The sequence below is a fragment of the Arvicola amphibius genome, chromosome 11 (assembly GCF_903992535.2).
Source record: "Arvicola amphibius chromosome 11, mArvAmp1.2, whole genome shotgun sequence".
In the NCBI taxonomy this organism is placed as follows: Eukaryota; Metazoa; Chordata; class Mammalia; order Rodentia; family Cricetidae; genus Arvicola; species Arvicola amphibius.
The window spans coordinates 35,829,287-35,901,375 of NC_052057.2; the positions used below are offsets into that span (position 1 = coordinate 35,829,287).

At 40.2% G+C, this 72,089-nt stretch overlaps 1 long non-coding RNA gene across 1 annotated transcript; it reads left to right on the top strand.

The window, feature by feature from the left end:
* The first annotated feature begins 16,693 nt into the window (after positions 1-16,693).
* On the top strand, positions 16,694-37,167 carry LOC119825936. Its single transcript, XR_005287341.1, has 3 exons — positions 16,694-16,782; positions 36,646-36,709; positions 36,822-37,167. It is a non-coding gene; the product is annotated as an uncharacterized LOC119825936 (long non-coding RNA).
* The last annotated feature ends 34,922 nt before the right edge of the window (positions 37,168-72,089 follow it).

The following is a 72,089-nucleotide window of genomic DNA, read 5'->3' on the forward strand; positions in this document are numbered from 1 at the left end:
TTGCTAGTCCCATAATGGTTCCCACAATAAAGATACCTTTTTCTTGCTCTGTCTCTGTCCTTCTCCCCTCATCCCCATGTTGCCAGTTTTCTTAAAGCACTTGTATATTTTCCCTTCCCACAGGGATTTATATACATTTCTCTTAGGGCTCTCCTTGTTACTCAGCTTCTCTGGGGTCATAGACTATAATCTTGTTATCCTTTGCTTTACATCTAGTATCCACTTAGGAATGAGTGTTTATCACTTATGAGTTAGCATCCATGCTCATCTTTAACAAAAAGCTTTGACATATATGAATGTCAACATGTAGAATATTTCATAGAGCTCCATATCTATTGCCATGCACAAAACTCAAGTCCAAATGGATCAAGAACCTTGATATAAATCCAGTTACATTGATCCTGACATAATAGAAAGTTAGATGTACCCTTGAACACATTGGCACAGGAGATCAATATAAATATAAAACCTGCAACACAGACACTGAGAACAATAATCGATAAGTGGGACTTATTGAAAATGAAAAGGCTTCTGTAAGGCAAAAGACATGGTAAATAAGACAAAATGACAGCATACAGATTGGGAAAATAACTTCATCAACCCTACATCTGATGGAGGGCTGATCTCCAAAATACAGAAAGAACTCAAGAAACTAGACATCAAAATACAAAATAATCCAATTAAAATGGGTACAGAGTTAAACAGAGAATTCTCAGCAGAAGAATGTCAGATGGTTAAAGGACATTTAAGAAAGTGCTCAACACCCTTAATCATCAGGGAATTGCAAATCAAAATGAGTACAATACCGTCTTACACCTGTTAGGATGGCTAAGATCAAAGATACTAAAGACAGCTAATGCTGGAGAGGATGCAGAATCAGGAGAACACTCCTCCACTCCTGGCGGAAGTGCAAACCTGTAAAACCACTTTGGAAATTGGTATGTCGGCTTCTCCAAAGAGTGGGAGTTAATCTACCTCAAGACTCACTGATACCATTCCTGTGCAAAGGGTACTCAATCATACAACAAGGACATTTTCTCAACTGTTTTCATAGCAGCATTATTTATAATGTCCAGAACCTGGAAACAACCTAGATGTTCCTCAAATGAAAAATGGATAATGAGCCGGGCGGTGGTGGCACATGCCTTTAATCCCAGCACTCGGGAGGCAGAGGCAGGCGGATCTCTGAGTTCGAGGCCAGCCTGGTCTACAAGAGCTAGTTCCAGGACAGGCTCTAGAAACTACAGGGAAACCCTGTCTTGAAAAACCAAAAAAAAAAAAAGAAAAATGGATAATGAAAATGTGGTACATTTACACAATGGAGTATTACTCAACTGTAAAAGAAAATGACATCAAGAAATTTGCTGGCAAATGAATGGAACTAGAAAAAGCATCCTGAGTGTGGTAATCCAGACTCAGAAGAACAAATACAGTATGTCCTTACTCACACTTAGATATTAGAAATAAAGCAAAGAATAAATAGACTATGATCCCCAGCTCCAGAGAAGCTAGGTAACAAGGAAGACCCTCAGAGCGACACATAGATATTTCTAGGAAGGGAAATTAGATGAGTTCTCCTGGGGGCAAGCAGGGGCAAGCAGGGACATTATAGGGGAAGATAAGGAAGATGAGAACATGAGAGAAAGGGATGGTTGAGGAGGGAGAAGAAGGAGTGGGAAACAATGAAAGCTATCTTGATAGAGAGAGCTCCTATGGGATTAGGGGAAAACCTTGTGCTAGGGAAATTACCAGGAATCCACAAGGATCACCCCAGATAAGACTCATAGCAATAGCAAAGAAGGTTCTCCCCTGTAATCAGCTCAGGTAATACTCCAATTACCATTATAGATCCTTCATCCAGTAACTAATAGAACCAGATGCAGAGATCCACAACCAAGCACCAGGCTGAGCTCCAGGAATCTAGTCGAAGAGAGGGAGGATGGAACATATGAGCAAGGGAGGTCAAGATCATGATGGAGAAATCTACAGAGACAGCTGAACCAAGCTCTTGGAAACGTATGAACTCTATATCAACAGCTGTGGACCCTCCATGGGACTGAACAAGGCCCTCCATATGTAGGAGGCAGTGGTGAAGCTTGCACTGTCTGTGTGGCCCTTGGCAGTAGGATCAGGATCTACCCCTTGTGCATGAGCTAACTTGTTGGAGCTCATTTTATAGGTGGGATGCCATGCCCAGACTTAATGCAGCAGAAAAAGGCTTGGTCCTGTCCCAACTTAATGTGCCAGACTTTGTTAACTCCCCATGAGAGCTCTTATCCGTTGGGAGGAGTGGATGATGGGGTGGGCTGGGAATAGGCAAGGGGGACAGAAAAGGGTGGGAGAGAACTATGGTTGAAATGTGTTATAAAAAAAAGAAAAGAATTATGTTCTGTGGTTAAACCCGTTCTCAATGTGCTATTTAAGAGCTGAACATTGTTTCACGGGTACCCTTAAAAGCTGGGGGAGCTATGTTATCACTTAAGGAGGCTTAGGAAATACTCTTTGCACAGAGATATCCTCAGAGTGCAAACTGAGTTTCAAAATATGAGAGTGACTGGTCAGATATCACACAACCTATAAAAGCTAACAGTGTTTTGTTGTGTTTTTTTTTTTTTTCAGATGAGAACAACATTCTCAGGAATGCATGTTTCATAGTATCCATGGAGTTGAGTTTCAAATCAAAACTGAGTAGAGGTGTTTCTTCTAACATAATCATGACACACAATTAAATAACATATAGAAACTGAATGCAGGGTGAACATGATGGTAGATTTAGAGTGTCAATAACTTTAAAAGTTATAGACGAGATATGCTCTTTCCAAAGGCATGGGATATCTTAGTAGAGAAATAGAAACTTCAGCAGAAAAACTTTAACTCACTTGGAACAATCCAGAAAAAAAATGTATAGTTTCTAAAAGGAATATCATGTGTATATGTCTATGTATACACACATAAAGAGCATGTATATACATATTTATACTGTCTATATCTATATATCTTTTAGTTTAAGTGAATAATGAGTATAACAGAAAAATGAGTGCCAGTAAGCTTTAATATAAATATAAATTATTCAGCCTTAATATATGAAAGAGAAAAATTATAGAAATGATTGGGGCCTCAGAGGACTAAGGACAGATGTGAACTATCCCTTACAATTGATCAGAGTCCTGTAAGGACATAATGACATAATAAAGAAGATGACTGGAAAACATATAATAACCAAATTACAGCCTCAAATAATGATTAATAGCCAGTCTGGGGGTTCTGTCCTGCCCAGTTCCTGCAGTCATTAAATTCCAAAGAAAATCACACAGAGGTCTATATAAGTTATAAACTGATTGGCCCATTAGCTCAGGTTTCTTATTAACTCTTATAACTTATTTTAGCCCATTATTCTAGTATATGTTAGTCACATGGCTTGGTACCTTTTTCAGCGGGGCAGGTCATATCTTCTTTCTTTGGAGTCTGGACAAGACTAGGAAGGAATGGGCTTTCTCCTTTCCAGAATTCTCCTGTTCTCATTAACGTGCCTCTACTTCCTGTCTGGTTGTCCCACCTATACTTCCTGCCTGGCTACTGGCCAATCAGCGTTCATTTAAAACGTAATTGACAGAATACAGAATTGTCCCGCACCATATACCAATGCTAAAAATCAAGAAGAAATTAGAGAATTTTGTTCAAGGAAAAAAAAAAAAACATTGCACCTACAGGGGAAACATGATACAGATGACAATCAGTTTCTCATCTGAAATCATGAATGTATGGAGCAACAGTAGAATCTCAGCATAGTCCACTACCTACAATTCAATTTCCAGTTTAAATATCTTTCAAAAATAAAAAAAAATTGAGGGTATTTGCGTCCTTTTTGTAAATGAGAAAATAGATTGCCAGCATGTTTGCTCTCCTGTCAATGCTAAGGAATGTTCTTTGGGCTGAAGGCAGCGGTGTCAGATGGAAACATGATTCCGTAATGAGGAATGAAGGTTCTAGAAATGGTGAAAACATAAAGGGAGGTAGTACAGGTGAAGAAGGTCAATGACAAGGGTGTTCTTGTGCTTTCTGTAAAAGACATTCAGTGCTTAAAACAAGAGACCATTGTTGGTTCTGCGTGTCACAAGTTGAACCCTAACATAAAGACAGTCGTGCTGCCATGGTCCATGTTAAACTGATGGCAACAGGTATAATACCTAGCACACTATGAAAAACTATACACAGTCTCTTCACAGATACCAGAACATTGTGAAACAGGACACACATGCACAACAAAGATTAGATTAGACTCTTATCATATCTTCACCCTCAAACGTTAATAGAGTTACGAAGAACAATGATGTAGGAGTGTTTCTATCTATCTGTTGTTTCATTGGTTAATCAATAAAGAAACTGCTTGGTCTGACAGGTTAGAACATAGGTGGGTGGAGTAGACAGAACAGGACGCTGGGAAGGAGGCAGATGCCTTGGGCAATTGCCCTGCCTCTCTTCTCTGGGACAGTCACCATGAAGCCAGCCACCAGGTCAGACATGCTGAATCTTTCCCGGTAAGACACCACTTCGTGGTGCTACACAGATTATTAGAAATGGGTTAGAAGATGTGAGAATTAGACAATAAGAGGCTGGAACTAATAGGCCAGGCAGTGTTTAAAAAAATACAGTTTCCGTGTAATTATTTCAGGGCATAAGTTAGCCAGGCGGCCAGTAGCTGGGCGGGACGAAAACCAGGCCTGCCCGAAGCTCCTTTCTACAGAACAGGGTCTTCACTCTCTATATTACATAAAATTGCTTTCGAATTCTGGGCAGTCACGATTTCAAAATGAAAAAAATTCTCTTAAATTATTTTTCCTTGAAGTTATCCTCTCTGACAAAATTTTAACTGGAGCAGTAAGGCAATTCAACATTGATTTAAATCACATATGATCCAGTTCCCAGAAAACAACCTCCCATTAACCCTAAACTTTCACTAGAAAGCATGCTTGGTGGTAGACAGAAGAAAGGAGAACGCATTTGTGACAGGGCTATATTTATTTCTATTCTACAGATGAAATCAAGAATGAACGTATTTGAGGAGATCGTGCCAACTTCCAGAGAAGCTACTCTTTCCATGGCCCGCTTACCCCTGGTTTCCTAAAGACCAGAGTAAACAACCAGCCAGGCCTGAGGCTCTGATTAAGGCAAGGTCCCTAGCTTGGCAGTCTATCTTCTGAATCTCAGTTTGAGTGCAGGCTGAAGTTTCTTTTTCTTTAAAACATCGTCGGCTCTTAAAAAGTAGTCTGAGTAGCTGGCATTCAGATACAAAATTCGCTGGGCAGAGATCAGGAGCACACGGGTCCTGTGGCAGGCATGGAGAGGGTGACTGCCAGGTCTTTGAACTGCAAAAATAAATAGAGAATAGAAGTGCATTGTATTGGCCCAGCCCGGGGCTGGGCCATCTGTCTTGGAGCATGCTCTGGCGTGCGTGTTTGAGTTGGAACTCTTCCATCCCATGTGGTGGCTGCGTGAGCGAAAAGACAGAGGGAGAGAGTCGTATTAGGTGGTATATTTAATAGCATGTTGGCTTTGTGGGTCTCGGGGAGCCGCTGCTTCTGTGTTTCTGTTCTCAGCCAGAGTTTACCTACTTCTTTAAGCGTGGAGCGAGGGGCGCCTGCTTCCGAACACCGGGCTCCATTCACGCACCCTTGCTACTGTTTTTCAAAAGAACTGTACGTGGAGCCTAGAGATGCATGGATACCACCTAATTTAGAGAGCTGCCTGTGGTAGCCCATGGGCCAGGGCTTTTCCGATCGGCCTCACAGCAGCCGGGCTATCTCTCAGCTCACGGCACCGTTTCACTTCTGGCCTGCGAGTTGGATTTTGTGGTATATGTAGGTTTGTTGTTTTTGGCTAAATTACCTTCTTGTCTGTCTTTTCAAGGCCAATATAAGGCAAAGTAAAACAGTGTTCAGCCTCTCCACCTTTTAATGCATCCAAGTTTTCTTCAGTAAGAATGGAGAACGTTTCCTTACTCATACTGGGCCCATAATAGAAACTTGATTAAAACAGAATACCTGTGGCTAGGGAGAGCTGTTGTGTGAGAGCTGTTGTGTGTTAGAGGGAAGTCTGTTTTCACAGCTGAATTATCTCACTCTCGGATGAGGGAGAGTATTAACAAAACCAAATATGAAATCGTTAAGAGATGTTAAAGGGGGAGAAAAAGGAAAACCTAGCTTTTCTGTTAAGTTCTGTGTTGCTGGCACGCCGTTCCACAAGAGCAGGCAGCACATACTTTGCAGCCTGCATGAAAGGGCATGAAATAAATATGTCAGTACTTTCCATGGAAATGCGTTTACATAGACTTGCCAGTGAACGAAGCTGACAGATTTGCCCAGACAGATGGTACGATAAATGTGCAAGCAAAATTATAGAAAAATTAAAGTTTAAAGGGCTACACATCACAGATAAGTGCATGTAAGTATGTGTGTATATATGTATGTATGTATTTATGTATGTATGTATATATCTACATATCTACCCATCCACCTATGTATGTATTATCTATCATCTATTTATCATTTGTATCTATTTATCTATCATCTATCTATCTATCTATCTATCTATCTATCTATCATCTATCTATCTATCATCTATCATCTACCTACCTACCTACCTATCCATCAATGCATGCATGCGCTGTGCATTAAAGCTGGCCTTAGCAGAACCTAGAGTTTAGTGTAGTTTTTAAAATACAGTAACTCAGGTTGGAGAGATTGCTCGGTACTTAAGAGAACTGGCTGGCCTTAGAGATCCTAGGTTCAATTCCCAGCACAAAAATCTGTAATTCCAATAACAAGGAATCCTGTGCTCTTCCCTGGTCTCTGGAGGCACCCAGCACACAAATATACATGCAAGACAGGATAAAATCCCATTGTTTTTGAAGTCGTGTAAAACAAACCATATAGTTTGTTTAGCATGATGCCCAGTTTTGGTAACTGTTAATTATGACTTTGACTCCTATTATAATATATAAAATTCTATTCATTTATACAATTTGGCTTTTCTTCTCATCTACACATCCCCAATTTGGACCCAGTCTTTTCATTTTCCCTAATTGTACTCACCAATATCGTTTTTATTCTCACTCAGTATTGGATAAGAGAGACTGAAAACAGCCATGGTCGTGACTGCGGCAGTATTTCTAAACAAAGTCCCCCAAACACCACTCTCTAAAGTTTTAATTCACCAGCAGTTGACAAGAACACGTTTCCCCGACTTCCTCAGAAATCCACTTCGACATTTTTCAGCTTCGGCTTCTAGATTTGAGGTTTCCACACACTCATTGAAAATGTGGGGGAGTGTAAACTGCTGGATGTCAGTCGCGCATACCAAGCGCCCATCAGTTCAACAGGAAGCACTGGCCGGGCGGCGGTGGCGCACGCCTTTAATCCCAGCACTCGGGAGGCAGAGGCAGGCGGATCACTGTGAGTTCGAGGCCAACCTGAGCTACAAGAGCTAGTTCCGGGACAGTCTCCAAAAAGCTACAGAAGAAACCCTGTCTCAAAAAAAAAAAAAAAAAAAAAAAAAAAAAAAAAAAAAAAAAAAAAAAAAAAACCAAAAAAAACCAGGAAGCACTGAAGGAATGCTCTCCACAAAACGGAGGCAAGTTTTCCTACTAAACCCCCAAATCTTTGTAGCTTTCCCATCGTCCAACTTGGGCATCTAGCTCATGGGATGACTTTAAGAACTATGACAGGCTTAATTTTGTTCAAATACTTTCTGCAGCAAAGTAATTTGAGAAAGATAAAAGAAAAATTGCTTGGGATTCCTGAACTCTGGGTTAGTAGATATAACAGGCTGCTGTATCAAAAGGCTTCACAACTTCAAAAGGGGCAAAAAAAAAAAAAGAGATTACCTGGTGGTTTCTGAGTGTGGACACATGCTATTTCTTTGGTTGATTTTCTAATTAATTGAGGAATTTTTTCAAATTTCTTTGAGCATGGGTCAACTTGAGTATGCCTTTTTGAGGGGAATGAAAATAATTTCTGTCCCATGAAAAGGATGACTTCAAAGGTTGTGCTTTATTGCCCTGTCAGACATTAATCAAAATTATTTATCTACCCAATGATATTGCCACAGACTTTCTTTCTTTTATTTTCCAACACTTATTTATTTACTTATAGTGATGCTGAGGATCAAACCCAGGGACGCTTGCATGCAAGGCAAACATTCTATCTCTGAGCCAATATAGAATCTTCCTTCAATTCTTGGCACATGTTGGAATGTTACTATCTTTGATCTACATTTCCAACTCCCCTTTCTGTATGCATTTATTTTTCAGAGTTGGTATCACTATACAGTCAGAGTCACCTCAATCTCAAGATTATCCTGCTTGCTTCTACTTTGTTAAGTTCTGAGATTCCAGGAATAAGGTGCCATATTTGGATCACCGTTTTATTATGTTGTCTATAATTACTATATCTCTCATGTATTATTTGAGCAAGTTTTATTTTATAAGAGTATTTATCTTTTATTGTATGTGTCTGTGTGTCTACCTGCATGTGGGTCTGGGCACATGTATGTAGGCATGCAGAGAAGTCAGAAGAGGATGTCAGATCCCCTGGAACTGGAGTTGCAGATGTGATGTGGGATTTCCCTCTGTATGCTGTGATTACCATTAATGAATAAAAAACTTCTTTGGACCTATAGCAGGGAAGAACTTCAGTAGGCAGGGAAAACTAAACTGAATACTGGGGGAAAGGAGGTAGAGTCAAGGAGAAGCCATGGAGCCGCAGCCAGAGACAGACGTGCTGAAACTTCGCTGGTAGGCCACGACCTCATGGTGATGCACAGGTTAATGGAGGTGGGTTAAATTAAGATGTAAGAGTTAGCCAATAAGAAGCTAGAGCTAATGGGCCAAGCAGTAATTTAAATAATACAGTTTCTGTGTGATTATTTCAGGGCTAAGTAGCCAGGAACTGACTAGTGGCCTCCTTACTTCATAGATGTTTATAGTGGCCAAGTGGGTACTGCCTACTGAACTCAGGTCCTCGGCAAAAGCAATAAATAACCTTAATGACTGAACCATTTCTCCATTCCCTCTTTGAACTATTTTTAACAATCACTAGTTTCACTAAGTCACTAATAACACTAACCAGATAAGTAAAAATCTCTGACACTTACTTTATATGGACCGAAAGGTTTTATTTCATCTTTTTGCAAAGTCTACTTATTCCTGAGTGAAAGAATGTGCAATGGCCTGGATGTTAAAATCATTAAGTGTTCAAGGGAGCTAAAGGCTCTTTACTGTGGTAATAATGACCCTTCTCACATTTTTTTAATAACAGTTGATTTCATTCCATAACATACACACAGTCTTAAATTGAAAACTACTTTTAGCTAGCAAAAATAAACTGGTCTGAGTAACACGTATGCACTGACTGTCATTCTTGGGATAGTGTCCACAATAATAACTGTACAGTGTTGAGATCATGCTGGGAATCAATCCTGCCAAGAAATGCTTCTAGGTTCAGTGTAGTCAATATGCATTATTTCATTAAGCACACACGAATATCTTAATAATGATAAAACTTTTTGTTTCCAAAATCATCAAAGAGAATGCACAATTCCTTTAGGCTACCTTAACAAGTGGGCATGTTGTCTCCTCTCTCTGCCTCAGTTTCCTGAACCCTAAGATGAGACCCACAAGAGGAGCTATGAGGTCTATTTTCATGTGCTGATGCCCATGGTTCCTGGAAGACAGGATCATGTGATATCATTACTCCCATGCTGATAAAGCTCAGGAAATACCCTTGCTCATTAAGCTGGTCAGGGGAGGCTTTCTGTGTGTGATTGAAAGGGATCCTTCCATCAAAACTCAGTTTTGTGTAGCAATTTCCACTGTCAAACTTTTCATGCTAAGTTGCAATCAAGTTGTGAAAAGAACTCCAGGGGTGAAGGCTTCTGAGTGGTCACCCGTGTTGGAGTGGGGTTTGCCAGCGATGCCCTGACGTTGAGTCATCCAAGGTCCTGTATGTACATGTCCCTTCACCTGTATTCTGTAACTAACCCCAATTAATTCATCAATGGAACTGTTACTTTTGATCTGTCATTGGTTTCCCATTAACCTGATCCTTCCATTGGAATCCTTGTCTAGTTAAGTTACAGAATGCCATCTGGTTCTCAGTTATGCTCTGAGCACTTATTATCCAAGGAGCTACAGAAATGAAGCTTTAGACATCACCCTCCCTGTTAATATTCCCTTTAATCATTATGACATCTTATAAACACTTCTTCTGGGTAATGAATCTTAATTGATTTTCAGTTTTAGAACACATGCATGTTTGACAAGCAGAGATGATAAAATAATAACTATTTACAAAACCCACAGAGTCATTCAAGAATTATTTCAAATGTGGGACTACATGTTCTCATTCTTAATTAGTTAAGAAAATGTTATCTCGATCAAGTCAATTTTATTTATATAGAAAAAAAATGAGTTACTTTTTAGATTAACACCTAGCTAAGATAAAAAATAGGTGATAATAAGAATAATAGAATTCTTTGTATATAGATTATCTGGGTTGTTTTCTGAGATGAGTTTTGATATTATATACATTATAATCACTAAAAATTATAAAAGTGTTCATGTAACCATAAGGACACATGCTAGCAATAATGATTTGGGGGTGGGGTTAGTGGATACATGAGGGATGTCCATGGTTTTACTCACTGCAATCCACTTACCAAAGCTATGCCCTCATAAGACCGTGTAGGGTACGGCTCACCCCACTGTCGTTTGTGGCTGGACATTGCCACAACTCTGGTCAGAACATAAAAACCCAGAGTCCTTCCTTCCCTCAGCATACCAGGTGGCCAGGAGCAGACCTAATAGGGACCCTATACCTTTCACCTTAAAGTCTTGATATGAGGGAAACTATAATTATTGCTTTGCCAATGAAAATGGGGTTTTGAAATTCGCGCAGTGAAAATGTGCATGGGAGTTAATGATCATCTGTAGGCTACCGTCAAGGAGTGCTGGCTGGGGAGGAGATGCCCAGAAGACTGCTTCAGGTGCAGATGTTTTGCTTCCTATGGCCCTGAGGTGGCAGCCAGGAGTGGTACTTTAACCAAGTCTATGACAGGGAAGCTTACAAAGACTGCACTTGGAAAAGCTTCCTTACACGTTATCCACTCCGTTGCACAGATCAGGGAAATACAAAGCCAACATTCTATTTAGGCTGGCACAAACAAATAATTTGGATACAAAATGTGTTCTTTTTGATGACACACAAAAGTATAATCTAAATTTAAAACTTTTATCAGCACATTTTATTCTTTCCAAAGTGTAATTTCATAAGGGTCCACTAGTTTGTTTATTAATATAGAACTACCTGCACTAGTCAAATAAATTTACTTAAACCTGTGACTGTATACAAACACATACAGACACACACACACACACACACACACAGACACACACACCACACCACACCTCAGCACTATTCACAGAGTGGTCAGTCATTGAATTTAAATTTCAGTAACTTTTAAGTTGTGCTGGAGCAGCTCTGGGGGTGATGATGATGTAGGAAGGCTGAGTTTGGGGATTAAACTTCAGGTGGTCATTTTAATTAATTTGAACTAAGCAGCCTGCACCTGCACTCATGTGCCCTTACACACTGATGGAAGCACCCCACCGTGTAGCCGCAGGAGAAAAACTGCAGGCAACAAGAGTGCATCCAGCCAGGAAGTGTAACAAACAACATGGCTTCAGAGTGGGTATATTTTTCCTTCTACCATTTCAAAATGTAGGGCTTAGGTTCTTTGAGTAGTAACATTATAGCATTCATACCTCTGAATCTGCCAAGAGTTACATCGAGAATATATTTTAATCATTGACCAAAACAAGGAATGTATTTGGTAAAGCATCTCTTGAAATATAAACAAAATTATGACCTAGGAAACGAAAAATGCATTTCTAAAGGCCCGGGCTTCTTTGTGCTTAAAGATTTTTTTTTGGGGGGGGGGGGGGGAACATCCAAACTCAGTCATGTTTCTAGATCTAGGACTGGGATGGAATGTTGGACTTCTTGATGCTCCTAATTCATGCAGATCTCTTCTCAACTAAAGTGAGTTCTTTATTTTGTCACAGTAGAAAAACATGAGGTACAGCATTGTATTTTTTCAATTTAATTTTTTTTAATTTTTTGATAATTTCATACACAAATACTGTAATTACGTCATTTCTGTGCACTCCTCTTGCCTCTCTAATTCTTCTCATTCCCTAACAGCTCCCTACAAACTTTATGACCTCTTCTTTATTAAATATACTTTCACACACACCCACATTACTGAGTCCTGTTAGTGTTGTATATGTGTTTAGGGATGATCCAGTGGTACCGGATAACCTATGAGAGGATTCATCCCTGGAGAAGAGTGATTCTCCCCCTCTGCAACCAACAACTGCTTATAGTTCCTCATCAAAGGGTGGAGCCTTGTGAAATTTCCCTCCTCTATGTTGTCATGTCTACTGCTGCCGCCATTTTGTTGGTCTTGCTTAAGTGACCATGATGTTGGGATCCCACAGGTGCAGCTTCCCTGTTATGTCTAGACACTAGGTAGCCACAGGGCATCCTGGGCCTCTGACCTTTGAAACTTTTATCTTGTTTTCTGCTATATTATTTGAATCTTAGCCTCGATGGTTTCATTGTAGATGTACCAGTTAGAACTATTTACCCCACAGGCATTATTCTCTGAATTTTATCAATATTTGTAGTAGTCTCTGCTGGAAAAACAACAATAGAAACAAACAAACAAAACCTTATTTTGTGAGAAGTGAGAGCTACATATACCTGTGCATATAAGTGTATATGAGTTTTAGAATAAAGAAAGAAAATTTTCTTGATTTCGGAAAAATGTCAGAGTGTGTTATCCTTTAAAGTCTATGAGTTCTCCAGTCACTGGACTTGGCTTACAGTACCAGGCATAAATTCCCTCCTACTGAACAGGCCTTAAATCAAATTAAACAACTGTTTACACCAAAATAAATGTGCCACTATTACACCATTGGAGATCCCTTACTAGAGTGGTCATTGTCATGATTCATAAGTGCCACAGCTGGGTAGGAATATTGATTACTCTCTTTCTACCCTAATTGTTTGCAGTTTGGGTTTAGTGGTTATTGTTTTTCTTAAAAAGTAGTAGTGTTGCTTTTTAGCCTATAGTATACTAAACACACTCCTCTGTGATATTATTTTTGGACAACTGTATGATAGTTCTTATTAGATTGATGATTATTTTTACAGAAACAAACAGTAAAATATAATATTACCCTGCTGATTATTTAGTAAGACATTTTGAATTATTTGAACAACTGTTGAATTTCAAATGATAACCTTTCCTGAGTACATGAAATTTTTATTGATACCTAAATTTTATTCTGTTTATTCTCTATGTTAATGCATTTAGTTTCATGGAGTTTTTAATTTTATTTTTAAGGGAGTCTTTTTCCCTTCTTTATGACTACTGGAACTATGCCTCTTAAATTTAAACCCCCACAAATGGCCATCAGCATGTTCCCATTGCCATCTAGAACCTAAAAGTTAAAGCTGGACAGTGTAAAGTAGTGGTCATAAAAGTGTTTATAAATTATGTGTTTTATGATATTGTAAACCTTCTTTGAGCATTTTGTGTTTTTATTAAGCTAGACATTTTCTTTATAAAATTGAATTAGATGTATATGCAAGCTGAATTCTATCAGATAAAAAGAGAGAGTGGAATATGTGATAATCTTTGTTTGGCATATACCGAAGTGGGGAGGGGCTGGCAAGCCATCTGCCTGCAGCCTTTGTGGGAATAAAGAGCAGGTTGGACTGAAGATACATACTTGCAGCAGCCCCGTGGACAAGGGGCTCTGTGTCCTGTGGCTACTTCTGCTTTCTCTATGACGGTTCTGGGGTTCTTCACCCACTAGGGCATATCACGTTGTCTCTTCCATAGCATGGATTTTACTCTCTCATTTTACAGGGTCTTTGAAAAGTCATCATTTTGGGTTAACATTCAAGTTTCTCAAATGTAAGTATTTATTAAAGTTCCAGGTTCATGAAATAGGCAGCCTCGCATCCCTGCAAAAAAGCGTACTGTTCATTTGTTCCTAGAGATAATTGGTTTTATTTACATTATTATTTTCATTTAATATTTACTTATGTAGAGTTATGATTCTTGGTGGCTTTTCTCTCTGGTTAGGTGAGTAGCCCACATTATGAAGACATGCCAGCTTGAGTACTGTGGAGTCCGACTGCTGCTGCTTTTTCTTATGTTGTTGTTGTTGTTCTTTAGATGTTGTTGCTGCTGCTGTTTTCCTCTTAAAATATCTTATTTTAGTGTATTGTGTACAAGTGTGTGTGCATATGCATATGTGCATGCATGTGAAGTGGAGCTTCTCGGGTGCGTTCCCTGAAGACTTAGAGTAAGGCACCATGCAATCTCTGTGCAAGGATAGGTACTAAGTTAACAGAGTTACTTTAGACAAGTCAACATCCTGGGACAGATGGGAGATTAAAGATGACAGATACAATTGAAACATAAGCCCAAGTAGCTGTGTGTCACATAATGTGGTCACATATGTGATGATAACAACCCACTGGCTTTAATCTGTAGAAAGCTAATAGCAACCATTTTCTCTCAGACAGATAAGTGTCCACAGCCTTATGTCCTGTGATAGCCCAATACCTGTATCATTTTGATCCTGTAATACCTTGAGGAATGGTCTTTTTGCAAGAGTGAGCAGCTGGGCAGGGCTGATATTTTCTTTCACCTCTGAAGAGAAAGTAAGAATAATTATCTCATGAACAACCATTGAGAAGAGTGCTGGGCAGGGAAAAGGAGGGAAGGCATTCCCTGAAGCTTCTTATGCATGGTTTGGACATATGAGTACATGTCTGTGAGACCTTCCTCTAATGCAGATGGGGTGCAGCAGTGGTTCCATGTTCAGAAACTTCCTTTGGACATATAAATAACAACATAGTCAACACAGACATCATAGAAGATGGTCAGCAGCGTGGTCAGTACCACTGGCTTGGTCAGACACTGAAAAGACCTTTTGATGTAGAGGGCAATTTCTTCCTTTGTTCAGACAAGAACAAAGATGAGGGTGAAAACAAATTTTCTCTACCTAAGGAAGAGCAGCCAGAAGCCAGCCAGTGAAAACACAGTCCATGCGAAGACAAGGTACTGAAAGGGTGAATAGGTCTTCCCACACACCTCTCTTTAGACAGAGCTGCTTATTGAGTTTCAAACCTGCCTGCCTTCTGAGTTCTAAGTCAGAATGTCACCTGTGTTGGTATCCAGGGTTCTCCAATGCCCCTGCTAGTTTTGATGCCTGATGCAGCAAGGGCAGCTTTCATCCTGTTTTTGCCCTCTTCCTCATAGCTTCCGCTGTGAGGTTTATGGCTTGCCTGCTATGCTCTTTTCTCTCCATAACTCCAAATGGTTATTTTGGAGTTTTCCTGCCGGTCCATTTTTATAGTGTTTTTCCTAAGAGACCATGAACCAGCAAAGGGGACCCTGTGTCCCCTGGTGACAGCCTGTACAGGTTCTCTCGACAAGGAGGCACATGACATGAACGCAAATGCCCACTGTGGTGTGTGTGTCGGGGAGAAGATGGAACTGTGCGATTTCTCTCTAGGAGTTTCTGTTTCAGAAAAAGAGAGAAAAATCTCAATGATGTTACAACGTTTACAAGTGATTTAGTAAGAAATAATAAGTAAAGGAGGAGGAGTAGGGAATATTTATGAGAAAGAGACCTAGGGTCCTGTGGGGGCAGGGAAGGCTGAAACTGACCTTACAGTGTCTGTAAGTGCTCAGAAAATACACTAGGTCACTGGTATTGATTCCGAAAAGCTGTAAGAAAAGCATTTTTTGAGACTCTAGTGTCTATTTCTAGATGTATTAGCAAACAGAATTTTTCAATAGACTAAGTGTTATGTTTCTGTTAATTTATAAAGCAAATTTTAAAAAATGTAAGAAATAAATGTTATTTGTCATTGTATTATGGAAATATATTTCTATAACATAAATATATTCCTATAAATAAAACAGTAATAGTTTAATGATATAATTTAATATAAATCCAGGAAAGAAGTTCACCAAACTTTTCATTTTCTTTGTTTCTACTGAAGTGATTCATTATTTTGCTCAAAATGTTTGTATATGCATATATATACATATATTTAAATTTGAATATGTATAATGTTCATGTATATATGTATATGTGTGTAATACATATGTGTATATACACATGCATATATGGATGCGCATATATACACATTTTACAAAGTGCATTGCTGTAAAAAAGGAAGTACTATTGTGTTTGCAAGTAAAATTAAGACCTCCCTGAAAAGCTCTGATGTGAGTGAAGCGGGTCATAATAGGCAGCCTTCAGACACCAATGCTGCTAATACTGCAGCGAATCTGAACTTGCAGGAACTGCACACTCAAGAGCACTGGTCCCACCCTGGCTTGTTTATTGTCAAGGAGTTGAGTTGCTGATGAGCGCTGGCAAAGCCTAGAGTATGCTGGAATGCAGCACAGCTGAGGCTTGGGTCAGACTTTCCCTTTCTGCACACTCTAATCCCTTCAATATTGCAGTAAATATGTTTTCAATATTTATCTGGATAAAAACTGTGCCGAGTGCTGCAATGGCTTAATTCTGACATTCGTCACTCAGGAAATCTGGAGAAGGCAGAATGTGACCGCCTTTTGTGGAAACCTAACGCGGGCCTTACTCTCACATTCTGCTGGAACACTGAGCAAGAGGTGAGTAGCGACCCCAGCGTGCTGCCCCTAGACCTGAACCTTCCTGCTCTACTGAAATGCCTGGACTGACCTCTTGCTGGCTGAGGATATTCACGTTCCTACAGGCCCCATGGGCAAGCAGCACATAGTAGAAGATAATAAATGGTTTTGGGACTAACAGTACACTATTCAGTCCAAATCCCCAATAAGCCAGGAATTGATATAATTTATTATCATGTCACATATCTTTTTATGAGGTTCTTTGTGTGATTCTAGAAACTTCTGTCAAATGTTCTCTTAGATAGTACCTACAGGGAGTCATGGAACTTGGAAGAAAGATTTTTAGGTGATCATCCCAGATTTGAAATTAAAATGTAGAAAGAGAAAGCTCTGTCATCTCTCAAAATGTCAAGTAGACACAAATTTCTCTAGAATAATGAGTGTATTAGCTGCTAGCTGTGAAATCACAATGTCACATGATTTTTGCTTTAGATTTGTTTTGTTATTATTTATATTAGCCTTTGTGTGTGTGTGTGTGTGTGTGTGTGTGTGTGTGTGTGTGTGTGTGAGAGAGCCACGTGTGTGCAGTGGCTGCTAAGGCCCAGGAACTCTAAGTTAGAGTAATTGTGGGCCACCTGTGTGTGTGTGTGTGTGTGTGTGTGTGTGTGTGTGTGTGTGTGTTGGGAACGAAACTCAGGTCCTATGAGGATGCAGTAAGTGCTCTTATAATTGTTGAACCATCTCTTTCTCCCTTCTATGGCTATGGTTATTAAAGTGCCTTCACATTCTAATCTACATAGAAGTAGTAAAATAAAAGATCTCCTGAGTAAATTGGGAGCATGGGGACAATGGGAGAGGGTTGAAGGGGAGGGGAGAGGTAGGAAGGGAGGGGATCAGAGAAAAATGTATAGCTCAATAAAATCAATAAAAATGTCTTCACTTACAAATAGTTTAAATGAATACTATTTTACAATTGCAAATAATAATGTGTAACTAAGATTTAATATTCACAATTTAAACCTAAATATTTTAGTTATAAGATCAAGTTTAAAGCATCACACCAAATCAGAGATTTTCTATTCCTTTCCTAAGAATTGGGCATAGGAAATATCATTTAATTAGATTTTAAATTAAGTAAACCATATGGTGGTATAGAGGGTTAAAGCATTTTTATCATTTCCTGGACTTTTACTAAACTTCACTTTCATACTTGTGGGCAACAAAAGGCACTGCATATTGGTGTGAGGCTTGAGTATGTACAAATGTGTGCGGGTCACTGCATGCAAAGCAGTGTGTGCCAGGCATTGCATTTAGGTACTGTGTGCAAGACAATGTATGCGAGGCAGTATGAACAGGGCATTGTGTGCAAGGCAATGTATGAATGACAGTGTGTGTGTGTCAGGGTGTGCATGAATATTCCAGGTAGGCCTAGGTATGAGTCTCAGTACAGTCCAAATCCAAATGATAGTCGCTAACAGAAAATGGGAAAGCTAGAAAGATTTCTGGAACTTGAGATCTGTCACACTAATATTGTCAATAAGGAAAATGAAGTCACCACAATCATAGTAGTACTTGCCTATCTGTACCTGTCTGCTCCAGTACTGGTCATGATACTATAAACAGTAGGATTTTGATGTGGGATTCCCCTCTGCATGCTGTGATTACCATTAATGAATAAAGAAACTATGGCAGGGCAGAACTTAGCTAGGCGGGGAAAACTAAACTGAATGCTGGGAGGAAGAAGGCAGATTGAGAGAGAAGCCATGTAGCCACAGCCAGAGACAGATGTGCTGAAACTTTGCCATGACCTCGTGGTGATGAACAGATTAATGGAGATGGGTTAATTAAGATGTAAGAGTTAGTAAATAGGAAGCTAGAGCTAATGGGCCAAGCAGTGATTTAAATAATATAGTGTCTGTGTGATTATTTTGGGAGTCTGGGTGCCTGGGAAATGAACAAGCAGCCTCCCTACAATAGGATTTGATTCTTTTTATGACTAGATTGTACTGCATTATGCACATGTTTATTTTGTTTATTATCCAGATGATGGTCATGGGATGATTCTGTCTCTTAGTCTTTATAAGCAGTATTGTAATGATTATATGTGTGCAGCAGTCTTTTGGACATATGAATTTATATTTATAGTGTGACCAATTACTTATTAGTCTGTGCAGATGTTGAATTCTTCTCTATGAGATAAAAGTTAAATAGAAATTAAAATAGAAGCGGCTATCAGGTAATTGTCGTGATACTTTGTTTGTGCTTTAACAAATAAAACCGGCAAGACTCCTGCAGGCAGGCTGCCCCAACACTCCCACATCAGACCCTGTAATCTACAAGTCCCACTCATCGCCAAACACACCTGTCCCCCACAACCTCAGCGACTCTCTGCAACACAGACTGTGACTGAACAGAGCAGACCAAGAGTTCTTTGGGACACAGACTGGAATTGGAGATCTCAGTGGGTCCCTGAGACACAGACAGCAACTGCAATGATAAGTCCAAGAGAGAATCCCTGAGACACAGACACCAACTACTAAGAATGAACCAAAAGGCAAAGACATTGCCTACGCCAATTGGATGAAGAGATGGGTAGGCACCAATGCAAGAATACTTTAAAAAACCTAAAGAATGGTATGGAAACACCAGAACCTAGTGATTCTAAAACAGGAAGACTTGATCATCCTAACTCAGAAGGTTCAGAGGAAAATGACCTTATATATAACTTTATGAAGATGATATAGACCCTTAAGCTGGGCGGTGGTGGCACACGCCTTTAATCCTAGCACTCGGGAGGCAGAGGCAGGCGGATCTCTGTGAGTTCGAGACCAGCCTGGTCTACAAGAGCTAGCTCCAGGACAGGCTCCAAAGCTGCAGAGAAACCCTGTCTCGAAAAACCAAAAAAAAAAAAAAAGATGACATTTAAAAAAATCCCTTAAAGAAATGAAGAACTTTTCCAACAATAAACTGGAAGAAATCAATAAATCTCTTGGAGAAAGCCAAGGGAAAAAAAACAATTAAACAGATGAAGCAAACAATACAAACAATTCAAGACTTGAAAATTGAAATAGTGGCAATGAAGAAAACACAAATTGTAGGAATATTGGAAAAAGAGAAACCAGGTAAACTAACAGGAACTACATATACAAGAATAATCATTATAATACAAGAGATGGAAGAGAGAATTTCAGGAGTTGAAGATATGATAGTGGAAATAGATGCATTGATCAAAGAAAATACTAAATCCAACAAAATTTTAGCATAAGACATCCAAAAATCTGGGACACCATGAAAAGGCCAAACCTAAGAATAATAGGTATAGAGGAAGGAAAAGAATTACAGCCCAAAAGCACATAAAATATATTAAACAAAATCATAGAAGCAAGCTTTTCCAACCTAAAAAAGAATATGCCTATGAAGGTACAAGAAGCTTACAGACATTAAATAAACTGGACTTTAAAAAGTCCCTTTGCCATATAATAATCAAAATAATAAACATACAGGATAAAGAAAGAATATTAAGAGCTGCAAAGGAAAAAGATCTAGTAACATATAAAGTCAAAACCTATCAGAATTATATCCAACTTCTCAATGAAAAATTTGAAGGCCAGAAGGTCCTAGACATTGCTGTAGACAATAAGAGACAATGGATGCAAGTCTAGAATACTGTACCCCAGAAAAGTTTTCAGTCACCATAGACAGAAAACACAAGATATTCTGTATTTTTTTAAAAAAAAAAAAACAAGATTTAAACAATATCTAACCACAAAGCCTTACAGAAAGTACTAATTACAGAAAACTCCAATTCAAGGAAGTTAGCTCCACCCATGAAAATATAGGCGACAAATAACATCACATCATTGCTTGAGGGAGGACTGCTTGTTTTTTCTGGCTGCCCAGGTAGCTTAGACCCAAAATAATAATCACACAGAAACTGTATTAATTAAGTCACTGCTTGGCCCATTATCTCTAGGTTTTAGGTTAACTCTTATATTAATTTAAGTGATTTCTACTAATCTGTATTGCCACATGGCTGTGGCTAACTCACTAATGTTCTGGCATGCCTGACTCTGGTGGCAGCTCCATGGCGTCTCTTTGACTTGGCCTCCTTTCTCCCAGCATTCAGTTTAGTTTTATCGCCTACTTAAGATCTGCCCTTTCAACAGGCCAACACAGTTTCTTTATTCATTAACCAATAAAAGCAACACATAGACAGAAAGACCTCCCACAGCATACCAGCAAACCATAAAGAACAGAAACACACAAATACTTCCACCAAAAATGAACATAAAATATCTTGGAATAACACTAACCAAAGAAGTGAAAGACCTATATGAAAAGAACTTTAAGTCTTTGAAGAAAGAAATTGAAGGATATATAAGAAAATATAAAGATCTCCTATGCTTTTGGAGAGGTATGATTAGCATAATAAAAATGGGAATCCTACCAAAAGCAATTTCAGATTCATTGCAATCCCCATCAAAATTGCATACCTTAAAAAAAATACTCAACTTTATATGAAAACAAAAGAACCCTGGATAGCCAAAATAATCCTGTACATTAAAGGAACTTCCAGAGTCATTACTATCCCTGACATCAAGCTCTATTACAGAGCTACAGTACGGAAAACAGCTTAGTTTTGACATAAAAACACATAGGTGGAATAATGGAATCAAATTGAAAACCCCTATTATTAATCCACATACTTATTAACACCTGATTTTTGACAAAGAAGCTAAAATTATACAATGAAAAAAGAAAGCATCTTCAACAACTGGTGCTGACATAACTGGATGTCAACATGTAGACCAATGCAAATGCATTAATATATATCCCCAAGAACAAAATTCAAGTCCAAAGGGATCAAAAACCTCAACATAAATCTGGCCATACTGAATCACATAGAAGAAAAAGTAGGAAGTATCCTTGAATGCATGGCACAGGAGATCACTTCATAAATATAGCACCAATAGCACAGACACTGAGGGCAACAATAGATAAATTCAGTCACCCGTCTTCTCTTCTGTGCATTACTGTTCTGTCCTTGCTGCTGGCTTAGTAATCTTTAAGTCTTTTTAGAGAAGATCTTTAATTCCCTCCTGAGACTGTGAAGCTTCTGTAAAGCAAAGAACATGGTCAACAAAACAAAACGGCAATCTACAGAATGGGAAAAGATCTTCACCAACCCCACATTGGACAGAGGGCTGATCTCCAAAATATGTAAATAACTCAAGAAACCAGAAACCAAAATACCAAGTAATCTAATTAAAAATGGGGTATAACTCAATGATTGTTTTTACTATAACATTTTTTCCACAAAAGATGTATTCCATTGTTCTTCATAACTGAACACTACTTCTTCATGAATGAACAGTACTTCTTGTGTATTATGGTACATTTCTTTCATTCACTTGCTGATTGACACCTATATTGGTTCCATGACTTGGTTGTTATAGAAAATCACAATAAGCATAAGTATAAAGATATCTCTGAAGAAAGCTAGTTGGATCCTAACCTGGAAGGTGGTACAGCTGGGTCCCATGATGGTTCTAATTTGTGTTCAGAGAGGCTGAATTTACACCTATGACTCTGTAATGTCTGGACTAATATAAAACCTACATGTTCTGTTCTCTTAGTGTTATATCTGCCTTGCATCTTACCTTGATGTATTTCAAGTCTGTTACCCTGTGTCCCTGACAACATTGCTGATTTTAATTTCTTCATGACTCTTCTGGCTAGGGTGAGAGGGAATCTCATTGTAATTTTTATATCTAGTTCCCTCATGACTGAAAACACTAAAGATTTTTTTCCAAGTACTTTCTGGCTTTCACTATTTATTCTTTCTTTGCATTGGAAAACTGATGGCCATTAACCTCTTAGTGAAAGTGCTTTAAAAAAAAAACTCTAGTCACCTGTCTTCTCTTCTCTGTATTACTGCTCTGTTCTTGCTGCGGGCTTAGTAGTCGTTAAGTCATTTTAGAGAAGATCTTTAATTCCCTTCAATTTAGGAGGGTTAACTTTCTGGAGACACTAATCTAGGCTGGCAGCTACTTTCTTCTGGGACATGTCATCCTGGCTTTTAGAGGTTTTGCTTAAAAATCTGATGTTGTTTGCTGGCTTGCTTTTGTAGGTGATTAGTACTGCTCTTTTGTCATTTCCAATATTCTCTCTATGCCCTGTATATGGTGTGTTTTATCTATGGCAAGAAGTGTAGAATTTCTGCATCTGGACATGCTTGTTTGATGTTTTAAAAGGTTCCTGCATCTGAATGCCCAATTCTTTATCAAGATTTGGTAAATGTTTTGCTCTTATTTCATTGAATATACTTATTGATGGCATTAGCTCCATCTTCTTCACCTAGCTCTCTGCTTGTGGTTCATGAGTTCGGTTGTTAATGGTTTCTGACAGGACTTAGATATTCTGTTCTCTTTCTGCGTTTCATATAAATGTCCTAATTTATCTGCTTTGTCTTCAAGCTCTAATGATTTTTCTTTCAGCTGAGTAAGTCCACTGGTGAGTCTGTCATCTGAGTTTTTCTATTTTACAGATTGAATTATTTACTTTAAGATTTTTATTTGATTATTCTCAAAATTTGTCTCATTAACTGCCTTTTCATAGCCTGCTGTTTATTTATATTCACTTTAGCTTCATTCATGTGTTCATCGGCGTCCTCTTTGGATTAATTTATCATTCTTTTAATCATGCCTTTGAATGATTTGTTCAAGTCCATGCTCTGCCATCATTATGATACAATTCTGTGGAACTGTGAACTGTTAATTTTGGAATAGTCATGTGATTCCAGAATAACTCTTAGTTATCTGTCTTCCTTGTTCTTACTTAATAATATAAAGCAAATACAAGTTAGTGAAATATTTTTTCATTTTAACTTTGATGTCCCTGCCTCTCCTCTCCCCTTCAACCCTTTCCCAAGGTCTCCATGCTCCCAATTTACTCAGGAGATCTTGTCTTTTTCTACTTCCCATGTAGATTAGACCTATGTAAGTCTCTCTTAGTGTCCTCATTGTTGTCTAAATTCTCTGGGATTGTGGTTTGTAGGCTGGCTTTCTTTGCTTTATGTTTAAAAACCACCTATGAGTGAGTACATGTGATAATTGTCTTTCTGTGTCTGGGTTACCTCATTCAAAATAATGTTTTCTAGTTCCATCCATTTTCCTGCAAAATTCAAGATGTTTTTATTTTTTTCTGCTGTGTAGTACTCCGTTGTGTAAATGTACCACATTTTTCTTATCCATTCTTTGATTGCAGGGCATTTAGGTTGTTTCCAGGTTCTGGCTACGACAAACAATGCTACTATGAACATAGTTGAGCACATGTCCTTGTGGCATGATTGAGTATCCTTTGGATATATACCCAAAAGTGGTATTACTGCGTCTTGGGGAAGGTTGTTTCCTAATTTTCTGAGAAATCACCACAATAACATCCAAAGGGGCTGTACCAGCTTGCATCCCCACCAGCAAGGCAGAAGTGTTCCCTTTTCCCCACAACCTCTCAAGCATAAGTTGTCATCAGTGTTTTTGATCTTGGTCATTCTCACAGGTGTAAGATGGAATCTCAGAGTTGTTTTGATTTGCATTTCTCTGATGACTAAGAATGTTGAACATTTTCTTCAGTGTCTTTCAGCCATTTTGGTATTGTCTGTTGAGAGTTCTCTGTTTAGGGCTGTACTCCATTTTTATTGGATTATTTGTTCTTTTGATGACCAATTTCTTGAGTTCTTTGTATATTTTGGAGATCAGACCTCTGTCTGATGTGGCACTGGTATGGGACATCAAAGTTAATAAAATATTTAAATGTTCAAAATCACTCTCAAAATTAGTCAAATCTGATTGATATTATCAGGATTCTTCTGACCATGCAAGACTCAATTAGAAAAGAAACAAACAGTCAAATATTCTTCAGTCACAGTTTTCAACAGAGAAATTTCATTTTTAGAACTATCTCCAAAGAGAATAAATTCAAACAAGGAAAATGTATGTATAGAAACCTATATTTTCCTAGTGTCATGAAAATATCAAAAACTGAAGACTTATAAATGCTGAAATGCAGGTTGTAAGCCTATCAACAATTTTTCTTGATTTAATATCATTTTATCATTGTATAGAGAACATATTAACTTAGAAAAGGGAATATGCAGCTGATGTTTCTGATCTTTAAATCCTTTAAGTTGACAGAATACTGTAAAAAGATGAAGTTATGAAAACTATCCAGGAACATCTGTAGAAATTTGGTGTGTGAGGTCCTTTTGTCTGTGTGTTGCTTTTATTGGTTAATGAATAAAGAACTGCTTTGAGCCTACGGCAAGGGCAGAACAGAACTAGGCAGGAAAAGCTAGGCTGTATGCTGGGAGAAAGAAGGGCGGAGTTAGAGAGAAGCCATGGATCTGCCACCAGAGTCAGACATACCAAAACTTTGCAGGTAAGCCACTGTCACGTGGTGATACACAGATTAATAAAAATGGGTTAAATCAGTATGTAAAAGTTAACCAATAAGAAGCTAGAGCTAATGAGCCAAGCAGTGAGTTAATTAATATCTTTTCTGTGTGGTTATTTTGGTTGTGGGCAGTGGGAACCAACAAGCAGCTCTCTCCTGCTATAGAAATTAAATCACACAAATTCTGAGAAATATGGAAATATAAAGGGGTAGAAAACACAAATATCCAATGCCTATTTAGTTGTCTCAGTTCCTTGTAACTCAGTTCCCTGTTAAGAAGAACACACACAACAACAACAAGATAAACAGATTCTCCTGAAAGAGAGGTTGTGGGGCTTGTCTGTAAGCATTGTTTCCTGATTGTGCATTAGGCAGATCTGTCAGAAATGCCAACAGCAATTGTCTGGGCGGTAGCTGTAATGGCTCTAGTTTTCAGACAGGAGCCTGTCTGACTGTGTTCTGTTCTGGGCAATGGGACATGAGTCCTCACTTTTCTCAGCTGTCCCTACCTTCATCTTTCCACGGCGTTCAGACTTGAAGGAAACATCCCCCAGCAGACAGGACTATAAACAGTTTGTCATCATCCCCACTGGTCAAATATAAACATTCTCTGAATTGGATGTGGAGACGTGCAGCGACTTAGTGGGATTTACTATAGGGCAAACGCTGCTGTGCGATTTTGAGGCTGAATAATTTGTTCTGTGGTATAGCAGAAATATTTACTTTGGATGGGGTGCAGTAATCTGGGAGGGAGAAAAATGCTGAGCAAGGGGAACCAGTGCTGGTTCAGAGAACTGGGCGCTTGAAATCTTTCTGCTCTTTATCTTTATTGTGAAGTATTATCTTACACTCTTTGTTTTAGGGTTTCTCTTGCTTTCTTTTTAGAAAAGCAAAGATTACACAATTCATTGCCAAGTAAACTATCTTGTTCCTCAGGCAGATAGACATAAAATAAAAAATAAAGCAAACTGAAGTCCCATAGTGTCCACTTTTCACCATGGACTTCACATGGCTCACACACCTACTGGTGTGCAAATTATGAAATGAGAAGAGGTCTCCTACTTTATCCTTCATCCTCCTTTTCTGTAAGCAGGAACACGCATAGTGTTTATTATTTTATTACAGCCTATTTATTTATTACAAATTACTAAGCTGTTGGGACTGCAAACCACACCCATGTTTGTTTCTTCCCAGCACACTCATATGGGCATCTGCACTATTGCATAATCCCTACAGCATAACTTTATGTCCCAAAGTTAAAGCACAATTAGAAACAATTCTTCAGAAAAGCCGTGACCTAATATCACTCTATAGGACATCTAATTTCCCAGCCTTCAGCTTCAAAAGAATGCCAGAAATATCTCAATTATTTGAGTCTGATGAGTAAAAAGTCTATCAAGTAGCATATTAACTTAGAATTCTATATTTCTGAAAATGAAACATGTTGAAAATGTAAAATCAGCAGATATTTATTTTAATTATCTAAGTATATGAGAGATAGGTGATGCATATGAAAGATGATAGGTAGATAAATATGTATATAAATAAAAAGACAGACAGACATAGAGATAATTGATGCTAGATCAAATGTAGACAAATTACAGATACTTATGCCAGAAATACATAAGAGACAGTTAAAATACATAATATATAGAATTGATAAGTGATACCTACATGGTAGAGAATAGACAAATAGAAGGATGGAAAATCTGTAGATCATACATAGATGACAGATGGTAGATAGACAAATAGATGTATAAATGGATGGATAGATGAACAGATAGAAGATAGAGGATAGGTGATAGGCAAATAAAGAGAGATAACAGGTGATAAATAAATAATTGGTGAACAATAAATAGAAATAAATAGATGATAGCTACTGATTATATTTTTAACAATATTGTAATATTAGTTACGAAGAAACACAATAAGTTGATTTTATGAGTTGTGTTTTTTCAGTGCCATGAGGTTATAATAAAATAAGACAATGGGATTTTTCTGTTTGAAATACTTTAGTTAATTTGCATTTTAACTTAATCATCCTGGTAGCCTGTGGTAGAGTCATTCCAGGATGGTCCTAGCGTGGAAAAATTCAGATCAACTCTGACTTCACTTCAAGTTTTCTGCATACACATAGGAGGACTACATGCTGCCTAACTTGTTTTCCAACAACACTCACTTATTATTTCTCTATGTTTTAAGTTGTTTGGCTTCAGTTTAACCAACATCCCATCTCCCAAGCCAATATTATATTCTGGCAGACATTAAAAATCTGTGAGTGGAATGGTAAACAAGGTTTAATTATCTATTTATTTACGAAGCATTTTCTACTTTATTTTCCCTCTTAATCCATATTTTATTTCAACCCAGAATAATAACACAAGAATTTTTTTAAAATTTCCATCTGGAGAAATTTCTAACGAAATCTTTTGTTTGAATTAGTTGTGCTTGGAAATAGGCTGGAGTTTAAAGAGCTGAAGCAAACTTGCTGAAGGAGGGACTAGATCTGTGTATAAGAAACTGAGACAAAGACATGTCCTAATGAGCTAAGCACAGAATAAACAAAAACAGACATACTTAATTCTCTTTCAGGGCTTTTGCATGTGTTTTGTTTGAGATATACCAACATTAACAAAATATATTTCAATTTCTCTTGCATGTTGGGGAATCTAGCGCCCTTTACTCTACCCAAACTACCTTTGCAGTTTTTTCTTTGTGGAAAGAGCAGAGCCACCTTCCCTTCCCTTCCCTTCCCTTCCCTTCCCTTCCCTTCCCTTCCCTTCCCTTCCCTTCCCTTCCCTTCCCTTCCCTTCCCCTCCCCTCCCCTCCCCTTTCCTTTACTTCCCTCTCTCCTTTCCTTGCTAAATTCTCTCTCCATCGCCCCCCCCTCTCATTCTCTCTCTCTCACACACACACACACAAGCACAGGCTTTGCTTTCCACCCTGTCTGCACAGTTTCATCTTCAGATGTCCAGCTACTTATAGGATAGCCAGTGGTTCTTCATCCTTCATTACATATAAAAACTAGAGCCATGACGTTCAGGGTAAGAATACACCCACTCTTCACCATGAGCACATCAAAATGTTTACACTGTCCTATTAGCTGTCCTCCTCTACTCCAGTGCAGGGGTCAGTGTGTCCAGTTATCTCATGCCAAGTTTGAAGGGTTGCTGCTCCAGTCTACAGATTATGGCAAACCTCGTGTTTCTGTGCAGAAGAGTAGGTTCACAGCTGGATGGGTTATCAGAAGCATTCTACAGAATCAGCAGATGCTCTGGGCTGAGTCCAAGATCTCACCTCAAGCTTCACAAATATGAGAGACAGGCTCCCTCTTGCTGTGAAGTGTTCAGCACTCACTCTCAGAAAGAGGGACTTGGGACTGCACTGCCAGGCTGTGAAATCTTCCTCACTAAACAGCTTCCTCTTCAACTGTCAGGTTCTTTTTTTTGCTTGTTTGTTTGTTTGTTTTCATGGTTTATTTTTTATATTTAAAAATTTCCATCTCCTCCCTTCCTCCTCCCCCTTCCCTCCCCTCCCCTCCACCCATACCTCCTCTCCCTCCCTCTCCAGGCCAAGGAGCCATCAGGCTTCCCTACTCTATGTTAAGACCAAGGTCCTCCCAACTCCCCCCAGGTCCAGGAAGGTGATCAACCAAGCTGAGAAGGCTCCCACAGAGCCTGTCCATGCAGAAGAGTCAGAGCCCAGCGCCATTGTCCTTGGCTTCTCAGTCAGCCTCCACCATTGGCCACATTCAGAGAGTCCGGTTTGGTTGCATGTTCCATCAGTCCCATTCCAACTGGAGTTGGTGATCTCCCGTTAGTTCTGTCCCACCGTTTCCATGGGTGAACGCACCCCTCACGGTCCTGACTTTCTTTCTCATGTTCTCCCTCCTTCTGCTCCTCATCAGGACCTTGGGAGCTCAGTCCGGTGCTCCAATGTGGGGCTCAGGTTCTTAATAGAATCTCTGAGTATACAGGGATAGATGAATGGTGTGTGCCGAAGACAACATTCCATCTCCATTATACCAACCGTGAATGTGAACGTACTCCATTTAGGCCAAGATTATTTCAGGGTGATCAGAATACAGAAGAATGTAAAACTAATCAAAATTGTAGGGACCCATTTTTGGATTCAAACTTTCTCAGCCGTTGCCTGAGATAGGATTGTCTGAAGGACTTGTTTCCAGCAATGGGTGAATTAAAAACCCATCTCAATGTTCTTTTTATCCTCCATTGTCCCAGATCTCTATGCTTCTCAAACTGCCCCAGGAGGCAGTAAGAATCCACAGAAGAATTCACTCACCTCTTCTTGCTTGACATCACCTGACACTACAATAGTCATGAGTTGATACTCTGGAATTTTATTCTAATAGTGATACTTTGTGATAATACCAGATGACCAAACTGGAGTTTTCAGAGTTATGGGGCAGAGTTATTATTTGTTTGTTTTGTTTATAGTTTTCTCTCTGTCTCTCTCTGTGTGTCTTTCTCTGTGTCTCTGTCTCTGTCTCTCTCTCGCTCACTCTCTGTGTGTGTTGGGGGAGCTGTGCTGTAGCAAGTAGTCAGAGGACAACCTCAGGTATTGATCCTTTCTTTGGATTCTGCCTCCTTTGAGACAAAGTCCTTCTATTCCTTAGTAGTAGTAGTTGTGTACCAGACTAGATAGCCTGTGACCTCCTGGGAAGAGTCCTGTGGCAACCTCCATACTCCATAGGAGCCCTGGGAGTAGACATGGAAGGATGTGTCTGGCTTACAGCTCAGGGATCATGCTGGGGCAGCAAGCATTTTGCTCATTGAGTTATTTCCTCAATCTCCACCCCTACTATATTTCTAGATGTCCTTTCACCCAAGTCAGGGGCAAGGGAGCTTTGCCTTAAGACTGAGGTATTTGAAAAGTCTTTTAAGGAAACAGCATCCTTTAACAAAGACTATGGAGAGATCCTAAGACCAAAAAAAAAAAAAAAAAAAAAAAAGAAGCTCTCATTCTGTAGAGATTGACTCCAAATTCCTCAGAGAACCTTTTTCTGCACAAGACATTCCGGCAAGCAATAATCTCATGGAGGGGCTAATAGAAACCTCATTACTAAAGCAACTGGTTTATTAGCCTGCAAATGCCAGACACACGCCACTGACATTTCCCAACGCGTTTCCATGGTTTTCTCATCTGGTTTTTTTTTTTTTTTTCAGAAAGGCAGTTTTTCAAAAGACAATTTAAACCATTTCTGAAAGCATTCTCTTGTTCATATTCTCCTGCCTTCAAAAGGCCACAGTGGTATTTTAGCAATTGTTCAAGGTGTTTCTCCTCTCTTACATGTGTCTACAAAATGAGCTGTAGAGTATTCATCCCTCTGGGTTTGCCATATTATAAGTACAATTAAATCATAATTGCTCCTGTCATCCTGACATCCTCGGTTAAGGAGAAAGGCACATAAGCTGTTGAAAAATCAGAAGTAACCTATGTTCCAAACATACATTGTGAATCTATTTATTAAGGATTGTGTTCGCATGCCTGTGTATTTATGTGTATGTGTGAGTGTGTGTGTGTTGTGTGCGCATGTGTGTATGAGTGTGTGTACGTGTGTGAGTGTGTGTGTGAGTGTTTAAGTGTGTGTATGTGTGTGTGCACGTGTGCATGCACGCATGTGCATATGTGAATACCCATGGAGGTCATAAGATTGTCAGACCAGCACGCCAAAGCTGGAGCTATGGGTGCTTGTCAGCTGCCCATTTGAGTCATGGGGAACTGAACCTGGGTCTTCTGTGAGAACACCAAGAGCTCTACCATCTGAACCACCTGTCCAGCCCTGAATCTCTTCCTTAAATAAGGTCTAGTCAGTGTTTGTTCATTTATACAGAGATTAGCACAAGGGAAGAGAAGAAATGTCATAGATGCACTGGTCCTGCTTTCAGAGCTTAATCAGAATGATGTGCTGCAGTTTCCCGTGGTTCTTTCCCATGCTCTTGGCAGATGGGCTTGATGGTTGGCACCACAGTTTGTCTATAAAGGCATTCGACTTTCTCAGACACCTTGGCTGTGCGTGAACAAATATTCCAATGCCAGCTTATTAAAAGGGGGATAAAGAGAAACAAAACACAGACACTAGACACAGATAGGTTTGCAGACAGCCCCCATCCTCTGGAACTAGAGAGCTGCAGCCAGTGGCAGATTGAGCTTGCCAGCTTATTCACTTCTCCGCCCTTAGTGAGGTCTGGTGTTACTCCAGACATCACAGCCAACTTCAGTTTGGCGCTCTGGGTGGGATGGTGACATTTTCAACAATCCCACAGTCTCTTTCCACCACATCTTCTGTGGGTCCAGTTGTGTTGTGTTGCCACAGAGTTTCTCCAGGTTCACGCATGATCCACCATTCTCTCCTAAGTGTCAGCATCTCCTTCATCTAAAATTTGTACTTGGAACTGACTGTATGTGGGGGGGTTCTAAAGAGCAGGGCAATTTAGATGGGCTTGTGTCATGAAGGATTTATCCTCATCCGCGGCATTAGTAATCTCATGAAAGGGGCTGAATGGGGTGTCCATACCCTTCTCACCATGAGAGGCTGCACAGTAAGGTGCTCTTGAAATAGAGAGACCCTGTCAGCAGAATCTGTGCAGTGGTGTCTGGTTTCGCTCAACCAGACTTTGAACAGGGCATCCCCTGTGTCTATGAAGCTGCCAGTCTAAGTGCTTTGCTATTGCGATGTAGACATGCTGTAAGCTCGTTACCTAAGTCTAAAGTGTGTTCTTCAACAGAGATGTTCATTGTGATGTTTAGATCTAGGACCCACTTGGGAAGTAGCCACTCAATCTATAATGCAGAGATCACTACACACTAGCCGTGACTTGGTGCCTCTCCTGGCCCATCTACAGGGTTTGCTTTGTTCAGTCGCTTCCCAGATTCTGAACTGTGGCCCCCAGACAAGTTCTGACTGTCAGATAATTTTGCAGATTAGTATTAAACCACAAAATAATAAAACGTAAAATGTATTTTGATTCAAAATTCCTAAAAGTGTTTATATTTTAAATTATATTAATGTGTCACCTATACACATAGTGTACATTGTAGGGATTGCGAATAATTTACTCTTACACTCTCTTTATGGTCATTAACTATAACTTTCCTTATTCAAATTTCAGAGAATTTCTGTGACCATCACAATCCCGTGCTTTGTTTACAGTGCACCCTGTTCCACTGTAAAGTTTTTGGCAGAGGCTGCACTCTGGGACTTGAGCATCAAGACCAGAAAAAGACTAGAAGCTTCATTCTGCCCAGGTCATTGTACTATTTCTAAGATGTAAAGACTGTTTAATTAATTTTCCTAATGCCAACTAAGATCTGGGGAGGGTGGATCTACTGAAATGATGAAAATGTAGGCTCCAACTGGTATAATGCAACATATTTCTAGCTAACGTCCAAACTCCTAAGACATGTGACTTACGCTGCATGGAAACTACACAGCTCATCAACAGTAATGCGATATTTACTTTACCCTCAGATGCTTTAATTTCTTTGCCTAATGCTCCAAGCCTCTTTCTTTAAAGTGAGACTCTTTTCGGTCACCCAGCTAATAAAAGCAGCCAACGGATTTCAAACCAAAACCATGTAGAAATGAACACAATCTGTCAAGATCTTCCACAGATCAAACTAAGATTATGATTTCAATATGTGATGACAAGCCAGGGAACTGATAAAGGGCTCTGGAAATTTCTCCCAGTGAAAACGGAAGGGCGAACGCAGAGGCAGAGTGGTTGATGGTGTCATCTGCGGGTTTCTTCATATCGTTGGTGGGGAAAGTTCTTACATTGGGGTCGTAAGGACACTGTCAAAGAAATGGCATGACTATTTATTGAGTGATAGAAGGCCACCTTGTAGTTTGCCACATATTCACTAATTATACCACAAAACCCTACATATTTAGTTTGTTCTGAATATATTCATGCAAACTGTCTGAAATACACGACTTTGAAACTTTTGGAACCAATGCATCCAGAAATACAGAGGCAGTGCATTCGAGCTGAAAGTGTTACCGTTGTGCTGAGGTGCATGAGCCTACATGTGTGAATCCCTGATGATGCCACAGCTCTGAGGTAGATGGCCACTGAGGAAGCTAAGAAGAATCTACACAGTGTTGGAGTGTGAAGAAAGTAGAATGGGCCAGAATCTGTTCTGCCTATACTAGCGTCAGAATGGGACCACAAGGGTGTGTTGTTAGACCTGCCCCACCCACGGTCATATTCTAACACCTGCTGTGTCTGAATGTCTGAATGTCAACTTGCTGAAACTGGGGAGTTCCTAATATATAGTATTAACAGTTAAGAAGACCTTCTGGTCTGGCAAGGGGTGTGAGTTAGGTCAAATTCAATGCCCCAACAAAATGCTTGAGGCTGGGTAAATTACAAATGTCAGAGATGGATTGCCCACTGACCTAGCATCTTGGAAGTATACCATCAAAATATTGGTAGTTGCATGGTCTCCTTAACAGGTGGCTCTTGCACCTAGCTTCTTCTTTGGGTGGGTCCTTACATGAAACAGCCCTCTTAAATAAAAACAGGAAACCTCTGGGCGAGAGTTCAAAGCTCAAGCCCCAGTTATTTTATAAGGTCATTGCTTCTTAATGTTTTGCACTGGGAATGAGGTTATCACGCTGGGTCGAGGTTAAGAGAACACCAGTTGCCTGCCTACAGCATACCCTTTCTGAATGTAACTAGAATCCTTGTCAAAAGGAAGTGAGGTTGGAAATAAATTAGCACCTGAGGAGAAGTGCAGACACATGGTGCACTCACATGCACGAAGGCAATACCCCTCTGTGTAAAATAACAACCCACAAATCATGAAACAGACAGTGGGTGTTGTAAGATAGGGTCACAGAGGTTGGCTTTCCCTAGAGAGGCATGAGATGGCATAGATTCTCCTGCCAGAGGTTGACTCTGCCTACCCTCTTCTTTGATTGATTTGTCAGCATTGCCCTCGTATTTGAAAGGATTTTCTGAAGCAGCAGCTCTCAACCTGTGGGTCTCAACCTTTCATATTGGCCATGTATCAGATACCTTTATATCAGGTACTTACATTATGATTCATAACAGTAGCAAAGTTACAGTTAGGAAGTGGCAATGAAAAAAATTTTGCGGTTATGAAGAACTATAATAAAGGGTCACAGCATTAGGAAGGTTGAGAACCACTGTTCTGAATAAACAGAACTGAAGAACTGACACAATGAATATACATATATGTGTGTATGAAACTGACTTACAAATTGTGGTCTGTGCATGCCAAAAATAACAGTTTCATGATTGTAAGGTTTGAGAATACAGCCCATTTAGTCCACAAAGCCTTATATCTCCCTGTGCAGCTCAGGTTGTCCTTGAATCCCTAGCTGACTTTAGAATACGATGTGTGACCCTTCTGCCTCATCCTCTTTTTTTGTTTTGTTTTGGTTTGGTTTGGTTTTGGTTTTGGTTTTTCGAGACAGGGTTTCCCTGTAGTTTCTAAAGCCTGTCCTGGAACTAGCTCTTGTAGACCAGGCTGGCCTCGAACTCAGAGATCCGCCTGCCTCCGCCTCCCTAGTGCTGGGATTAAAGGCGTGTGCCACCACCGCCCGGCATGCCTCATCCTCTTAAGTGGCAGTACTACATACAGACACCACTATGCCCGATTTAGTATTTATTCTGTATGTGCTTCTTTATTACAATTAAGACTCCTCAAAACATTAATTCCACCTTATCAACATTCATTATGCCTTGGATGAGAAAAAGAGAGGAAACTATTCTTCTCTTTATTTCTTGGGAACTTCAAAGTGTCTTGTCCATGCATCTGAACACTCGCGACCTGGCAGAACTAGTTTGGTGAGAAGTGCTTTGAGGAGCCTAGTCATTGTGTAGCTTGAGGGCAAATGCACAGGCTGCACAGAGGCAGAGCTCTCCTGGCCAAAGTTAGAGGGTCTCATGCTTCCCTCACGTGGAAACAGCACATCTGCAAGCGATAACATCATTAAACATCTGTGCCCATGCCCATTTTGGTTAAGAGGAGGTGGCGCAGGCCACATGGCCTTGGGATATGCACATAAATTTGGTATAATTACTGGAGATTTTGTAAGGTTTCCTGACACACTTCCATCTCTCTCCATAAAATAAATCTTCTAAGCTCTGCATTGTGAAAAAATAGAATCTGATCAGTAAATGATAGAACAATAGGCAAAACAAAAAGAGGCACTTGTCATTGGAATATTAGCTATCTATAGGCAACAAAGCGATAGCCTGAAGATAGCTGAGCTCTGGTTTGAATTACTGCCCCGCTATTCACCCTTCAGCTGTTGAAAGGGCATCACTGTGCCATGGCTGCTTGTCTCTGCAGATATTTCCATTATGCAGCACTGTTTTGTATGGCGCTTGCTTCAATTTTATAACCCAGCAACAAACAACAAGCAAAGGTCTTCCAATAACAGCACTAGAGTTACTGGAAGCGTGAATATGCCTTCCCACGTAACTAACTCTAGGGAGAAGTCAGACTTTAATGTACAAAATGATTTCTGACTATTTAAAGAAACCGCCAGAGGAAAGTGTCTTCTTCTAACACTTGCTGGCTGGAGAGCATAGGGCAATATTTTTCATGAAATTGGATATCAGAATTGAGAGTTGCTCAGGCCATTAGTCTTCAAGGTTATCCCTCCCATAATACTTCTTTCTTGTGCAAAAATAAACACCAGGTTGAACAAAAAATAAGACTTCGTGTACTTAACAATAATTTAAGTCACCAGTTTTAAATGCTACCACCCATCTTGGAGTTTAATATTTTGTTTCCACTTATTTGCTTATAGTATTGCAGGGAGATTTATATTGAAAAATAAATTTAACACATAATACAACAAAGAATCCTATCATTCCCAGCAGGACAAATAGTAAAACCAGACACACAAACCAATGGCTTACCTCATGACATAGGCGGTTCATTCCCTAGCGCTGCCTACTCAACGTTGTCTTAGTGAATATACAGGTGGATTTTCTAAGTGTCAGACAACATCTCTACTTTCAGAAGGATGGCGTCCTGGAAAGGACATCTAACATCAAAGCTTCCAAGTTAACCCAGAAAATTCTAAAGATGGCAGGCAGATCCTCAAATGGAAGCAGTAGCCCCAGCGAAGCTGATGGCAGAAGGGCTTCTATCATCAGTGTGCTCTTCTGTCCAGTGAGGAGTGGCCAGTCTAGCACCTTTGGGCATATAGAGGCAGAGTGTCATGTCTGATTGACAAATATATTGGGTATAGATTCCCCACGGACTCGAAGCTCTGAGCACGTATCTGAGGGATACTGGAGCTTGGCTGAGATGGGAAACCCACCCTAAACATAGGCAATGCTATTGTCTCTACTGGGGAGCTCGCTGCAGATAAATGAGAAAGCAAGCTGAGCCCCAACATTTATCTCTCCACTTTTCTCCTCGCAGATCCCATGTGACCCACCCTCCTGGGACCAGGACTTCCCCGCGATGATGGACCATGGTGTCACATGTGAGACAAACTCATCCTTCGTTGCTTACGTTGCTTTTGTCAAGCATTTTGTTTTAGTGATAGAAGTAACTGATTCTTGAGCACTCAGGCCATTCTTTGCCCTGTGCTACAGATGCGACACTACACTGAAATAGCCTACAGGAAAGAGTCATGTTCTGGTGACCATCCTGAAGAACACCGGGTGTCGGTGACATCGCTCTGCAAAGGCGCTGTGGTCAGCTCAGCACCAGCATTGTCAGCAAACCACACACTTGAACCACATTCATGTACTTCTGAAGGACCATCTGCTCTGAATGGAAGCTAGCGTGTGTTGTGAACGTCCTTAGATGTAGAGACCCCCGCCTTAAGTTATTGATCCTCCGGTGAGCAGTAAGCAGTACATGGAGGCTTCATTCATGGAAATCTCTGAAAATATAAGCAGAGCGGGACACTGGGAGACCATCTTCTCACCATCCACAGAGCCGGAGAAATACCTTATGTAGGGATGAGGCTATCTGAGGAGCATGGCCTTCCTGCTTATGAGGCTTTACCGTTGCATTGGGAGGGGACTACTCTGGGACTTAGCCCTAGCAGTTCTCACAGGGAGGCCCACTGTGGGGAGACTTGAGAAACTGGTTTTTTTTTTTTTTTTTTTTTTTTTTTTTTTTTTTTTTTTTTTTTTTTTTTTTTTCCCACTCAGAAGGCTCCGCAGTGTACCTGGAGAGAATCACAGTGAATGACACCAACAGGCTGGAATATTCTGCTTCTTCTCTTTCTGATTGCCCATTAATATCAAATATTTCATAAAGTTGTCTGCTTTGTTGTTGTGCCAAGAATTTTATTTTTATATTTAGTTTTATGTTCCTCTTATAAACAAACACTTGTTTTTTTATTAATTTGTTTTCTTTTACTTGATCTTTTTGCATTTAATTCAGCCTTTTAACTCCCCCCTGTAGCTTAAAAAAATGACAGAAAAGATGAGTGCTCTGCCTTCTTTAGAAGCTTAATAGAAATCATTAAATTTCTTATCCCTCATGTCTAGTCTTTGGCCTTCAGAGGAAGTAAGAAATGAATGGCTTATTTTTTAAAAAAGTAATATTTTTCTCTTACTTCACTGTTTGTGTATTTACTTTTTCTTCTTTGTTTCTTCCATTACATAAAACTGAACTCAATTTGAGAAAATATGCTTTTAAAATATCAATTTTATGTTTAATTTTCTTAACATCTCTGATCATGATGAATAAAATATTTTCTTATTGGTCACAGATGTAAAACTCAGATTTCTTAATTTGCATTTTGTTACACAATGTCTTCTTAGAAAAAATATTGCCAAAAGGAAAGTGAGAAAATTTTTTCCTATTTTGAACATTTTTTCTTATTAAATAAAGTGTTTTGAATAATCTTAATTACCATGAATCACTTTAGTTAACATCTTCCATAAATTCTAATCCTAATTCAGCAACTTAGCATAAAAATACCATCTTTAAACGTTTAAGTCACATGATGTTGAGTCTCCCTACTTCTTTCTTCTTTGAAATGAAATTTGGGATGATGTGAAGTCAAGTGTGCTATGTAAGCAGAAGACTGTTTTCCATCCACTCATCTACCCATCCATTCATGCATGCATCAAACTGATGTTTTCATCCATAATCAAACTACCTGTCAAACTCACTTATCCATCCATTATCCATACATCTACCTATGTATGTATGCAAACATATGTATACATATCTAATATCTGGAGACCAAACATGTAGCTGATGATGTAATAATAGATCTTAGAGGTCCAAAACTGAACCATAGGAAGATGACCTCTTAAAAGTCCACTCTGAGATTCCATAAGCCCAGTAAAAATTGTGATAACTAAGAAAACAAATGATAACAAATGCTAGAAAGATGTGGGAAAAGATGAACCATGTTCACTGCTGGTTGGGTTATAAACAGTTCACTCACTATGGAAATCAGTATGGCGGTCCCTCCACCCTGAAAAAAAGGGAGAAAAAGACTACCATATGATACAGTCATTCTATGCCTGGCACATACATAAAAGGTTCTGTATCCTCCCACATGGACATTAGCACAGTCATATTCAATTGCTATATTATTCTCAATAACAAGGAAATTGAATGATTTTATGATGTTAACCAACAGATAAACAGAAGCAAATATGGTATATACACAAAGAAATACTTTACTCTGTTACAGAGAGAAACTAAATAATGAAACTTGAAGTAAATTTGTGGTTCTGGTATTATATTGAGAAAACCCAGTATCATAAAGGCAAAATCCATATGATCTTTCTCCTATATTGATGATAACATTCAATGTTTGGATATGTGTAAAAAAGTGACTGAGATTGACTATACTATAAATTGAGAAAAGAGAACTCAGGTGTAGGAAAAAAGGGTTAAGGAAGGAGGGCAGTGTTTATGATTAGAAGCAGGAATAAGGCTATTGGGTTAAGGAGACCACAAAAAAGGGATGGATATTTAGAAGAAGGGGAGAGAGAAAACCTAAACAAAATGTCTTGAAAATGAAACCTAATTCTTTGTAACCTGAAAAAAAATAAGTAATAAGCAAATGGAACTTATTTTCTTGAAAGACATATATGTTCCTTATAGAAATAAACAACAAAAATACAAATTTAGTTAAGATACTTAGCATGAGAAACTCATAAAAAGCATAGAAGAAAGTGGTGTGTTCCAGCTACAGTGTCAAGAGAGACATCTCTTAGGAAACAATGGTGGGGCTATGAAAATGAAATGGGTGCTTTCGATGACAAATGCTGGAGGGGAAAACTGTGTATAAAGAAAGATGCAGAAAAATGCCAATGAAAGGAGGAACGCTATTCATAAACATCTTATTGAATACATGAGACTGAGGCTCAATGTAAGATCAACTCAGCAAGGAGAACTTCTGCTTGTCTTCATCACAGGCATTAAAAAATAGCAAAATGCTGCAATAATTCATGGGAACAAATACCTCCACAATTCAGAAGATTTTCCGACTTACTTCAAGAAAGTTTTGCCCTGGGATGTAATCAAGATCAAGTGTTGGGGGAGGCTGCTTGTCCTTGGCCAATAACTTAAGCCTATTTCTGGCTTACTCTTATATCTTAAATTGACCCATATCTATTAATCTGTGGCTGTGGCTCATCAGCAAGGTTCCAGTGCATCTGTCCCTGGTGGCAACTACATGGCTTTTTCATGACTCTGCTTTCTTCCTCCCAGCATTCAGTTTAGTTTTCCATGCCTAGCTCTACTCTGCCCTATTACAGGCCAAGACAGCTTTTTTATTCATTAACCAATAAAAGCAACACAAATACAGAATGACTTCCCACACCAACAAAGGTTTCCAGTTCCTTTCAAAAATTACTCTGAACCCATCTCTCTGGATAAACACTGAGTTCACCTAAAATTCATTGATTGAAAGTTGCACATCTAATTAGGAAACATTTCGCTTGTCAAACCATAGTTTAATTACACAACTCACTTCTCATCTGTTTTTCCAAATAAACTCTTGTTATGCTACAACATGTGCCAATTTTTAATAATTTTCCTGACTGAAAAATTCAGATTTCAAATCATGACAAACTTTCTCCCCTGGCATTCTTCTGGGACATAAGAGAGAATGTCCTCCTGATTTGCTCCCATAGCATAACCCCTAATTTCCTTTACTGAAAGGCTATCCTATGAGTTTTATTTAGTAGGAGGTGGTAGCTAAAGAGATTTATAGTTTATGTGAAGACTTTAATTTTTAAATTCCCCCGTTGATACACAATGTAAAACTCTCAAAGCGGTTTTTGCTGAGGAAGGGAAGGAGGCGCATGGAGCATGCTGTGATGAGAAATGCATGGTTAAATGACCACTCTTTCTCCATTGCAGCAGGCAGACTGAGAAGAACCAATGGGAGCCTTGAACTGTGGCTGAGAGATGATGCCGATGTGGCTTCAGATGATGGCAGGTGACATGGGCAGAATGAAGAGTTTCCAAGCACTCTGTACCCCGTAGGATGGGCAGGAGGAGGAGGAAAGATGAAATAGGATGGGCAGTCAAGAAGGGAGACACCGAGCAAATCCCTCTTTCCTCACTGAGGTGCCTCTTATTTCTAGAACTCTTAAGCTGTTTCTCTAAATTACTAGAGTATGACTTTTGAAAAACTGGCAATCAAATATTGTGGATGGAATTCCTGGGCAGAGCTCTAGGTCTCCTGTCTGTTTTAGTTTATGGATATATTTTGTAAGATACTTGCTATCCAGAAAATTAATGTTATTATCTTTGTATGGGTCAAACTGTTTTTCAATCAAAAAAAAAATAGACATGCCATTTGCTGCAATCTTAACAGTTCCATGTGACTACAGGACTCAGATTTCTCAACTTTGTATGATAATTGTGTGCATTTAAGATATATACATATGAATATCATAGCATATATAAGATATATGCATATGCATTAATATCCAATGCATAACACAGTGTACATGTAATATATATATAAAATATATAAGAATAACTTTATGACTAAAATATTATATATGAAATATGTTATTCTTTTATATATGGAGTTATTTCTTCACATTAGCCTGGAAGAGTCAAAGTGACTGACCCTCAAATTGTTCCTAGTTCTAGACTGGTGTCCCCCAAGCATGTGTGTGTGTGTGCGTATGTGTATGTGTATGTGTGTGTAAGAGAGGGAGAGACAGAGACAGAGAAAGAGAGACACAGAGAGATAGAGACAGAGAGAGCTAGAGAAACACACACACACACACACACAGAGAGAGAGAGAGAGAGAGAGAGAGAACAGTGATATAATATGTGGCCTACACTGGGCTCTGTATATAGAAGAGGTATTTCTGAGTTGCTAGGTCTAGAGTTCTATGCATGTTCGTGTGAACGCATGTCCATAAATGAATATACATTGAATTTTACTCTGTGCCACCTGGTTTCACTCTAGGAAGGAGATCCGCAAACTCCCATCAAATGCAGACACAGGAGGAATTACATTCCTTCACATTCCTCTGAATTCTTATTGTTTATATTTTCATAATTTGAAGACAGAAGGTGATAGAAATATTTTATTGTATCAGATTCCCAGTGAGTTAACATAGGTACACATAAGCATTGTCACATAAGCTCGGCTCACATTTTGCCTATACTTCCCTAATTGCTCTTTTCTCACAGCTCATTGTTCTGAGTTCTGGCAGCCCTCCTCAGACTTCTAGCCTGTAAGATTCACCTCTCAATCTGCTTGCTCAGTCTTATACCTAAATATCCATGTCAAAGAATTTGCTTATTTCTTACTCTGTCTTTCCTCCTTCAGACAATCATGTTTATGGTTAAGAGTTATACAAGAGAGTTCCCTATTGCCCATTGGGACCATTTAACTATCCGACAGAATACTGCCAGCCTAGTGACATAGAAGCAGCTAAGACAGCAATGTCATCAACAAAGCAGTCTGTGAGCTGGCCCTGTGAGTCTGCATCCCTTACCCACCACGAGCCCTGAATCAGCAGGCTGTTTCCATATCATGACGTTTATCATTTCTAGAATGTCTCATGCTGCTGTCCTTGCATAGCATGGAGACTTGTGTGAATCATTGATTGTTGTTGCATAGTCTTCCATGGGACAGACTGACACAGTTTAAACATTTGTCCATTGAAGAACACTCAGATTATACTCACATTATTTATTAAAATTAAATGCATAATGGACACAATTTCAGGAAAAAAATCACCAGAAGAGCAGGTTTGAATTGCATCCAGGGTCGTCACACTTAGTTTCCTAAACAGGCAGCAGCTCCCATTCAGTACGACTGTGTCCTTCCACGCCGTATTCATTGTTCTGCAGTTGCTATTCATCTTCGAATCTTTGATAGCATTCTTCCTGTGTCTAGACAGTAGGCTCAGTTTCAAATCAGAGTCCCCATTCCAATGTGTTGTCTCATTATTTATAACTATTGCCACTTATCAACAAATGATAAGGAATTGCTTGTGACAGCTTTTAATCTTAAAAGGCATGTATAGCCCTCATGAACTAAAGTACAGCAACTCACCCAAATCCCCAGTGAGCAGTAATCAGGGGGAAAATATTCTTCTGCTCATCACTCTGTATTTTTCTTTAAAGCTAGTAAATGTTTATTGTAGCTTGAAGAAATTCAAAGAGTGGTATAAGAGGAGACATAAAAGACCCTGACATCCATCTCAGGATGGTCAAGAGTTACAAACCACACAAGAGTTTGTTTGTTTGTTTGTTTGTTTTGTCAAAAAGTTCCTAACAAAAGTGGGTTGCTGGTTATTGAAACATTTCGACATCATAAAAGAAACTTTTGGCACCATGTTGGGAGCTGCTGTAGGAAGCAGACACCATCCCAGAGGACCACAGATAAGGACAGGGCTGCCAGGGTTTTTTTAATTTGCAAAAGGGGACTTGATGCTCCAGAGCTGAACTTTGCAGGATGCTGGTTGACAGGGGATATTGTCTTAGACCTTAGGAGAGGGGAAAGATGATGATGGATCTCTGCTAGCATCATCAGTCCATTACAAATGCCATTGTCAGATACACGCCAAAGCCCTACAACTGCACTGAACGAACGTTGCCGAGTGGAAAATGGGGCTGATGTGTCAGTGAGGGCAGAGGAGACCAAAGTGCAGTCTAGTTAAAATCCAACAGACAGCAGGCTGTGTGCAGAGTCCCTAGTCCCAGAAAAGCATACTATGTAAACCTAGTTAGGAACAGTTGACCTTCCTAAGGGAGAGTCATTGTTAAAAGTACCCCTTGAAGGTATGTAGTGGTCTACATGGAGGTTACAGAAAGCTGATATGCTGAAATGGCAGGAGCAGAGAAAAGGTTCAAGAACAGCAAGGAACTGGCCACAGTGCAAAGCAGAAAGGCGCTGGGAGGCTGGTGCTTACTAGGTAGGCTGGGAAGCAAAATAAGATTCCAGGAACAAAGAAAACCCAACAATTTGGAGATGCACAAGGAAATGACGATTAATTATAGACTAATTCAAAAGAGAACTGTAAGAATGAGTTATGAATTAGTAACGTAGAAAGAGTAATTTTTTTCTAAAGAGGCAAGAGCTATTTAATAATTCAAGTCATTTATATTTTATCATCAGTCTTTACTAAATTCATATAAGGAGAATTTGCACCATACAAGAGACAACAGATTATCCTGGGTTTTTATCCCTATTGCTTGTACTGGCTTTATGTGAATACATTCTCTTTAGATGTATACCTTGCTCAGCTTAGATATAATAAGGAGGGCCTTGGACCTACCCCAAAGCAATAAGCCTTACCCTCTCTGAGGAGTGGATGGGGGGGGGGTAGTGTGGGGAAGAAGGTGGAGGAGATGGGAGGAGGGGAGGGAGGGAAAACTGGAATTGGTATGTAAAATGAGAAAAGATAGTTTGTTTTCTTTTAAAATAAAATAAAATGAAGAGACAACAGATTAAACAGAATAAACAAAGACAGACTGGGAATTAAATATTTTTGGAACCAAAAACAATTTGATCTCAAGCACAAAACTTGTAGAGTTTTTGAACCCACTCTCTGAAGGAACCTACCAGGAGTGTGCTGGATGCTTTTGGGAAACTATTTCCCCTTCAAGCAATGTATCTCAAACTGAGTATGGAGACCATAGTAAGCCACCAGTAGCATGTCACCATCAATATTCTGAGGCTTTCAAAGGCTTCCTTCCCCTCCACCTCTGCTCACTGTCTGCACCCACAGGAGCTGGGAAATGAGTGAGAAACAGTGGGCTATGCTGAGGGTTCAGCATCCAACAGCTAAGACTATGTAACCTCCCAGGGCATTTCAGTACTCACTATTATAAACCCTCTTGCTTTTCATCTTGGCATTGGTTATAGACAAGATGAATAAAGGTATTAAAGACTGGGTTTTTTTTTTATCTCCCCAAAGAAATTTTAAATGGATTTGGTAGAAAAACACACTAAAAATAAGGCTTGCTAATGTGCCTATAAAGCCATGATTGGGATACGACCCCATGCTGAAACCAAGCAACTGCATTTGCTGGCTAACCTCATTCTAAATGTTTTTTTTTCTTTCTTTCCTAGGGGAGGCATATATGAAATGTAATCATCTTTTCATTATGAGGATGCTGGCTTTATGTCTCACGATTCCTGGAGCCCTGGAGCTGAGAGCAGACTGCAATGTGTGTGAATTTGCCCCCTCTCGCCGGAGCCTACATACAGTGAGGGGAATAAAAGTTCCAGTGAGAGGGAGTTCTACTCCGCGCAGCAATTTAAAGGGCAGAGAGTTCCCAGTTCCTTTAATTGTTACCAGGTTTGGACTGGCAATACTCTGGAGATTTTGCCTTCAGAGATACTTTGTTTACTAGTCCCCTGTCCATTTGTGCTTCTCCCATGTCTCTGGAATATTCCTTCACAGCATTATTGTTCTCTTTGCTCTGTTTTGTCTTGTTTTTAATGGAGCAGTTAACTCTAAAGGCTGTGGGCCTTCACTGGTGTGTGTATGTGTGTGTGTCTGTGTCTGTGTGCAGTTGTCCCTGTAGAGTATGTAGGCATGTGTGTACAGATACAAAAGTGAGTGAGGTATGCATGCATGTGTGTGCAGTTGTACCTGTGTGTGTTCATGTGTGTGCAGATATGCTTGTGTGTGTTCATGTATGTACAGATGCATCTATGTGTGGAGTGTGTATGCATGTAAATACAAAGGCACCTGTGTGTGAGGTATGTATTCATTGTGTGTGTAGATGCACTTGTGTGTGTGTGGGGGTATATGCAGTAGTATTTGTGTGGGGGTTGTCTAGGCATATGTGTGCAGACACACCAGTATGTGGGGTGTGTATTTGTGTGTGCTGATGCACCTATGTGTGTTCATGTGTGTACAGATGCACCTGTGTGTGATGTGTATATGCATGTGTGTGCAGATGCACCTATGTGTGAGGTGTGTATGCATGTGTGTGCAGACATACCTGTGTGTATGTTCATGTATGTGCATATGTATCTCTGTGTATGCAGAAACACCTGTGTGTGAACAGAAGCACCTGTGTGTGTGGTGTATGCATGTGTGAACAGAAGCACCTGCATAAGGTGTGTGTGCATGTGTGTGCAGATGCACCTGTGTGTGAGGTGTGTGTTCAGATGTACCTGTGTGTGAGGTGTGTGTGTATGTGTGTGCAGATGCACCTGTGTGTGAGGTGTGTGTGCATGTGTGTGCACATGCATGTGGAGCACAGAAGACAATGCTCCTGCTGTTCTTAGTCTCTATTGCTTTTCTCTTTTGTAGAAAGAAGGCTGGGCTGACCAGTAAACATATCCCCAAGAGTCTGCCCGACACTAGACTCCAGCTGGCCACACTCTGGTCCTATTCCCTCATACGCTGTACCCTGTATTTGGGATCTGGGGGGGGGGGTTACACTGATTAGAAAGATTTACTGAAAAAGTCCCCAGTTCTGGGGCTAAAAGAGCACACCATCACATCTGGTTTGGGACTTTATGCCTCCAAGGTAAGCGGTTTGCCACCTAGGTTGGCACCAACCACACTACTCGGATCTCCAGGAGTCAGCAAGCCTTCGTGGACATGGAGGGAGAAACAATTGGGTGACATGAATTATGAACTGATAGTGATCACTCATTTTTAAAGAAAATATTGTATATAGCATTTGCTTGTCCGAAGAGTATGAGGTTTTTAATAACGAAAGCCGTTTTCCATTGTTTCCCAGAGATTACAGAGCAAACACGAGAATTTTCCTTAGAGAAATTCAGCTTGTCCCTTTACAGTTTCCTTGGAAAATCTGTTGAGTACCTGGACAGACTGTTCATCTTAATTAGATGAGCATTCTTTGGAAGACTATGAGCATCTGACAAATATCACAACAAATTCTTCAGTCGCGTAAACTAAATAAATTTTGCAATAAACATGATGATGACTGTCCATAGAACAAAAACGCTGTCAGTAAATATTTCTAATCAGGGTAAACCCAAATACAGGCTACAAAATATGAGGGAACATGGCCAATAGGTGGCTAACTTGCCCCTTTTAAGGGGCCAGGAACCTGGACCGTGGTGGTGGGCACACCCCTTTGTTGCCAACATTCTGGAGTCAGAGGCAGGAGGGTCTCTGTGAGTTTGAGGCCAGTCATGGTGTACAAAGTGAGTTCAAGAACAGGTTTCAAAGCTATTCAGAGAAACACTGTACTGAAAAACCTCTCGCCAAAGTTGAGGGGCAGGAAGGACAGAAGCTGGTCTCTTTTGAGCGGTAAAGGAATCCATAAAAGAGAACAATGTTAATTTTTTAAAATTTTTTTGTTGTATTGCATGGGTGTTTCGCCTGCCTGGAGACCTGTGCATCATGAACTTTGCATGCCCTTGGAGGCCAGGAACTGGAGTTGTGGGTGGTAGTTACCACGCTGGGGGTGGGACACCAAATCCTCTGCAGTCTTAATCCTGGAACCATCTCTCCAATTCCTCTAGCTGCCATAGGAGAGCAGTGTAAGAGCTGACCAGGTTATGATTGGTAGATCTTCCTCAGTCCTGCAGTGGGCGTGGAGTTCAACAACATCATGGTGGTTCTAACTCTTCTTGGCCTTGGCCTCCTTCTTCAAATACCCAGTTAGCATTTCTTTTTCTGTTTTCGTTCTCTCTCTCTCTCTCTCTCTCTCTCTCTCTCTCTCTCACACACACACACACACACACACTAACACATACACACACATCACATAGTAAGTGGACAAACATAATACTGATGTTTGTTCAAGTAATATAATAGAAAGTTGAAATCTTGGACACTTTATATTGAGTTAATGCAGGGTTTCAGCTTTCACAAGATATAAAATAAGATTTAATCATGCCTTGCTTCTTTTGTGGGTAGACTACATTTTACCTCACAGCCCCGTCCTTACAAATTACACCCTCACTGTCTCAAGAGCAAACAAAATGTGATTGCAAGGACCCTGGGTAAGCTGAAAGCTACACCAGCATTTCAACCAGGAACGAAGGTCAATCTGACTGAAAGTTCTCAAAAAGAATTCTTGGTTTCATTAAACAAATACTTTAATTTGAGGACAGTTTTCAAGGCACTTCTGGTCATATAGTCATTAACATATAATGTGTTGTAATATTGATTTTTCCATTAAATATTATCTAAATGGAAGAGTATTAATTAAAGAATCTAACTTTAATAGATCACTTAAAAGATAAATGGCAGAGAAGGATTACAGTACAAATGAGCACCATAAACTGTAGGGGACTCACTTGAATTCTTTCCTCAATGATGCATTGCTAAAGAGTAAGAGATCGACGGGATGTAAAGATAACAACATAATCAGAGTAGTTTTCTTAAGCAAACAAATGATTTTTCATTATTATTTTATCACATGAAAGCTTTGCATTCAGCATTACCTGCTCAAATGTAACTGCTGCCCTATAGCTGTGCATCAGGACAACAGGCAGGGCTTAGTAACAGAGAATTAGGCAGCCAAGTTTGCATGCAATGTTATAACAAGAACTCACCTTCTTCTAATTGACGAATGTGTTACATTTTTATATGCCTTGTCTGCAAAGATTCATCTGTTGTAAAACAATTCAAATATATCTGTGAGTTTGCTTTGTGACTCCATTTTATAAATGCAATTATACAAAGAGAATATATATATGAGAGAGAGAGAAAGAGAGAGAGAGAGGTATCATAAGAGAAAAACTCTATCTAAAAGTGTGTTTTGGTTACACAAATCCTCATAAAAATCCCTCCATAAGTAAACAACTGCTGTAGAATCAAGCAGGAACTAAGGCTCCGATCACAGCTGTGGTGAATTGAGGATACTTCTTGACTGACTTCGGAATGTGTTCTGGGCAGACATTACAACTCAACATATGAAGTCTTCTCCCTTGTCCAAGTTAATATTTCAGGTCACAAAGCATCTTGAGAGTTAGCATGATGAAAGCTAATGGATCCTGCTTTGTCATTTTGTTGTTGTTGTTGTTGTTGTTGTTGTTGTTAATGTAGAAAATGCTGACTCAGCAGTGTTCACTAGTTAGGTGTTTGCTTTTGAAGTCAAGAGAATTCTTTTATTTTTCTATTTTTTTGGGGGGGGGATTTAAGATAAGGTTTCCCTGTAGTTTTAGTGCCTGTCCTGGAACTAGTTCTTGTAGACCAGGCTGGCCTCAAACTCACAGAGATCTGCCTGCCTCTGCCTCCCCAAGTGCTGGGATTAAAGTCGTGCACCACCACCGCTTGGTGAGAATTCTTTTCCATCCTAACATACTGATTCAGTTAAGCACTTGAAGACACCAGAGCCTTTTGCTCCAAAACTGAAAGCACTTTTTCAGGTGTCCTCCCTTTCTTGTTCTGACTCAACATCACTCATCACTGTGATTCTTTGTCGTCTCAATGCATCTCTGTCTGAGTTCTCTCGCTTTTCTTTCTTCTTCTCTTCGTTCTTCTGCTATGAGGGGTATGATGAGAGGCGGAGTAGTCGGAGGATAGGAATGCTCCTATTCTTCTCTCCTCCTCCTCCTCCTCCTCCTCCTCCTCCTCCTTCTTCTTTCTACTTCTTATCATCATCATCATCATCATCATCATCATCATCATCATCATCATCATCATCATCATCAGAGGGTAGGGTAAGAGTGCAGACTCAAGAATGCTGAGGCAATGTAGAGGTCAGAGGGCAACTCCCAGAAGTCACTTCTGCCTTCCGCACCTTGACATCTGGAGGTTGAAATCACTAGGTATGCATGGAAACTGTTTTGTTTTGTTTGTTTTTTTAACCAGCTGAACCATCTCATGACCCTGGAATTCTTTCAAACATTTTATCCTGCTCACTTCCACCATATCTAACTGTTGCATGGGCTCTAGAGGCTGCCCCACTGTTTACCTTTCTTATCTCATCTCAGCTCCCACTCCTTTCTGGCTCTGTGCATGTGAAGATGCTTACATTTCCAAGCTCAAGTGTCACACGTGGACATTGTGTGTCACACTCCACCATTGATCCTTGGGAAACCCCAAGAATCTCTTTTTTATTTTCCAAGATGCCAATGCACAGGTCCATTTCTAAAAGGGCCATTCTGGACATTCTGGAAAAGGCTTCTATCACTCACACACTTATACTGATGAACTAGAAAAACAAGTCACATTTGGCAACTCGCTTTCCCCCATGGCACATGGAGAATGTATCAGAGAGTTCTCTGTATTCTACCTGTAAAGGATATCCAGAATCTGACTCGGCTCCAGTCTCTGGAATGGTACTTAGTGTAAGCAAGGTCTAGTTTCCAATTATGAGAAAGACGGCCAGCATGACTTCCACCTTCCAAAACCCCCAGGATCAGCCTTAGCTAAAGGAAGCCCCCATCCTAGCCACATGCCCTGCCCAAGAAGCCCACTTTCTCCTCCTAGTCCTGTGATTGGTCACAGAAGGTGCCAGAACTTGAGGACCTGATCTTTGTATCTCAGGGCTGGATAGTTTGATGTCAACTAGCATGCTATTATCACTTAAGATTTGATATGGCGTAATGAATAATGATGCAAACACTCACTTATATGTCCTCAGCATTTTAAAATCTTTAAAGGAGATTTATTTACTATTTTATTTATATCCATTTTGCCTGCATGTATGTATATGCACCACATAGAATAGAGTTCATGAAGGCCAGGAGATTCTGGTGCCAGATCCCCTGGAAGTGGAGTTAAAGCCAATTGGGACCTGCCATGTGAGTCTTGAAACCAAACCTAGGTCCTCTGCAAGAGTGCTGACTGTTCTTCATCTCTGAGCTCTAGTGATGTCAAAGTTAATGCTAATCAAGACAATGCACAAAAGACTTGTGAGAGTAAGGCCATACCCAGCAACACACAGAAGGGACACTTGTCAGCTACCCTATTAAAATACCAATCATCCTTAGAAGTTTTGCTGTGTAGAGATTCTGAAGGACAAACTAGGACAAAAAATTCACCTGACTGTGCACAAGATCCTAGCATGGATTGGGGAGGGCCTCACCAAATCCCATCCCTAGCTGGGGAGATATTGGAAATGATGTTTTCTGGGAAAGGTGATATTCAGTTTTCTTCTTGGAAATCAGCCCTGAGAGATAACCCATGCTCTAGTGGATAGTTCTACAATCACATACAAGAAGCCAATACTAAGTGGATTCCTTGAATATCTTCAAAATGAGAGAGAGAGAGAGAGAGAGAGAGAGAGAGAGAGAGAGAGAGAGAGAGAGAGAGAGGGAGGGTGAGCACAGGAAGTTGAGCGAGGAAAGTGGTCCAGAGAGATAGCAGAGGAGTTGAAGTAGAAGGAATGTGGACTGGACCTGATCAAAATGCATTATGTTGATGTCTGAAATTCTGGAACAATAATGAACTAGAACAAACATTTTTAGATGAGCACATTTCATTTGATTGATTTGTAAGAAGATCTAAATGCAGAAAAACTATTTAAGTGAGCTCAATTTACTTGCAAGGGTTCTTGGAAACGTTTGCTCCAATTACAAAGCCTCTGGTGTGTCTTATGTGTTCTTTGCTTCTTCTTTCCTCAGAAAATGCTGTGACTGATAACTCCCTGGGCCAGGACTTCTAAGAACAGACTCCAAGGCAGCAGCCAGCTGCGCACGTCTCAGATGTATGTCGGACACTTCACTCCCTGAAGCCATTTCACTTCACTGTTGGCATGCTTGCAGAAAAAAAAAAAAAAAAACCACTCTGCCCCAAATGGGAGGAATTGATAACAATGCATTTGTGCTGTGAGCATTTTCTAAATTTGGATTCCAGCCATTAAGAGGTTGGACACACACAAGAATAGTCACTCTGTGCGAGTGTTGATGCCTCAGATGGCCTCTTAAATCCATATTTCTATTGGAAATAGTTTCCTTTTATAATTGAACAGATTGCAAATTATTTGCAGAGAGCAATTTCTCAAGAAAGGGATGTACTTATCCTATTATTTCAGCCAGTGCTCAGAGGAACATCCTGGAGTTAGGGTATCACAGGGAAGGAAAATGGTTTACAGATGTATCTTCCATCTAAAGCACGGATGTGTGTATGGGTGTATGTGTGTAAATGGGTGTGGACATATGCATGTGAGCATGTGTATAGATCCAAGTATGTGTGCACATGTACATGGGTATAAGTGTATGTATGAATATACGTGTGTGTGGAGATGTAAGTGTGTCTGTACGTACATGTGTGTGCATGAGTGTAAAAGTGTGTACAGTTATGTTTGTGTGCCTGTGTGTATGTATGTATTATGTATGTGTACCTGTGTATGTTTGTTTGTATGTGTGTGTGCATGTCTGTATATGTGTGTACCTGTGTATGCTTGTTTGCATGTGTGTGAGCATGTATGCACGCATGTGTGTTCTTGCCTATATGTGTATATGAGTGTCTGCATGTGGGTGTCTCCAGCAGTGACTTTACCCACAGCTAACTCTCAAGTCTGCTCAGTGCACGTGTCTCCTGAGCTCAGCTTGCTTGCCAGGAGTTAGAAAGAGAAGCATGCCACACGTCTGATAAGTTTAGTTTTTATAAATTTTAGTTTTGTCCTGTAACATTCTGATTTGCAGGTGGCTATAAAGATGCCTTGTCCCATCCACTTCCAATGCTCTACTTTTCTGTATTCCAATCCGGCAAGCCCAGGATAAGTAGACGAGCACCCTGCACAACCGCCACAGTCTCGACAACAAATACCGTAATTCTTACGAGAGACAAGATTTTTCTGTAAGGGCTTGGAAGTCACTCCACACTCCCTCCTCCCAAGTGAGGAAGCACATTCTTTCTGCCGTCTCTGTCCCTCGTCTGCTCATCAGCCAGATGGATTCTCACTGCAGGCCATCCCACCCAGGGGGAAGCATGAGTGTAGCTTTCAGTTCCCTTCAGTGATATCACAATAACACATTTGTCTTATCATGAAATTCGAAATTGCTTGTTTCCAACTCAAGCGAAGTCTTCATGTTTGAGGTTCTAGAAAAGCCATTTTCCTTATTAACGACTTCATTTTCTCTCGTCAGCTAGACGCTCTGTCATTTGTTAAATGCTATCTTGGAAACTACTGCATGAGAGAATAGTTTATTCTTTCTACAAACAAGGCATAAATCAGAAATAATGATTGTTTTAAAGTACTTAAATAAATGTATCACAGCAGAAGAAAAAAATGCCTGGTTTCAACTCTGTGTAGCAGAAAAATGCACTCTAGACTTCCTTAAGGGAGGTAAGAGAGGCAAGGTTTAATACAATCCAGTGCGGAGTCAATAGACATTGTCTTTGACAAAGTGTTTTAAATGTGAGCAGAATATACAATCTGCTTTTGAATGTTACGAGGTTCCTGTGGGTCCATCGCTGAACCGCTTCAACTAAGGAGTGGAAGGTGATCTCTCTCCCTGGTCCCATCATGTAGGGTTCCAGATGACAGTGCCTTCCTGCATGAAGAAGCTTCATGTCTCTTTACTACACGTTGTAGAGTGAAGATTCGATAGCACAATTCAGGCATTTACTTTCCAAGGTCTCATTTAATCTGTCTGTGCTTTCTTCTCACCACACAAATGCCCTTCTCCTCCCCACTTCGCTGTTCCTCCTTCAACCTCTACAGCGTCCGCAGCAGCCCTGGGTCACTTAACAACAAGCAGTTTCTCTTCTCCGGAGCAACTCCCTTTACTGTGCCTCTCTTTCGTTCATACTTCGCTGTGCCTTCCCCAATCCAAAGCTTTTGCATGTCAGAGTTATTCTCTTAAGCCCGTAAGTAGCACACTGTAAAATTTGTTCCCTGGGGATGTCTCTTCAGTAATGTATTCCAGGTGCCTCTCTCCTGTCTTCTGCTTACCAGGACAAAGGCTTCTCAAACTCTTGTCTTGCAAGGCTGCCTCCCATAGACACTCGCTAACTATGGTCTGAGCTTGCTCCTTCCCAAGTTCTGCTGCCTTGACTTGAGGCTCTCCCCCCTCTTCTCTGGCTCCCCTAGAGCTGAAGGTGAATTCCAGCTCCCGAGAAAATAAAGAACTGGAGAAAGGCCACCCTGGAGAAAAGATGAGGCATTTCCATGAATGCACAAGGCTGTTTGATCACTCAACACTAGTTCTAGAAAGATGCTCTGTGCAGTTAAAATGTGCTGGAAGAAGATGGCCAGAATGTGTGATATTTTGATCCTCCTTCAGTGCCTATGTATGACGTGTGTTAGGAAGAAAGGAAGGCTGACTAAAAATGGCTGTAGGAAAGCAAAATGTGATCAACTGACTCTTGAACATGTCTAGATTTAATTACATCCCTATGATTATCCCAAAACCCTCAGGACAGACAGGCCCATTGCTTCAGTAGCAGAGTCTACCCTTGAAGGTTTCATTTGAGTAACCTTCTTCTTGGTGACATGCGCTCCACAGAAGTCACAGTTTCTGACTTATTTTCAAAACACCTTGTCAGTGGTTTACAGAGTCAACAAACACAAACATCACATCCATGTGTGCACAAAACATCCCCACCATTTCAAAATAAGCAAGAGTGATCAAAGAAAATAACGGTTGAGATAAAGCCAGTAACAGACAAGACCAGCATACTTTATGGAGAAAATGTAAACCCTTTATAAGATCTTTTGCTTTTCGCTGGGACAATCAGTTTTGGTTATTGAATAATACATGAAATCTCCATGTGGGAAATTGACACATCCCCTGAACATCTCAAGTCAGTTTCCTTACAACCCACGTTCCTTGTTTTGGCTACTAATATACATAATATAATATACATATATCCACATAAAATTATTTATAGCATTGGAAATCTAACCTAGGGTGTTTTTTTTTTTTAACAAAGCAAGGACTCTACCATGGGCTTATACTTCAAGATCACCTAAAATAATTTTATAAAATGTTGCATTTTATAGTTCAGAGACAAATTAATTAGTAAATAATATTATTGTTGTGTAGTGAACATTTCTAGAAAAGCTTGAGGGTAGTTTTTAACTGAAAATATGGTAGCTAGCCTACTAGTTTCCAAAGTGGGTAGCCTGCCAGGTGTTTGTGTGTTGCACTGGAGATGGAGCTTGACACACATGCTGCATGCCAGGACACATAATATATAGCCGGATTGGCACCCCGGAAGTATTGATTTCAGAACACCAAGATGACTATATCAAAGAGTGTGTTACATGCTCCTCTAGCGGCTAAGGCTGGTCCTGACATCTAAGTCTGATCTACACTGTCCTGGCTGAAGGTAGGAGGGGCAAACAGACTGTGTTATGTCACGGGTGTTCTAAGAGATGTCTTTCTCTCCTAGCCTGATGAGAGTGTTTGGAAGGGGCTTATCCTTCCAGTAAATTTAAGATTCACAAGTAATCCTTCTCCTTTCTAGTATCAATATTTTAGCTAATAAGTGAATGGTTTACATTTGGTAATTTGATAAAACTACTGTGTGTTCTCTATTGACTAGGCTCAGAAAACAGTGTCTGTGGGTGGGCAGAGCCGTGTCTGATTGCCGCCACCAAGCCAGCTGGCCACCTCGGGGTCTCCTGGTGGGTGTTCAGCTTCAGTTAGAGGCTGTGTGACATGAAACAGGGCTTTGACCTCTGGAGCCCTTCTGCTGGTGAATGAGAACAGAGCTATAAAAACAGCGATGATTTCATCAACAGCGGGGTCTCCCCTGACACGCTCCATGCTGGGGGTTCTTTACCGATGTGGCGGTGGAGTCGTGCCTTGCCAACTTTGTGAGTCGAAGAAATGTTTTTAAAAGGCTGGAAAGTCAGTCATAGCTGCTGCGGATTTTCTCTAGCCATCCCACCTTGGAAGTTGTCTGCTATAAAATAGTTCAGGTTCACATCAGCCCCCTCCACGGCACACATATCGAGAATCTGCCACAGTGTTCATTTTAGACTCCAGCTGTGACGGCAGACATAAACTCAGGAATGCAGATGTGAAATACCCGAGGCCCACATGGATTCTTAGTGTTGACTTGGTCTTTGAATGCGGTACTGTCCTTCCTAGCAATCCTGAATCCTATGTGCGGAGTGTGGAGAGAATCACCACACAGCTGCAGCAAAGAGGTCCTATGAACAATATCTCCTTCCTTTCCTTTTAAAGGTGTGTGTGTGTGTGTGTGTGTGTGTGTGTGTGTGTGTGTGTGTGCGCGCGCGCGCGCAGGTTCATATAAAAAAGTGACAGTGCCAAGACAGACAGAAGGACAGAAACCTTCAGATTTGTCCTGCAGCCATAAAGGACAGGCTCTGACTAAGTCTGCTGATCTCAACATGGGCCCAAAAGCTCCTTTAGTGACTATGCTGCTAATATCCATTTAGACAGTTTCAAATATGTTTTGATTAGATATAGGAAGAAACAGCCAATAAAGCCAACGTGAGGTAGAGGACTGAGGATACTGGGGAGCACAGCTCCCTGTCAAACTGGACAGCCAGGGACTGGGGCTGTGACTCAGTGGGTAAAGTACACAGCACAAGGGGAAGTTCAGACTCTTCTGAAAAATGTAAGATGGAGAATTAGAGAAGGGGACATCAGCGGTTCGCTTGTAACCTCACACTCACCTGAGTGCACACACAAACGGAAATGTCTGCAAACCTATACACACACACACACACTCATAGCCTTCTCACTCATCTGAGTGAACACACACATGCATACCTGCACACACACATTCATACATGTACATATACCATATATGCCTAAGTACACATATTTGCTTGCACACCTGCACACACAACACACAGTCTGCACATACAACACACAAACTTACACTCCTGCACAAATGGACACATTTGCACTCACACACACACCATATGCACAAGTATATATACATGTACGCTTTCACACATACCACTACATCTTTATACTTTCTTGTAGGTATGCACACACAGCACTCACACACTTGGACTCTTGCACACCTACACACACAAGTAAATGTGCTTGTTAAGCAAGCCTGATCTTGTGAGTCTAGTCCCCAGAATTCAGATGAAATTGAAAGAAAGGAGAGAATCAAGTCTACCAAGTTGACCTCTGACCCCACAAGCACTCTGACACTAAATATCTGTGGCCCTCATTCAAACTAAAATCAAAGTTGAAATTAAATGAGCACACCCTTGAACTGATTTTAACTTGTGTCTCGTCTATAAGTTATGCTTACAAAAGTTACTTGGAATGAAAGCTCAATAGGAAATTGGCTTGATCAAACACATGGAAGCAAACCAGCATTTATGATACCCTCAACTATACTTTCTCTTCCGCGCTTGAGCTAACCAGAAATGGCCAAAGGCTAGAGTGATCCCTGTTCGTTTTATAACTGCCTTTGCTGTTGGAAAGCAGTGCTGGATGAAAGATTAAGCATGTTTATACTCTCCTGGGATCCTGTCAAAGAGCTGGGCTCCTTCACCATGTAAAGATATAGATTTAGTAAACAAACCATTTCTGATCTCAGCAAGGATCTTAACAGGGATTTATGGAGTCAAACACACAGGAGCTCGGCTTGGCTGCAGTGGTAAAAGGAACATCCGTCTGAACGTTTCAAAGACCAGACGTTTTCCATCACCAAAGCCACAGCAAGAGGTGTGACAAACAAAAGCTGCCGCTTGTCGCTTGGGGGAGGAATCAGCTGCACTCAGAGATGCAGCTGGTTCAGGTAAGGCAGCCGAGGAAGAAGGCCCTGCTCTTTTTCCTCCTTGCAAGCTCTGATAAGAAAGAAAACAGAGTAAGCTGCTATGAACATAGCTGAACAACTGGGAGGGGAAGCTGTGGCCGGTGTGTATAACAGATGAACAAATAGATTCTTTCAAAAAAATATGAAGAAAACAATCGTTCAAGGGGACCAATAAAAAAATTCATTTTGTGCTCTGTTACATTAGTAATTCCTTTCGATGTTAAATCTGGTGATTTCTGGTAAGAGTCACAGGATTTCAGCTGAAACGAACTGAAAATAGATATTTGATAGAGGAATAGAGATGTAGGGAGGAACGCCATGATGAAACAGTGAGGAGCAGTCTGGGAAATCCAGGCGCAAACACATCTTTCAGGATATCTAGTCCAGACTCACCTAAACTCATTGTGCCTCCCTGGGCCCTGAAAGGGACAGCGTCTGATTTCTCCTCCACGCCGCAGTAAGCATGTGATGACGTAATGACTAGAGCAGAAGCATTCCAGGTTAGAAACTATACAGATCGACCCGAAGAGTGAGAAGGTTAATGGAGGATGGAAAACTTTAGCAACTAATAAGGGAGGAAGCAAAAGAGGAAATTCTACTCTTTAATTATGCTACTTCCTTTCATGCTAAGACTATGCCAAGAGTAACTCAGGGCCGACAATCCTATCTCACCAATATTTGATTATCAGAGGCCTGTGTGGGCCTCAAGATGGCTCCGTGGGTAAAGGAACTTGATGAAACACCATTACCCAAAGGCACAATGGGGAGGAAAAAGTTTGTTTGGTTTACCCTTCCACATCACTGTTCCTTGGTGAAGGAAGTTAGAGCAGGAACTCATAGAGGGCAGGAACCTGGAGGCAGGAGCTGATGCAGAGGCCATGGAGGGGAGCTGTCTACTAATAGCTTGCTCCTCGTAGCTTGCTCAGTCTGCTTTCTTATAGAACGCAGGACTACCAGTCTAGGAACAGGACCACCCATAATGGACTGGGCCTCCTGCATCAATAACTAAGGAAGGAAATGTCCTAAGGTCTTGTCTATCCCCATCTAATGGAGGTGTTTTCTCAGTTGAGGTTCCCTCCTCTCTGATGACTCTAGCTTGTGTCAAGTTGATATAAAACTAGCCAGTACAGTTATCCTCTGAATGTTCACACACACACACACACACACATACACACACACACACACACACACACACACATACACATTGAAAAGTTTTTTTAAAAAGTTAAATGTTGGCCTATGTGATAATTATTTTTAAATAATAGCAAGTATTTATGTAAGAAAAAACCTTTCAAATCACAAGAAAATTGAAGGTAGAAATGCAATTGGTCATTTCCTGTAAAATTTAATAATTTTTACAAGTTCTATATGCAAATTATCTTCAACCAATCTTGAAAAAGTAAAAAGCAAACATAAATCTTGCACTGATTTCAAAACTTTAGAAAATGTGCCAGTAAGATCAACAAAGGAATCTAGAATTTGTAAATTTCTTTGAAATAGGATCTCTCCACATTAATCTGGCTGTCCTGGAACTCACTGTGTAAAACAGGAGGGCCTTGAACTCACAGACATCTACAATCCTCTGCCCCTGGAGTGCCAGAATTGCACTCCAGAGGTGGATCACAATGCCTAGCTCAGCTCTGGATTGTAAACGGACCCAGAAGACACTAAGAACTCATTAACAGATGTTTTACTGATAGACACGTTCCTCTGAAATGTAAAAAAAAAACCAAAAAAAAAAAAAACCCAAAAAAACCATAAACACAAAATGTCATCTATCCTTCCAAACTAAGAAAATATCCAGGTTGTTGGAAGCCTGGAAGCCTGTTTGAGAATGCAGACAGCACAGCAGGACTCTGGACCTCAAAGGCATGCCTGTGACATATGATTTGGGAGCACCTACATCTACCTACAGATATAAACAGAGAGATTATGATTTTCTTCTCTGTATCTGGGACATCTGTAAGTCTGCAGAATCGGATGCCTATCATACGAACACAACATATGAACACGCATGTATTCTAATGCTCATCATTTCTGGAGCAAGCATGTTCTTGATTTTTTTCACAAATGCAAGGTGACAATAACAACTCAATTAAAAGAGGAGGTTAGCTTTGAAAGGGGGTTGGGGGACATGGGACAGTTTAGAAAGAGGAAAGGGAAGGGGTAGAATGATATGACTATATTTTAATTTAAAATAAACAAAACTTAAAAGGCAATGTTATTGAACACTGAGATTTATTATTTCCAGTGACTCAAAAAAGCCATTAAAAATAATACCAATGGATGCATGTCACCTGCTTATTGCAGATATTTAGATTAAACACCTAAGAGCAATCTCATTTCTTCAACCAGTTTTGTGAATATTGACCTTAACACTGATAATCTGAAAGATGGAAAGAAACTCTGAAAGCAGCTGGCCACTGCCTTCAGAAGCTCACATTAGATCCTCTTCGTGGTTGTGTAAGGTTATTGTATCATCCTTTCATTTCACATGCATTTATTAACACTACTTACACTTGTCTGGAGGTGTACACGTACAAATTTAGAAGGCAGTTATTCAGTGTTGCATTAATTCAGTTAATTAACAAAAACTTTCTTTCTTAAAACCTGTGACTTCCCTCACCATATGGATTTCCTAATGTGGAATGGGCCTTAAGTCTAAGCAGAATGTGGTTGCTTGCCCACCGAAGACTTATGCCACCACTGCCCAATTGGCACATCATGCCCGGCAGGTTGGTCTCATGGATCACAGGTGTCACAGCTGGGTAATACCTTCAATGGGTAAGAGGGTTTTTTTTCTGCCCTAGCAGCATGTATAGCACCTTATGGTACCATGAAGCTAGTCAGCTGGGAGGAGGACGTCAAAAAAGCCTCAGTTAGATTTCTCTATATCACGCCACGGAGATGTGCGGTATTTTCAGCAATAGACTCTTGCCATCTAGTTATGATGGGCAAGGGTGAGAGTGTTATTGTTTGAGGGACCTCTGGGACATCCCTGACCAGCTCACAAGGAAGTACCACTACAAAAAGACATTTAACTTGGTTTATAATTCATTTGCAAGGTTGAAACTTAATAGTCTACATTATTTTCAAAATATTGACTTGCTAATGGCTTCACCTTGAAGTTAAAAAAATGGTAAAAGAAGAATAAAAAGAAGATAGTACCATTTACGAGCAGGTAACATATAAGCTTCACTTTAGAAAGATTAAAATAAAAGAGAGCTGGCATAGTGGTGCACACCTTTAATCTCAGCTCTGGTAGGCCGAGGAAGGTGGATCTCCATGAGTTAGAGGACAGTCTGGTCTAAAGAGTGAGCTTTAGGACAACCAGGTGTGTGTGTGTGTGTGTGTGTGTGTGTGTGTGTGTGTGTGTCTGTCTGTCTGTCTGTCTGTCTTTCTGTCTGCCTTTGCATGTGAGTGTGTGCACCCATGTGTGGGATCTAGTGAAACCTTGCCTCAAAAAAAAACAAACAAAAGGATTAAAGAAAAAATATGAAACTTTTCAAAGGAGCAACAAACAAAATAACTGCAGAAGTTTAAATAAACCTTGTCCAAATAAATGAAAGGAGAGAGACCTTGCTTACTAATTGCCACAAGTTATAATTGAGATATACATGAAACATTCCTCAAGCACTTACAAAAAGGAAAGAAAGCTGGGCGGTGGTGGCGCACGCCTTTAATCCCAGCACTCGGGAGGCAGAGGCAGGCGGATCTCTGTGAGTTTGAGACCAGCCTGGTCTACAAGAGCTAGTTCCAGGACAGGCTCCAAAGCCACAGAGAAACCCTGTCTCGAAAAACCAAAAAATAAAAAAAAAAAAGGAAAGAAAGCACAACTGGACATAGGTAGCATAAAGTATGTTTCAGTAATCGGTGGTAGAAACAAGAGTTTGAATATGCAAAATGTTGTAAATAGTCAAATGACAACAAAGTTAATATTAATTTGGAGATTTTCTATTCAGAGATGGATTACTGCAGTCAAGGTGTTTTTATTTATTCACAGATTTTTTTCTTCAATACAGATTTAAACCTTAACCTGTTGTGTTTGTATTCACATAAATACATTATAACCTCATCACACATTTGTAGTTGTATGAGAAAATAATAATCATAGCAGTGGGGCTACACATTCCAGGTATGAAAGTCAACTAGGAAGGTGTTGGAAGGTGGACCAGCTGGCTGTTGATCATGATTTGGTAAGTTTGCAATTCAGAAATGATTCACTTACTCACAGTGCCATATAATGGTTCATCAACAAAAGCTGTGCTGTGAGGGCAGGAACTCCCACAGGGCAGGAACATAGAGAGCCTGGAGCTGCTTTAGAGGCCTTGGAGGGATGGTGCTTACTGGCTTGCTCCTCATGGCTTGCTCAATCTGCTTTCTTATAGAACCAGGACACTAACTCAGGGATGGCACCACCCACAATGGGCTAAGCCCTTGCCCCATCAATTACTATTTAAGAAAATGTCCTGCAGGCGTGCATACAGCCCATCTTATGGAAGCATTTTCTTAATTGAGGTTCTCTCCTCTCAGATGACTTTACCTTGCATCAAGCTGATGTGAAAAAGCACAGACAAGGAACAATTTATTTAAAGCACAATGATAAGAACATTTGAAAACTTGGAAATGAAAAAAGATAAAAAGGAATTATATCTACATAAACAGGGACAGAAATCTCAAAACTGATGCGGAGTCTATAGGCCAAGCCAGATTATAAGAAAACAGCAACACACCACTCCAATATCCTCCTACATGCCTGCAGTCTCTTGTTCAGCATTAGCACTCCTTCCAAAAGAGCCTCATTGCAGGGAAAAATAACAATAAACGACAGGGAAAGGTTTCCATGAAATATTAAGGTGCAAAACGATTCAGATAAGAGCATAACAAAAAACAGGCAATGTGCTTGAAGTGGAATTGCAGTGTTTGGAAATACTCAGAAAAGGACAGAAGAAAGTAATACCAAAACAGTCTGCCAGAGCACAAAGAAAAGGCCCTGTGGAGTCTCTTGATCCTTAAAGGGGACTCTGAAATGGCTCACAGATAATAAAGAAATAAGGACTCTTATAAGAGGGAGTGATTGCAAAGAAAGCAGAGGGAAAATTTGCAGGAATGTTAACTAATTTCAAAACCATCCTCATGTAGTACTAAAAAGAATAATTTGTTGAAACTTGAGTCAGAGACCTGGATAAGAGTTGCCATGTTAAGGTAAATATAAAAGAATTGTGACAGGGCCTACAAGATGGCCCGGTGTAATGAGGTGTTTGCTGTCACACTGACTGACTTGCGTGCAATCTCTAGAACCCACATGGTCGAAGGAAAGAACCAACTCCCACAAATTGTCCCTAAACCTCCTCACATAGCTGTGGCACACATATTACTAGCCCCAAACACACAGAGAAATAAATTGTACCAAAAAAAAACCCCAAAACTAAACCAAACCAAAATAACAACAACAATTTTTTTTAAAAAAAAAGGAATGGTAGTATACAAACTTGATAGATATGAAAACCACAGGAGAGATGGGCCGTGTTACTGGGGTTTCTCTACCAAAAAAACAGAACAGAAGAATAATCTTAAGGTGCTTTTTTTAAAAAATGGATTGTATGGATCACAATATGAGATGATGACTAGACCTTAGTGTTTTCATGATGGTTATGTATAAAGCCCTATCTGAGAAAGAGAGCAAAAGACTGGATTTAGAACATCTAGGGCAGAGTCCCTTGAGGAAGCATGATTGTAATGTTCTGTGGTGGGGAGCATGACTTGCCTCATGTCTCACAAATAAGCTTCCTGATGATGGCCTTACCTCACAGGGAAGGGCTGTGAAGCATGAAGATGTCAATCTGGATGCCAAAATTTCTGGCGAAATTATTGTTAAATCTGCACCTGTGTCTATCAGACCTTCAATAACAACATCATTTATTTGTATTTTTAATTTTGGTCTTTGTTCATTTATAGACGCTTGTCAAAATATTCATTTTATTATTTCTCCTAAACTTTTTGTTCTCTCTTCTATAGCTGTCCTATCATCCAGAGCAGAATTATTTTTACAATAGGCATTAGGTTCTTTAATTGATCTGCAAGTAGTTTCCTCTATTATGGCAGGAAACGACTGAACCAGATTTGGCATAGGGGCATGCGGGAAGTCCCTCAAGGAGTCTCCCAATGGCAAATGATTACCCTGAATGTCTCTCCTTGATCTTCATTCATTAATCTAATGCTTGCCTTTGCCATGCCTTCTCCATAATCCAAAAGAGAGGGGCATTCTGTTTGCATTATGCTTAGAAAAAATATTGTTTCTAGGAATGTCATGTTTACACTCCCTTTTAAGGTGACCTTGTTTGTAATAATTATAACACTTGACTTTTAAATTTTTTCTCAAATCTCTGGATATCATGTCTACTATTCAAGCATTATCATGTTCATGAGATTCAATATTGATTGTATCTCAGTTCCTTTATCCCAAGGGTGCTGACTTTACCTTTAAAGTCCTGATTATTCTTTTACAATGAGAATTAACATTTTCTAAAACCCAGAGATTCAATTATTATTTGTCTAGCTTCTGAATTTGGTATCATTCTATTTACTGCTGAAGTCAATCTTTGTGAGAAATCCATGAAGGTTTTCTTTGGGCTCTGTATTACTTTAGTAAATGACTCGATTTTCTTTCCTATTTCTCCATTCTCTCAAGCATTCAAAGCAGCTGAGCAGAATAAAGTCATGGCATGCTCATCATATAAAGATTGCCTTTCTACAATTTATTTCTCCAAAAAGTTGATCTTAGGAGATTTTAATACCTCTAGCTTTACTCTGTTGTTCAGTAGTTTAGACTACTGAACCTCTTCACCGAACCAGTATTCCATTGTAAAATTATGGACCAGGCTTTAAATAGCTTTAACCAAGTCTGTCCAGTCTTTAGGGATAATTCTATTATAAAATAGTCACAAGCTTAACGTTTGCTTCACAAAAGGTAAATGCATGCCATATGAGACTATTTAGTTTTTGAATCTCCTTAAATTCAGCATTTCCACAGGAGTCCATTTAACTCTTGCACAGCCTTGGAGAGATCTATCATTTGGCAATTGTTCCTGTAAGGTTACTAAATATATTAAGGTTGGTTGTTTGGAAACCTTAAGCTTAAGGTTTTTTTAAGGCCTGTATCTTTTTTCTCCTTTTTTTATTAAAAATTTCCATCTCCTCCCCTCCTCCTCCCCCTTCCCTCGCTCCCTTCCACCTATACCCCCACTCCCTCCCTCTCCAGGCCAAAGAGCCATCAGGGTTCCCTTCACTATGTTAAGTCCAAGGTCCTCCCAACTCCCCCCAGGTCCAGGAAGGTGAGCAACCAAACTGTCAAGGCTCACACAGAGCCCATCCATGCCGTAGAGACCAAGCCCATCACCATTATCTTTGGTTTCTCAGTCCTCCTCCAGCGTCAGCCACATTCAGAGAGTCCAGTTTGGTCACATGTTCCATCAGTCCCATTCCAACTGGACTTGGTGATCTCCCGTTAGTTCTGTCCCACCGTCTCAGTGGGTGAACGCACCCCTCATGGTCCTGACTTTCTTTCTCATGTTCTCCCTCCTTCTGCTCCTCATCAGGACCTTGGGTGCTCAGTCTGGTGCTCCAATGTGGGGCTCTGTCTCTATCTCCATCCATCGCCAGGTGAAGGTTCTCTGATGATATGCAGAATATTCATCAGTATGGCTATAGGATCTGGCCTTTTCCAGCTCCCTCTCCTCAGCTGCCCAAGGAACTAGCTGGGGGCATCTCCCTGGATACCTGGGAACCCCTCTAGAGTCAAGTCTCTTGACAACCCTAATATGGCTCCCTTAATTAAGATATATGCTTTCCTGCTCCCATATCCACCCTTCCTATATCCCAAGCATCCCATTCCCCCAAGCTCTCCCCATCCTCCCCTTCATGCTTTTCTCTCCCCTTCTCCCCTTGCCTCCATCCCACCCCACCCCCAAGTTCCCAATTTTTGCCCGGCAATCTTGTCTACTTCCACTATCCAGGAGGATAACTATATGTTTTTCTTTCAGTTCACCTTCTTATTATCTTCTCTAGGATCACGAATTATAGGCTCGATGTCCTTTATTTATGGCTAGAAACCGATTCTGAGTGAGTACATCCCATGTTCATCTTTTTGGGTCTGGGTTACCTCACTCAGAATAGTGTTTTCTATTTCCATCCATTTGCATGCAAAGTTCAAGATGTCACTGTTTTTTATCGCTGAGTAGTATTCTAATATGTATATATTCCACAGTTTCTTCATCCATTCTTCCACTGAAGGGCATCTAGGTTGTTTCCAGGTTCTGGCTATTACAAATAATGCTGCTATGAACATAGTTGAACAAATGCTTTTGTAGTATGATTGGGTATCTCTTCTTAACAATCAAATCAAACAGCTTGTTAAGAGATAAACCAAGAATTATCAATACAACAACAGGGATTATCAAATTGAATATTGACAGCACGTCAATCCCAGTTATTTAGTTGTTCCATTTTTAAATCATGCATTATGTAATTGTACAGAGACCTAACTTTGTCTACTGTATTTGTGTCTTCCATTTTTAACATGGGAAAATTTCTTCCTTTTAAATAATTCCTTTTTTAAAAATTCTCAATTTTCTCACCAAATCTTTCAGTGATGATGAAGATATGAGACTTACTGTTGCTGCATAGAACAGTAAAAGCCTGACTGGATTTCAAGGCAGCTACCTAGTTTGGCAGCAGCCTGAGAAGGGGGTTCAGGGAATGCTCACTAGGAGAGAAGAAAGGAAAACCTAGCCAGTAGGGCAGTGACTCCTGCCATGTGTAGTTTAGGCCTATGCTGGTGGCTGTAAAGTCACAGGCAAATGCCTTTTTCCTAAATTCATATCCCAAAAGTTTGGAACCAGATGTAGCATAACTGATAAAAAAAAACCCAGAGACAGATATAGGATTTAAAGCTGAACGATCAGACAAGCAAAGCAGCCAACCATTAGAGATCTCTTACCTCTATAAAATCTTTACACTGAAAAAAAAAGAAGGAGTTCCTGTCTCATCCTGCTTTATATTCCTCTAGTGCTGGTATTAAAGACATGCACCACCACTGCACAACCTTTTTGGCTAACTAGTATGGCTGCTGGAATTAAATGCTGGAATTAAAGGTGTATGCAACCACTTCTTGGTCTGTGTGACTGGCCAGTGTGGCTAGATTTGCACTCTGATCTTCAAGCAAGCTTTATTTGTTAGACTATAAACAAAATATCACTATAATTTTGGGGCATAAATATTCTGATAGTGAAACGTATGACGTGCTAAAATGGAGAGCCCAAGAACGGCCATGGAATCTGGTCAGTAACCCTACAGTAGACAGCAGAGGGAATTACAAACAGCCTTGAAGTGTTTTGTGTCCAGGAAAGAAATGTATACATTAGCCAATGCAAAGTTGGTAAGTTTGAAATACAAGAATTAGTTCCTTTATGGTAATGAAAATTATTATTTACTAGTAACTTGGGCATATTTGGAAAGAAAAATTTAAGCATATTATTTATATTTGGAGAGTATGTGATATAGTCTGTGTACCTCCTAAAGAAGTGTCAAGTCAAATGATGGAATCAGGCAGGAAAAATTAAGCATAAAACATGAGACTGAAGAGATTGCTCAGTGGTTAAGATCATTGGCTGTTATTCCAGAAGACCAGGGTTCAATTCCCAGTACTAACTCTGTGGATCACAACTATCTGTCATTCCAGCTCAGGCTTACTGTAACTGTATAAATCCCATTCAAGAAGAAAGACTGAAGTAGTAGAGGAGATGGAGATGGGTTAGTGGGAGAAGTGCTTGGCACACCCTCAGGAGACTTGTGCTCTGACACTCAGCACCACGCAGAAACCTCCTTTAGAATCCCAGCCCCAGGGATACAGTGACTAAATGGCCTTGGGACCAGCTAGTCCCCAGCCAGGCCAGCTGAACTGGCTTAAACTAGGTGTGGTGAGAGATCCTGGAGCAAGATAACAATGATGGTGGTGGTGATGATGATGATGACGATGATGATGGTGATGATGATGATGGTGATAGCTTTTGAGAAAGATGCCCAGCAAAGACTTCTTCTGGCTTCCGCACTCACATACATACAAACACACACTCGCAAAACTACACAGACATGAAGCGGAATGCATCAGTTGGGGGAAACACGAATAAAATAATCCCACTCTAGCTCCGAATAGAGTATACTAAGGCTTCCCCCTTATTACGAGGGAAACTCACAGATCACCATGAGGAAACAGGAAGGTGGCCCAACATCCAGATGTGGTGTGAGAAAGAGGCTAAGCAGGCACGCTCATGGGCATTTTGGTACCCTAAAACCATGATCCACCTGGTCCAGCCTCTCAAAGGCCATTGGCTGAAGGAGGTTCCCCATCACATACACATAACATATTGGACAAACCAATTATCATGATTCAAGTAGGATCTATAAAAGAAAAACTAACCTAGAATATTATTAAAATATTCATGGAAGAATACATAATTCATATTATATAATTTATAAGAATAAGAAAATGCTTTTATTATTTTTTTCTTTTTGAGATTATATTATTTACCTCTTCCCTTTTCTTTCCTTTAAACCCCCATACGTACACCTCCTTGTTCTAGTTCAAATTCATGCCTTCTGTTTTCGTTAATTTTTGTTACATGTGTGTATAACAGATACACACATTATATATACACATATTATACGTATACATATATACACATTATATATACATATACATATATACACATGTGTTCCATATCTATCACCTTGCCCCAAACTAACTCCAAATAGATTAAAACCATAAACACGAAACCTGAACTCAAGTGAATCTACTGGAAGGAAACCTAGGTAGCACCTACATGAACCTACATGATATTGGTATAGGAAAGGACTGTCTTAATAGTGATCTGTTAGACACACGGAAGAAACTGACTTCTCTTCTCTGTCATGACCACATAGCACATGTGTCCAGGCATGCGTAGTTGTAGAAGGCTTCCTGGAGAGTTTCTTAAATTAGTGGTAAGGATGTCTGTGCTGATTATTTGTTCCTAGTGTGTCTGAATCATCAGGTTATGGCGGTGAGGACACATAACAGGACCCAGGTGTCAAGATCAACAGGCCCAAAGTGGTAACTGAGTGTGTGAGGATGAAGGAGCCAGATGTGTAAATGCAGCTCACAGGTCCTCGCTCATGCGGGAGAGTAAAGAAACCCATGTCGGCACGACAGCACATTATTGCCTCTGTTTTCATCGAATAAATGACTGGATTTTTCTCTCAAAACCACCATTCCTTCCATGGACTCTGTATAGTATTGGTGACATGTAGCTGGGACATCTGTGAGTCACCATCTCATGAGGGAAGAAAGGGCTATCAAACCACTTTCGTGTTTTTTGTTGCGGTTGCCTTGTTTTATTTTAATAAACAACTCATACTGTGTAAGTCCTCAAGACAGACCCTTACATCTGGGTGGGGGAGTGGACAAAGCTGCCTTGAGCCTGCATGATTCTGTTTCCCAGAATTCTGTAAGACATCTCCTTGTCAGGGTTCCATGTTCAGGGTCATGGTCTCTTCTGGGGTTTCACAAGTTCCCAGAATTTTTCACCGTTAATGTTTTGATGACATCGTATTGGTGTTCATGGCCTGGTTACTTTTATGGATCAGGGACTCTGGATTCACCCTGTGTGCAATCTTGAACATCACTGGAGAACTGGTCTACATTTTTATATATTTACATATTCGGGGCTGATTTATCATTAATAATTAACAGTATGCCGCACATCGCAGACTCCAGAGCCTCGGGTTTCCAGGTTTCTGCTGATCCTGCTGTGTGCCTGGCTTCTGTTTACAGCAAACGTCTTTCCACTGCTCAGAAAACTGTCTCATCTTGTCTGGCGTACTATCTGTCTGAAGAAGAGCTGTTGCTTCTTCTTCTTCTTGTTTGATCATTATCTGCTACCTACCTTCTACTTCTTCAAAATCCCTGCAAGATTTCTTCCAGCAACTGAGCAGGAAGTAGACACTGCTATTATGCAAAAGCAGAACCATAATCTGGCTGCCTTTTAACAAACCGTTAGTCTTAATCTCTTAGTGAACTCCACAGTTTGCTGACGGTGGGAAACAGGGTCTATAAGGCAAGGTTGCCAGCAGGTTCTTCCTATTAGAGCTATCTTGTTACTGTATTTGTTTCGTTAGCGTCTTGGAAACACCTCCATGGAGATCAGTATAAATAGCAAATGGGCAATATTTCAGGTGTGAGCCGAGGATCCCACAGGGGGATTTGGACAATACCCCATCATTTGGTCTGAGCAGATGGGAGGGTCTGGAACATCAGTGGCCTAAGAATTCAAGACATGGAGCAGGAGGCTGGCGGGAAGAGGCAAGCTTTCCCTTTCATGGTAATGTTGTGTGCAAAGTACCTGTGGGGAACACTTTAGGTCTGTGCCAGGAGACAATTCCCACATTTGTCTTGAACTTTTACAACAAGCTATGATGGTCAAAAGAGACAGCTGAGCCTTTCCATAGCCCTCTTACAGACCGAGCACGGCCGAGAATGAAGACTATTTAAAGGCCATGCCAGTCTGTTTTCTCACAGGCATAGAGAATATGTGCAGCACGTTTCACGCTATCCAAATTAATGACCTGGAATAAACAAAAGGAAGGTTAAATTATTATATCAGAGAAATCTCCAAGGGAAGAAAAAACCTGTACTACACAAGGCCATGAGGGTGAGAACCGGCTGCTGAGAGGGTCAGTGTTGACGTATAATAGCTTACCACCTATTGGCCATTGATTGCATACCATTTTGTGTGTACTAAAATGGAATAAATAATTCCAATCACAAAAGTGACCACATCACTTTCCCTACAATAAATATGACATGTGACAGTTTCACATCATGTACGTGGCTCATGCCTGCAAGTTCACTAACTGTTGGAGCACCCTCACATGGAGAGTTAAGTTGTGAGAGGACCGAGGATGCTTCCAGGTCAAATGGTCTGCTGTCTTGCCTTTCTGTTAGTACCCTAGCACTTGCTAAACGTATACGTTTGCTGCTTAGACAGTTCTTTTTTCCTAGAATAGTATGTGTGTTTCTCTATACTTCTGTGTCTCAGTGTGCGACAGACCTTTCCCGGGCAGACAGAACACACACATCTACTCACCCCAGAGAAGGAGTCCAGGGCAGACCAAAGTAAGAAAATGATCAGTCTATCTTAGTGAACCATCAAGTTTTACTAGTGTTAGAGGAAAGTGGGTGAGAGGTGACTTATAGCAGCAAAAATGACTTAAAGACAGCTACATCACCCAAACCCACCCCCGCATGGGTAACAGTTCACCAAAAGTGAGAAGCTCTCAAGAACTCTGCACAGCATGCAGTTGGCTCAATACGTTAGAGAGTTTCCTTTATAAGCAACTCAATTTGTCTGTGCCTCTCCCAGGCAGCTCAGCTGGAATCTGTTTCCTCCAGACAGCTGTGCTGACCTCTGCTTTGCAGCTTGAATTGTTTGACAGTGAGAGCCACCTGTCTCTATTGTTTACTCTGGGAGGGAGGATACTCGTGAATCTGGTTCGTTTCAGGGACTTCCTAAAGCTATTTTAAGTTGTTTGCCTTCTGCCTAAGGAGTTTCCCTGGGAGATGGAAAATTTCAGTCTCAGAGGAAATGTCTCCACAATAGTCCATGACTTTTTTTTTCAAACTCTCTCTTCTCTTCTGAGCCAATGTAATAAAATCAGATGCCATGCTGCTTATGACATTTAGCTAACATCCAGGCAACCAAAATAAATAAAGATCAACGTAAAACTACCACAGACTTGAAAATTCACAACACAGGAGAGTGTTCACCCTAAAACCTCCCTGTGAAACCAAGAAGCTGCCACACCTGCTGAGAGAAACCTAATGTTTCATAAATATATTCTGACCCTGCCTGATGTCTTTTTCTTAATAACAGAGAACTGTGACTAGTAATTCTTCTGTTGCTTAAGGTCCATCCTTCTCTTTATTTATGAATACTTCAGACAGCTGACCAACATAGAGATCAATATCCTCAATGAAACAGAAGAAAACAAAGAAGAACCAAATAGTGAGAAGTATTGAAGTATTGTTTCAAACACCATGACTCCATGGTAGGTGTTTTCTAACAATGAGCATAGTACTTTCCAGACAGCTTTGCTCTCATGGACATTATACAAAATGAAATTAAGTCATTACACATTGTAAATTTGCTGGGGAAATCATGGCTGGAACTTCTAGACAATTCCTTAAGGGTCCTTTCATAGTCCTGAGTAGTATCTCTCACTCCGAAATACATTCTTACTGGAGGGTAAATTATATGGTCAAAGTTATCATGTGTAGTTGGTTTGTTTTTACTCCTCAAATCTGTTCTTTGGAAGGCCCACCACCCAGTTCACAAATAAATACATGGCGTCTTATTCTTACTTATAAATGTCTGGTCTTAGTTTGGCTTATTTCTAGACAGCTTTCCTTAACTTATATTCCTGTCTATCCTTTGCCTCAGGGCTTTAATCTTTCTTTTTTACTTCTTACTCTGTAGCGTGTTATGTATCTGGGTGACTGGCCCCTGTTGTCTTCCTCTCTTCCTTTTGTCACTCCTTGATCTTGTCTTCCCAGATTTCTCCTTCTGTTATTCTCTCTGTCTGCCAGCTCTGCCTATCCTTTCTCCTGCCTACCTATTTGGCCACTCAGCTCTTTATTAGACCAATCATGTGTTTTAGGCAAGCAAAGTAACACAGTGTCACAGAGTTAAACAAATGCAACATAAAAGAATGCAAAAC